The following is a 72,089-nucleotide window of genomic DNA, read 5'->3' as shown; positions in this document are numbered from 1 at the left end:
CTATAACACCAGCTCTCTCCACCTTCTTTCACTCCCACTTTCGTTTCCTTCCTTCATTGAAGGAAACACCGACCATTACCACAAAGGCGCCCTTTTGCTGCGGAATGTCCGTGCATGATAAAGGTCCAGAGACGGTCTAAATTATTCCGCAGCCCTCCACTACGGGACATATTTCTCTCTTTCTTCTTTCACTCCACCTCCCTGTCTTTCGTCAGTAGATGGAAGTAGGTGGACAACTCAACCGGCGCGCTTGAGTGGTCATGCTCATCGGGTAGTTCCAGTGTCCAGAAAGAAGCATCTGGCGTGAGTGCCTGGCAATTATGGGTTGGTGCTGCGTTGGTGCATAGGATGCCTTTTCGTTTCTTTTAGTTTCTTGATGCGGTACACGCGTGTTCTCTTGCTACTTTTGTGGTTTGCTCGTACATGTTTCCGATGAGCGGTTCAGCTGCAGGTTTCTTTGTAAGTAAAAGTGACGGTTGTGGCCTTAGGGGTGTCGATATTTGGTCGGTTATAGCCCAGCGGTCTGGTTAAGTTACCCAATGGGCATTTGAGTCGGCCTTTTTTCAGCGTCGCCGTGTACGTGTAACGCTGCCTTGACAGCTGTTCGGTGTAATTTGTTGAGTTAGCTAGTTGCGTTTTAGTGGGACTATGATTGATGTAGTATATTGGTGATTAGTGCGTCTGTAATCGGTCAGTTGCTGTTTTCCTCGAGTTTTATATTGTGCTTCGATAAGCATCAAATGAGGTATATAATTCGGCAAATTTGAGTCTGTGGGAAAGGTATGGTGTCTGTCGACGTGGCGCCTTGCTGTGGTTAATAACCGTAATTTTTTTACTGTTGTATGGGTGTGTTTTAAAGTATTGTTTTGAAAGGTATTGGCGCGAATAGGAGGTTTGTTATTAAGCGAGTTATAATTAGTAGGCACGCAGATGCGACCACTAGATAAAGTGTGTTTCTATGGTGCTGGTTGCTGTTTTTAAGTCGTCCTGTAAAAGCCCAGGTGCTCCAGTGGCGTACCAGAGCGCAACCTAATCCACATATATTGCGCGATGGTGGTTTGGGATATGTGCAAGTAGCTTCGCTAGCGGAGTTATGTCGACGTTTATTATAAGGAGTAATCGAACTGATCCTTGTGGAGCACTGAGCTTTGGTAGATGGATGGTGGGTGAGTAAGGGCTACTGACGTCAGAGTCGCCGTGCGCTGGGAGAGGAATGCTTGTACATATTTCGATGTAAGCCTGCTGCAGTTTGTTGTTGCTGTTGGGAATTGAATGAGGCAGCGGCTGACAATGTCGAATGGTTAGCGTATGTCTGGCGCCAGTATTGCTCTGGTTGCGTGTTTTGTCTCATTGTTCGGTAGGGCTTCTTTGAGATGGAGTAGTAATTCTTGTGTCGAAATGTTGAGTCAAAAACCGAACTGAGTCCGAAAAAAAACACTAGTGGTTCCAGTAGCCGTAGCCTAGTCAGATAGTCACATAGAGAGAATTTAGAGGGATACGTTTTCTAAGTTTGAGTAAAAAAAAATGATGTTGGCGTGTTTCTACTGGTGTAGAATGGAGCATGCCTTCAAATGTTTCTTGTAGTACATCGTCATATGTTCCACACTTAAGTTATGCCTGATGCTGCTGTTGTTGACAGGAAGAAAAGGAAAGTGTACGGACCTGCCTACTGCTCAAGCCAAACCGCTCTCGCTGCCACGTGCTTAAAGTAGGAGAGTTAAAGGATAGGAGAGCAAAAAAAGAAAGAAGACCAGTCGGAACACAAACACACAAGGGGCATCCATCCAGGGAGAGTTCCGTACCAAATTTTAGGAAAATAAAACCCATTTGTTTGTGGCATAGAAATAAAGCCGTAATTAAATAATAGGCAAACATTGTATTGATTGCGGCAGTGGTTGCAGTCATCGAACCTACCGCTAAGCATCGTTCCTTGTTCACCCAGGTTTCCAAGCCCCGGCAGATCCCAAAGTGCCTGCCAAGTGTCTTCCTGGTGATTACAAGTTGGTCTGATTCCTGCCTCGTGTCAACGGGGCGGCACTACACTATCTTCATTGATACGTATACCACCGAAACGTGCCTTCACTGCAGTGCCTGCGCAAGCATCCTTCTTCTAGCCTTAAAAGCCGTCACCTCGAGACCCCCGGCTTCATTGCAGCAGTGGCTGCAGTCATCGAACCTACCGCTAAGCATCGTTCCTTGTTTACCCAGGTTGGTGCCTTTAATCTTTTGCAATTTTGATTACCTTGACAGAAACCACCGCTGCTGCCAATTTTGCTTGCCTCGCTGTGTTGTCTTCGCTTTTCTCATGATGCCGACTAATGTCGAGCTGGCTAAAAAAATTGAGAGTGTGGAGGCTATGTTTGAGGCAAAGATGAATGATTTAATTAATCAACTTATCACAAAAGTAACTATCAAGCTTCAAGAATCTGGTCTTGACGTAGGTGGGCTGGCTAAGGAAGTGTCTGATATGGATGCTTGTCTCAAGCTCCTAAATGATATAGCCGAAAAAGTTCATAGTAGTCAAGCAGATCTCTTGGCTTCAAACAAAGCGCTCAAACTCGAGAATGAAATGCTCAAAAATCAAATCACCAATCAGGATCAATAATCCAGAATCAATAATGTTGAAATCAAAGGTGTCCATTGCACACAGGGCGAGGACTGTGTTGCAATTGTGGCGTCGATTGGAGAGAAAATAAGCTGCCCTGTTGACACGGCCGACCTTGACATTGTTCATCGGGTGCCCGCTCATTCAGGGCAGAACATGATTGCTCGCTTCATTTCCCCCGCTAAAAGAAACGACTTCTTGAATAAAGCTCGTAAGTCACGGCTTGACACCGCTACGTTAGGTTTCCCAGGTGCCGTAAAGGAGCCAGTTTATGTAAATGACCACCTTATTGTGGAAAACAAGAAACTTCTCAGTAAGGCACGAACACTCAAGAAAGAAAAGGGGTGGCTGTTTCTGTGGACGAAAAACTGCCAAAATTTGGCAAGTAAGACAGAGACCAGTCATGCTTTCCGCATTAAATATGAATCCGACCTTTCAATTTTCACTCGACATTCTGCACTTTTATTCTAATCTCTTCCATCAATATGACCTCATACTTCACGCCTTCCAGTCTAAAATCTTATCTTTCCCCTTCTTACAGATCTTTTATTCATTTAAATGCGCGAAGGCTACGAAAACGTTCGGACGACGTTACTAACCTATTATCAGCCACTCAACGCCAGTTCTCCGTAATCTGCGTGAGCGAAACTTGGCTGTCGGATGCCGACAAGAACCTGTACATGTTGCCTTCATATAGCGCTGAATACTGCCGTCGTAGCAATAGCGCGCACGGCGGCACATCAATCTTTATTTCCTCTTGCTATCACTATCGTCTCTGACTTGATCTATCGCTAAAAATGGGAAATTGTGAATCTGTATGGATCGAACCAGACGAATCTTTCTTTTCACTAGATAGAAAAAATATAGTCATTGGCGGCATATACCGGTCAACCTCGTCCCATGTCAAAGATTTCTGCTCAGCTCTACACTCAGTCTTAGGGGTATTATCAGTGGAACGCAAAAATGTTATAATAATGGGTGACATCAATATTAACACATTAGATTCCGACTGCTCCTCATATGTAGATTATATGGAAGTTTTTAATACTCATGGCTTCAAAAATATTATCAACATTCCCACACGCCTTTCCGCTAATGGTACTAGCTCCCTCATAAATCACGCTTTATCAAACCTAATGTCCGCCCCTGATGCAGGTGTTATAGAAGCCGATATTACTGATCACTACCCTATTTTTATACAATTGGATAACTGTGTTAACTATGTTAGGCATACTCAGTTCATTAAAAAACTATTGAACTCTGCATTATTCATTGAACGGATTGCTTTTATTGACTGGTTAGTGGTTAAGGCTCTTGGTGACGCCGATATTGCATTCAATCAGTTCTTTCTTATTATCTCTAATACTATCGATGAGTGTTCTTCAAAATATAATTGCAATAAGAAATTTTCAACTTCGAATAATCCGTGGGTGACTTCTGGCCTTTTAACCAGTTTGAGAAAGAAAGATAACCTCTATAGAAAATGCAAAAAGCTACCATTAAACTTAAGGCTTTAGCGCGTTATAAGAAATATTCTAATGTATTAGGCTTGCTCCTTAGAACAGCGAAGAGAAAGTACTATGAAAGAGGAATAAATCACGCCGGAAATAACGTTCATAAGCAATGGAAAGTTATTAATTCCTTCCTAAACAGAAACAACTCGAAAGCTCCCATTTCAGATATTAATTCCGGTAAGGTAACATATACCAATCCCTCAGACATTGTTGAAGCCTTTAGTGATTGATTTGCTGTAGCCTCAGGAGTATTAAATACTGCCGCTAATCAAACATTACAACGATCTCCCCATAGCATTTTCCTTTTCCCTGTCTCCCTTGATGAAATCGGCAAAATAATACGAAACCTCAAAGACGCCAGTCCAGGCCTCGATAATATTCAATCTCATATTAAGTTAATTGCGCATCTCATTTGCGATGTCTTCGCCCATATTGTCAATTTGGTCTTGAAATCGGGCACTTTCCCTACTGCATTAAAAAGGCAAAGCTAATTCCAGTCTTCTAAAAGGAAGATAAATATATTATTTCTAATTACCGCCCAATCGCTATTTTATCGTTTTTCAGTAAAATTATTGAAAAAGCCAATGTTATCCGAATAAACAATTTCTTAACAAAATCTGACATTTTCTCATCTAACCAGTTCGGCTTCAGAATGTAATTCTCCACCGAATCAGCTGTGATCACTTTCATCGATATAATTTAATCCTACATCGACACAGGTAACTTTGCTGGTGCATTATTTATTGACCTTTCCAAAGCTTTTGATTCCCTCAACCATGCTATTATATTCAATAAGCGTGACGCTGTCGGCATAGCTGGGCCTGCACGTTCGGTAATCAGAAGCTATTTATTCAATAGAAAACAAGCCGTGTTCATCTCGGGAACGTACTCAAAATTCAAGACTACTAACGTTGGATTTCCGCAAGGTTCCCTTCTTGGCCCTCTTCTATTTTCATTATATACCAATGACCTCCCTAAGTGTCTATATTTCCAACTGTTTTCTTTATGCTGACTACACAACAATCTTAACCTCAGATTCACATATAAATAAAGTGGTCGATAAACTTAACATTGATGCACAGAATGTATTCGATTGGTGCAGAAATAATTTGCTGTTAATCAATGCAACCAAATCCAGCCTTATAGTTTTTAGGTCACCTTATAAAATTCTTTGCGAAAACCCGTCTGTTAGCATAGGCTCAAACTCAGTCCTTTCACCTGATCACGTATCCTTTCTAGGCTGGACAAACATCTTAAATTTCAGACCACATCTCATCCATTTCTCGAAAAATGGCGTATAGTATTAGAGTATTAATTAAACTTCGCCCGTATTTCTATGTTCCCATTCTCATTTCCCTTTATTACTCGTTCATCTACTCCCATATTAAGTATTGCATTTCATCTTGGGGAAACATGTATCATTCGCATTTATCTTCTCTGCAAACTATTCAAAATCAAGCAATTCGAATTATCAGTTATAGTCACTACTCTGAAAACTCCCCTCGTCTGCTCCTATCATACAATATTTTATCGGTGCCGAAAATAATCGACTACAAATTATGTGCCCATAAGTACAAACCTGTTAGAAATCTACTTCCTTTTTCGTTAACTAGCAGTGACCAAAATCCGCGTCGCAAGAACACGCGTTTTGCTATTAACAGTAACTTTTTACTCCCTAAACCTAACACTAATTATAGAAAGCAAACAGTTCGTTTCACTGCCACTACATTATGGAACTCATTACAATTTAGCATTAAGCAATCATCTCATATCATTGCCTTTAAACCCGCTCTCCGTCAGTTTTTACAATCCCCCTAGTAGTATTTTACTTGGTATATGGTACTAGATTTGTCGTTTATATCATTCAATGATTTGTGTTTTGTGTTGGTCTGTATGCTATCAGGTGTGTAATCATTTTTCATTCAAACAAAGGTTTGCATTATTTCTCGTATTTCACTCACTGCTCCTTTATGATGCCAACATATTTAATTTTTTTTTGCATCTACTGTCTATAATTCTTTTTTACAATCCTTCTTACAGGAGGTTCCCTCCATGGCCTCTGACTTTGGGACCTCCATCTGTATTCCAGTGTTTTTCTCTAGCCTTGTACCATAAACATATAATAAACAAACCTTGAACCTTGAACATGCAATTAATAATTGAAGCGTTACCATATCGCGCCACAAGCCGAATTATAGGCCCACCTTGCCCCCCCAAACGAAGCAAGCTCGGCTTGGGGCGTATCCTGATGGGGTGTAACTGGACAACGGGCGCGTTCTTCGCTTTGTTCGTCTACTAAACCAAACAGCTAACGCTCATTACTTCAACGTCTTCCAGACGGTGGCGGCTTTTTTTGGTTGACAGCACGACTCATCGCCGATGCCTGACGCAAGTTACGACTAGCGATTCGGTTCTAGATAGACCGCAGATTCGAAAGCGGCCACTCCTACATTTGTGCGATAATTGGCGGGCCAACAGTCTTTGCGCAAAAAGCGCCTCGCCGGGCAAGACAATGTGTCTCCTCTCGGTGGTATAATAAGCCAAGCCAAGTATCACGCTTGTTGTAGCACGTCCTAATTGATGACGTCGCTTTTCGTTGGCATTTCCTGTGTGGCGACATCTTTCCGGTTCGGGTACCATCACGTGACCTTGCATTGTCATAGACTTCTTGATGATAACGTGCTGTCTCTGGGACTGTCTAAACGGGCAGAGACGTTTTTCGTTGTGTTTATTGTGCCACAATAATTTTTGCCTCCTGAAGCTTACGGTCAATTCAATCATTAATTCTGCTGTTGACAACATTGAACAGTGCCACCCGCTGAATCCGACTGGCACACATATTTAGCCGAAGTGAATGTATTTTTTAATGTATTATTGTGTATTTTTACTGTATTTTTAATGTAATGTATTTTTATTTTAAGTATATTTTTAATGTTATATTTTTCTATATTTAGTGTAATTTTGAAGTACTAACTGTATATTTCTGGTGTATTTTTAATGTTATGCAATATATTTATTGCTTAGTTTAGTATATTTTTAATGTTTAATAAGTGTAATAAACGGACGAAAATGTATTTTTGAAGCAATTGTAAAAATGTTCACAATATTGCTCCTAGCATACCCTAAAAAAGCATTCTTATTGCAATTTAAGCATAGGTTCAAAAGTGCAACATTAATATGAAATTAATAAAATGTGTTGGAAAAGCATTTTTAGCACAGCCTTTTTTCACTAAGCGAACAGCTGCACAACTGCTCAAGGAGGGGTATGAGGACTTCCCGGGATCCATGAATGTAGAGGACAGAATGGCCTTCTGCAGGTATGGCAATCACCGCATTACGGTACAGCGTCATACCCCTAATGCTGACCTCATGTGTGTCCTCTAATCTTGAAGTGATTTTCGCTGTATTGGGGACGTTCTTGTATCCGTGAGTGCAAAACGGCGTCGACATGTGGCAGCTTGCTTGTGAAGACGGTCGGGGATGGTGAAACTTCTAGTTACTTTCGGGGTCTTATGTAGCTCAAAAAGATTTGTTATTTTCGCGGTATTTAAGAGCTCAGCTCTTAGGTGTCCTTTCCTGGCTTTCGCGTCGTAATTGTCGGAGTTATCGGCGTAGCCGGTGTAACCGGTTGTCCTTGTAGCAGAGCCAAGCTCCATGTGGAAGGTGGCTAAAACGAGTAAGATCCCGGAAGGTGGCTAGCAGCGTTAACTTCCACCGGTCAGGCGTGAAGAGCTTCGCTCAACGTTCGCATTACCAGATATCGTAGGCGTCTGTAACTTTGCTTTATGTGAATGCCCTAATCGATCAATGTGGACTAATTCACTTTTTCCTCAATTTCCTTCCACGTTTACATTTGCACATTAATATGTAAATTATGCGCAAGTCGGCTGCCCCTTACTATATAGCTTACTTTCAGGTTGTTTGCTTTCCCCTTCTGCAGTCCAGGTTAAATCTTCCGATTATGTGAAGGCGCTCCTGCTGAGGGCCAACCAGGTTTGCTGCTATCCACCTCCAGCCTGTCCCCAGTGGCCCCTGCGAAACGTTAACGACGAAGAGGAACAGAGTTGCGAAGAAATTCTCTTTAGACTACACATCTTATTTCTGTCAAGGCCGCCGCGGTGGCTCAGTGGTTATGGCGCTCGGCTGCTGGCCCAAAAGTCGCGGGTTCGATCCCGACCGTGGAGGTCGAATTTCGATGGAGGCGAAATTCTAGAAGCCCGTGTACTGTGCGATGTCAGTGCACGTCAAAGAACTCCAGGTGGTCGAGATTTCTGGAGCCCTTCACTACGACGTCTCTCATAGCCAGAGTCGCTTTAGGACGTTAAACCCCCATAAATCAAACCGTAAACAAAACTAGTCCCGCCATTTCCCGTGGCACAAGGGGAAAATGTGGAAAGGGCAGGGGCGTAAGATAAAATAAAAGAGTGCGCCTGATGACGATGACAGCGCAATACTTGAGAAACAAAGCCAAGACTGCAGGTGCTATAATATATGTCTATCGTTTTTTTAGGTCAGAGGAATCAGCGAAACCTACGCTGATTGGAAGAACAGCAAGTTTTAAAGAAAAAATCTATTTATCCAGAGTTTGCGTTTGTTAAAATCGCCTTCAAAGAAGAAATAGACAGCAGAAGTCCAAGGCATGACAACAATCTCTAAAAAAAGAGAAGGTGTAAAACAACAAGCAATCCACATGTCCCGTATGCGTTCATGGCGAAGTAAACAGATTTATGAAATAAAACTGCGTAATTGTAAAGCATTGAAAGCTGCACATCAGGCCTTCATATTTTAAAAAGTAGAAAAACCAAACATTATTCGGGTTAACCTGATATAACAAAAAATAATTGTTGTAGTTTAGCTCTGGTTAAACCGGAAGTGACGCGATAGCTACACCTGGCCGAGTGGAACTTGCTTATTCGAATTGCAAAGTCAGCCTTTCGCCGCTCCGTTTCGCAGGGCGTTCCTTCTTCATCTTCGTCCCGCTTGACACGGCGCATGCGCAATAGCTGTGGCAGCTGTTGTGTGCAAGGCTGCCGGCAGCAGCAGCTGCTCCGCACACGTCACCAACTCACGTGAGCAACACGTGACCAATGGCCGCCCCACGTGACCAACGGCGCCGCCACGGAGCTCAAGTGATGCCATGCTGAAAGGTCGAAGAGATGGCGCAGTGTAGCGATCGCTATGAAACTTTGAGGGTACAGCTTACCTCCGCGTTACGATTAGGACGCGATAGCCTAATGCGGAAATTCCCATATATGCAGAAGGCCATTCTCTGCTTTGTATTCATATATCCGTGGGAGTCCTCGTACTCCTCCTGGAGCAGTGGTGTAGCGGTGATGAGATGCGCCAAAACCTTGTGATGGCAGGTGCTCCCAGCTGGGGGCCTCCTGTGGCCCACGTTGCTCTTCCCGGGATGCTAACTATTAAATTAATTTCCGCTGGCCATGGTTGGGCCTTTTGATCACTTAGAAGGGCAGAATGTGATGACGCCGCTAATTCGCATGACCTAAACAGCCCAATTGCCTCCCAGGTTGCTCTGAGGGCACCATTTGCTATAGTCATGCTCGTCATTTTTCGCTCACAACGCCGATGTAGGATTTTCTTGGAAACGGGGCCTTTAAAGTTGTCGCGTTAAAACGAGAAACCCTGATCACGTGACCACCGTTATCTGTGGTCATACAGGGAACGCGTACGTTTTTGGTGAATCCTAACTACAGCGCCGCTGGTGATAGTGTTCCACCCCCCCTCCTTCCCCCCGCAAAAACAAAATCATTTAACTGGAGCTGCTGCATCCGTGGGCATTTTAGAAAACCACAAGGAGCCACTAGAATTAGTCTGATACCAGGCAATTTGTCGTAATTCAGCGGCTACACTGCGATGAATAGGAGGCAGTGATAATTTCTACGATTCAAAGGCCAGCAGAGCATGCAAAAAGAGAGTAGACCTCTACGGCAGATATAATATTCTCACGTGCTGCGCATGGGCTTTGAGGAATAAAGAAGACGTGCGGCGGCTGGAAGTAGAAGAGAAAGTCAAGTATCCTGCCGCCGGCGCACCAGGCTCCTCTCGACCTGCCTTGTAAATATTATTTGTAAATAGAACCTGTAACAGTGTGGTGCAGGTGCTGGGTCGATCACCACGGACCCCTCTCGCAAACGCTGCAGCCGCAGAATTGCCGGATTGCCACCGTTGCCCGTGCAAATGCCCAAGGAAGCCGACGCACGTCCGACGGGCGCCGCAACGCCCGCTTGGCAGCACTACCGTGAGCCGCGGACGTTTTCCGGGAAGGCTGGCGAAGACGTGGATGATTGGCTCACCAATTACAAGCGGGTGAGCAAATACAACGGCTGGGATGCCACTCTTCAGCTGGCCAATGTCGTCTTCTTTCTCGATGGCACCGCGCTAACTTGGTTCGAAAACCATGAGGCATCAATAACAAGTTGGGACCGCTTCATGGAAGAGCTCCGCAGCTGCTTCGGGGATACTGTTGCCAAACGAAAATGCGCTGAGCAGTCTTTGCTTCAGAGAGCGCAAGTGCCTGGAGAGACCTGCACGACTTACATAGAAGGGGTCTTGAAGCTGTGTAAAGTCGTTAATCCCAGTATGTCCGACGAAGATCGCGTTGGTCATCTCCTCAAGGGCATCGCAGAGGACGTCTACAGCTTTCTTATTAGTAAAGAAAATTTAGACTCACCCACGGATATCATCAAGCACTGCCGCACCTTTGAAGCTCTAAAACTGCGTCGAATTACTCCCAAGTTCGGTCGCCTGCCTAACGTCACCACCGTCGCCAGCGTGGATTTCCACGAGCCTGTGAATGCGGCGACTCTCCCTGACGTCATTCGTCAAATCGTGCGTGACGAACTCTCCCGGCATCAAGATCTTGCGCGCCGCAGTGAGGTCCCGTATGGGAGCTGTTCTCTGCAGGCGGCTCCCGCCTACCGCTCCTCCCCTTGGAGTTTGTCTGCCCAGGCCCCTACCAGTGCTACTCGCATTGATTACAGCGACGCTCCCCGGATCACCCGCCCCGGCCCCAGGGCGCCAGCTCATCCGCAACGCCACCTGCGGCAGCCGTAGTACGATGGTCGTTTAGACACTGGCTACGAGGAGTGTTATCCCGAGTGCCCCCCCGACCCACCACTTTGTTACCGCTGTGGTATGATCGGTCACATCTCTAGATTCTGCTGTCGCCGGGGCCAGTTTTCCCGCTCCCAGCGCCAATGGTCGAACCCTCGCCTGAGTTTCAATGCGCCTGTTCATGACCGTGTCTTCACATCGTCTCAGCGCCCATCCAGTTACGCGCCACCACGGAACGACTCCCCTGCCTCTGACCGAAGTCTGACTCCACCTCCGCACCGCTCTCGCCGCTCGCCTTCCCCCCAACGTCGTTCCCCACCGTCCCCGGGAAACTAGCGTCTGCGGCCGATGGAGGTGCGGTCGCCGGATCATCGATAGTGCCAATTCCTCTGCCCATTGTTATGTTAAGGAACCGCCTTGAAGTTTTAGTGGACGGTATTTGCGTCATGGCCTTAGTGGACACTGGTGCCACGGTGTCAGTGATGAGTTCAACTTTCAAGAACCGTCTGGGTCGTAAAATAATGTTCGCTTGGGATCGTGCTGTTATATTCCGGGGTGTAGGGGGAGAATTATTGGTTCCGATTGGTATTTGTTTTGTGAATGTAGTGATCGCTGGCCACATGTTCCGAACTGAATTCACGGTGCTCCCTCGTTCTACGCATGACATCATCCTCGGTATTGACTTTTTGCACCAGTGCGGCGCTACTCCCGACTTCCGCAGTGGTGGCATATCGTTAAGTCCTGGCCTTCGGTCAGCTTTCATAGAAGACTCGCCAGTGGTTGCCCAAGTGTTTTCTGTCTCTGAAGATACCGTCGTTCCAGCACTGTCTGCCATATTCGTTCCAGTTGTGTCCTCGAGCACGATTTCTGATGCCTTCGATGCTGTGGTGGAACCTTGTTCCCTTAACTGTGCAAAGAAAAGTGTGCTAGTACCCCGCAGCGTCGTCCATGTGATCAAGGGCCATGCCACTCTTTGGACTGTCAATCATTCCAACGAACCTGCAGTATTGCCATGTGGTTTAAAACTTGCTGGCTTTGAAGAACGTTTTTCTGTACCAGTTGCCGCAATCACTGACAACGTGTCTCGTCCAACTAGACGCCGCGATCTGAGCGACTCTCAATTCCTAGCCATGGTCAACAAATCCCTACCCACTAGCGACCGCCAGGTACTAGTGGCCGTTCTTATGAAGCATGCGGACGTGTTTGACTTTGGTCGCGACCAACCACCGCCGATTCCAGCTTCCCGTACCCATCACATGATCAATACTGGATCTGCAGAGCCGATTCGCCAGAAGCCATACCGCGTCTCGCCTTCCGAACGTCAGATAATCGATGAACAAGTCCGTGACATGTTGCACCGCGGCATCATTCAGGAATCTTCAAGCCCGTGGGCTGCTCCAGTGATCCTTGTCAAAAAGAAAGATGGCACTTGGCGATTTTGTGTCGACTACCGCCGGCTTAACACTGTCACAAAGAAGCATGTTTACCCGCTCCCGCGCGTTGATGATGCCATTGACTGCCTCCACTCAGCCTCCTACTTTTCCTCGGTGGATCTACGGTCCGGGTACTGGCAGATCCCGATGCACCCGCAAGACAAAGAGAAGACAGCATTCGTGACACCTGACGGGTTGTATGAATTAATGTTATGCCTTTCGGCCTTTGCAACGCTCCTGCCACTTTTGAACGATTTGTGGATACGCTTTTACGTGGCCTGAGGTGGCAAGTTTGCATGTGTTATCTGGACGTTGTTGTTATTTTTGGTAGGACCTTCGCCGAACATAACAGCCGCTTAGCCATTGTCCTAGACTGCATAGAGAGAGCGGGCCTCGTGCTGAACTCGAAGAAGTGTCGCTTCGGTGAACGCCAAATTACTGTGCTTGGTCATCTCGTTGACAAGGATGGCCTCAGACCCGACCCGCAGAAGGTTGAAGCTGTAAGCAGTGTCAAAGAACCCAAATCAGTGAAAGAGCTCAGGAGTTTCCTAGGACTTTGCTCATATTTTCGGCGTTTCGTTCCCAAGTTTTCTGATTTAGCCTACCCGCTTACAAGTCTCCTGCAGAAAGACACCCCTTTCCACTGGACTCCCGAATGCGACTCCGCGTTTCGGCAGCTCCAGTTTCTCCTCACCTCGCGGCCAATATTGCGTCATTTCTGCCCGACAGCACCGACTGAACTCCACGCTGACGCCAGCGGCATCGGCGTGGGTGCTGTGCTTATCCAACGCCATGAGGGCAATCAACACGTTGTCGCTTATGCAAGTCGCACCCTCAGCAAGTCGGAACGCAATTACACTGTAACAGAGCAAGAGTGTCTCGCCGTTGTTTTCGGCGTACAACGGTTTCGTTCGTACCTTTATGGACCTGCTTTTACAGTCGTCACAGACCATCACTCTCTGTGCTGGCTGGTCAATCTACACGACCCCTGCGGTCGGTTGGCCCGCTGGGCGTTACGCCTCCAAGAGTTTAACTTCAAAGTGTCTTACAAAAGTGGCCGCCAACACGCCGACGCGGATTGCCTCTCGCGGCTGCCGCTCACGGTTACTACTTCCGATGATGAAAACTTCGATGACTATCTCGCTGCCGTTTCCCAAGAGTTTCCAGATCTTGGCACTTTTCAGATGGAACAACGCAAGGATCAGCACTTGGCGCCGCTTTTTGCCGAAGCCCGTGACCCGACATCCGCAAGCCCTTTCTGCGTTCGCGACGGTTTACTCTACAGAACGAATTACTCGCCTGGAGGTGCGCGCTTTCTCCTCGTCGTTCCGGCTACTCTGTACTCCTCTGTTCTGCAGGCAATGCCCGATGACGTCACGGCTGGGCACTTGGGGTTTGCCAGGACCCTTACCCGCATCAAAGAACGTTTTTACTGGCCAAAAATCCGTCACATGGTTCAGCGCTACGTGGCCACCTGCGTGCAGTGTCAGCGGTTCAAGCTTCCCACGACTTCTCCGCCTGGACGCCCTCATCCTTTGCCACCTCCAAGCACGCCATATGAACAAGTTGGACTCGATCTGCTCGGCCCGTTTCCCCGCTCGTCCAACGGTAACCGCTGGATTATAGTGTGCGTTGATCACCACACCCGTTACTGTGAGACCGCCGCCCTACCTTGCGCCACCGCTGCTGAGGTCTCGCTCTTCCTTCTTCGTGCTGTCATCCTCCGGCATGGACCTCCTCGAGTTGTTATCAGTGACCGCGGTCGCCAGTCTACGGCAGACGTTGTGGAAGAGCTTCTGCGTCTTAGTTCATGCCATTTTCGCCACTCGACGCCGTACCACCCCCAGACTAATGGACTGGTTGAACGTACCAATCGGACACTCACGACCATGCTGGCCATGTATGTCGATTCCCGCCATAAGAACTGGGACGACGTGCTTCCCTTCATTACATACGCCTATAACACGTCGAGGCATGAAATAACTGGTTACAGCCCATTCTTCCTTCTTTATGCCCGTCCGCCTCGAAGCTCTCTCGACAGCATCTTACCTTTCTCTCTCGACACCGAGCCTTCTATTGCCAACACTCTATGTCGCGCTGAAGAAGCCAGTCGGATTGCCCGGATACGCACCTTGGCATCACAGCATCGCTCTAAGCAGCGTTATGACCGCCGGCGCAAGGATGTCTCCTACCTGCCCGGTGACGTTGTATGGTTGTGGACGCCCCTACGCAAGCGTGGCTTATCAGAAAAGCTGCTATCCCACTACACAGGCCCGTTCATCGTTGTTGCTCGCCTCAATGACCTCAACTATGTCATCTCTCCCCAATCAACGCAAGGACGCCGCTCAAGGGCAACCCAGGTCGTGCATGTCGCACGGCTGAAGCCATTCCACTCTCGGGACCCCGATTGATTGACTGGCCCAGAGGGCTTCGTCTGCGAACGGGGAAATGTCACGTGCTGCGCATGGGCTCTGAGGAATAAAGAAGACGTGCGGCGGCTGGAAGTAGAAGAGAAAGTCAAGTATCCTGCCGCCGGCGCACCAGGCTCCTCTCGACCTGCCTTGTAAATATTATTTGTAAATAGAACCTGTAACAATATATAGGGCTTTACATGAGCAACCTGAAGTCTCAATATGCTATGCGAGCGATGGGATGCAAAAAAATTACTTTCAGAGCAGCAGGCATTCGACAAAATTCAAAACATAATCTGGCAGTGATTTCTGGGTGAATTTAAGCTTGTTCGTCTTATAGGTTGAATGTTTCCAGTAGAAATGATACGGGGTTTAATCGAGTAAAACAGGTTGAGTCATTGAGCAAATTCGCGTTACGAGCCGATTAACTATTACGAAATTAACAATAAGATCCAGTTGCAGCGGCGCAGTCGTAGATTTCCAACCATACTTATCGGAGCTGTTACTTTATTCATGCATAATTCACAGTCTGAGTGCGCAGCTTCTAGCAGATTTAGCCAATCACGTAGGATTGAGTGGTCGCCTATGTTTCAATGTACTAACTGCAGATTGGTTGTATAAATACATCGAGCAAATAATGAATACTTCATACATTTGATTTTCTTGCTTAGGAACATGACTGATGCTCCTGCTCCGATCACCACAGGACAAAATTTTTAGGGCACAAAGCGCAAGCAGGACAAAACGACCATGCCGCTGAGTTTACCGAAGATCGTTAAGCGCTTCCGCACATGTTTCGTCCATGAAGTCTATGAAGACTCTGAAGTGTCATAAACTGTGTTCCCAGCAGGCTTAAATAAGAACAGAGTGTTCTGTTTCAGTGATTTGGACTGTGGACTTTCGTAAATAAATTTGTATTTTTGCTCGATTACGTTACCGCTTGAAAATTATCGACGGGAACCTCCGCCAGATAAACGTCCTAGTTGCTTGGCAGCGCACCTGGATTCGAAGTAGCTTCACTATAGTGATAAATTGCATTACATTACACCTTACATTATAACAAAAAATTGCGTGGATAAAAGGTTTAGCACTCAAAAAAGCTTTTGTGCGGAAGTGTTGCGTATTAGTAGCGCCGACGGTTAAGTAGGCAGGCAACAAGCGATTAAAGTAGATTTTACATTGGCTGCAAAAAATCCTCATCTGATTATTTTGGCGATAAAGTTAGATTGGTAGTGCTGCAGTTAAAAACGCCAGTTGATTTGGGCGAGTAGGCCAAAATGCCGGTAAGTGCGCTGGAATGATGTCAACTTTCATCTGGAGCTACGACCTATTAGGTGGTGTGAGGCTACCACCCAATTTGCACCCTCACTACTTTCCTTTAGCTACAGTGCAAGCATAATTCGAATCACCTTCTCCTACTAACTAACCGCTGCTAGTCATTCCACTTAGCTCGACGCGCTTAGGGGCGTTGCCGCCTATTTAGTGCCCCAGGTTCTCTGCTGGTTACCACAGGCTACATATTTGCAAGTAAGCCACACGGATGGGCCTTTTGAGAAATGGCACAGTGCCAAAGCCAGGTGCTACGACAGGTGTTGCCATCGGTGCGATATGAATTTATAGGGTTGGATTCAGACAAACGTTGCTCTTTCCAAGAAGCCCGTTCAGATAAATGCGCTCCCGCCTTACACGGTGAGCTGGTTGCCCACCACTCGGTATGCAGGTGAGCATCCTGCTACAAAGCTGGATCAGGAAGGCAGCCACGTAGGCATGGAGGCACGCAGGCAGGCCCGCACGCATGCACGCACGCACGCACGCGCAGGCAGGCGGCACGCACGCATGCACGCATGCGGAGGCAGGCAGGCAGGCAGGCAGGCAGGCAGGCAGGCAGGCAGGCTGGCTGGCTGGCTGGCTGGCTGGCTGGCTTACCGGCCGGCCGGCCGGCTGGCTGGCTGGCTGGATGGCTGGCTGGCTTACCGGCCGGCCGGCTGGCTGGCTGGCTGGCTGGCTGGCTTACCGGCCGGCTGGCTGGCTGGCTGGCTGGCTTACCGGCCGGCCGGCTGGCTGGCTGGATGGCTGGCTGGCTTACCGGCCGGCTGGCTGGCTGGCTGGATGGCTGGCTGGCTTACCGGCCGGCTGGCTGGCTGGCCGGCATGCTGGCTGGCCGGCAGGCTGGCAGGCAGGCTGGCAGGCAGGTAGGATCTGGCAGGCAGGTAGGCTGGCTGGCTTTCTGGCAGGCTTTTTGGCACAATTTATAACTTGTAGTAGCAGCATCATAAAGGGCCAGCGCCTAGACGTTCATGTGAATCAGGGATGAAGTATACACCAAATCGTGAAAAGGACCAAGAGTGCGATGGCTAACAAAAACGAGCTGGTAAAAGAACCGAAGATACGAAAATGTTCACGGTTACCACAGCCATGACTCTGTCCATTGCCACTATCGCATATTTTGTGCTTTACGTTCATAATTTTACAGATGATGGAATGGCACTTCACATCTTAGGCATAACATCTGCCTTTTAAGCACCTCGTTTCCTCGTTTGGAACGCGGCTTAAGGTTTCCTTATTAAACTCAAAGTCGTGGAAGTCACAATCACCGGCAATTCCGGAGGACTCGCCTTAATTTGGTCACAAAAAATCCTCAACCACTAGGTGCCTCTCGAATTTAATGAAGTTGTGCTACCATCAGCCGCTAATACCATTGGAGCCATCAGATGGATCACCTTGCTACGGTTTTTCTTGGTTCCCTCATCTGACTGGTTTCATACAGGTGTAATCGTGACCACAATGTTTTCCTTTTCCTTGTTTTTAATTTTCTTGAATACTGCACGTGACATTTTCTTTACGGGGCCTGTTGTACATTAGCTCTCATCCGGGATGCCTTATAATTGCCCGGCGTTTTTCAATGATGCTCTAAGATTCCCTGTAGTGGCACCATCATTGTAATCCGTACTTGTACTCTTTTGAGCGACAGGAACTGATATTTCGCATGAAAAGGATGCTTGCCGAGTCGCGTTCGAGCTTTGTAATGTCGATATATTGTAAGAAAATTATTTAAGTGATCAAAATTAAAATAATCAGACAACGCCCAATGGTACTTCTGTAGGCTGCATGGTTGGACATATCGGTAAAAATAACCCCAGTGCCTTCGCTTTTTCTCTTAATCGTGCCGTTTTAGCACGGTTTCTTTGTGCTAAGCTTAACGGTGTTTGGCTGCAGAAATATAGCTTGGACCAAAGCGCCTGCCTATTTAGTCTATTTAGCGATATTTATTGCCTACGGGCACAAACGGGGTATGTATTAATGGTTGAAAGCGATAGTTAAAAGATTGAAAAAAAGTGGCTGTGACTCAACTAAGCTGAGCCCGGATAAATGGAGCAAAAGTTCTTTTGAGCATGGTTGGACGCGGTTAAGCTTTGGTTGATGTTTATTGCTTCAGCAAGATTTCAGCGAGAGCGAGACACATGATGCATCACGTGCCACAAGTGCAAGAGCGAGCGCCCAGAGCAGCGAACGGCGAAACGGTGGACGCGGCTTCCAAGTCTGAAGCTGTGGCGATGAAGGTGAAGATGAGGGTCGAGGCACCTGGCAAGCGTGATTTTGCACGTGTGGCGCGCCTCCCGTTAGAGGTCAGATAGATGAGCCAGATGACCTTCAGGATCGGCATGGGAGAGTAGAGCTTTTCGTTCTAAATATGTTGGTCGATTTGCGTAGCGGAGCGAAATGCTAATTAGGGCCGCTTGCAGTGTGTGGCCATTGTTTTGCATTGTTTATCACGTAAATTATTCGTTATTCATGACATTGCTGGGCGATTAAAAAGGTATATAAATTGGTGTCTGAGTTTGTGTGTGATTTAATCGCGAAGATGAAACACAGTAGACACATGACGAACTGGATTTTACAGTTGTTCTAGCACGCATAGCCGTGACGGATTCCGCTCTGCAGAAAGTCCGGCGTCGTCGAGGGCGTTGTGAGCCGAAAAGCAGGTCCTACTCCTGATGCCTAGGAAATGTGACCTTTTGATTTCATCGTAACCGGCCACGTATATATATGTATATATATATATATATATATATATATATATATATATATATATATATATATATATATATATATATATACTTCCACCTTGGGTGATGTAACGTCCCCTCCATGGCAGATGCGCCACATGCGAATTAATTGCTACGGAATAATAAAAAAGAGTTCGCCGTTCTCGTTCGGTCGCGTAGTAAGCTACGCTGACTCTTCCTTTGTTCATGCTAGCGCCATCGCACTTGCTCAGCTGACCACTCTCCAAGAAAAAAAAATTAAAAAGTAGCTCTTTTCGTTTATCTGTCGCGAGCTTCTCGGGTTTTGGAAAGCGCATAGGAAAGCTCGTACAAAAACATAGACTTGAATGAGAATACAAGAGAAGAGAAAAGAAAGGCTCGTTATGACATACATGAAGGAAGCCAACAATTCTGAAGCAAAAAACCTAGGCGATTTTTATATTTGCGGCCACTGCTAGCCCAAACCCGAAAATACGACGGTGTGTTTGTATGTGTTTATGTAGTCGCAAATAAGTACAGAAATTCCCAGAGGCGATAATAGCACCTGCGGTCACCTCCCACCTCCACAGGGTATATTGTTCTCTGATTCAAGACATCGATTTGAAATTTTACAAAACAAAAAATCCACCCCATGAACGCTAACATACTTCAATCAGCCCCCCATCCCAATCGCCAAATTGTCACGGATCTCTCCGGAGAGCACTCGGACCGAAAGAATGGACTAGGCGACGGGTGTACCCACACAAACGCTCATTAAATACAGCATACGTGACACACACACTAGAACACAAAATTAACAAAACTAACACAAAACACAAATACTATAAATACACACGATCCGGGCACACTGCTATCAGCGTCTACTACTAGCGTTCGGCGTTCGTGCTCACGTTTGGTTCGGTGTGGCTGCGGCGTTGCATGGATCCAGTATCCGGCGTCGAGGCGGTGTTCGATGTGCTTGGGCTGGCGTCGCTGGCGGCGTTCGACGCGCTTGGGCTGGCGTCGCTGGCTGCGTCGTACAAGCTCCCGGTCCATGCGCCCGTGGAGGTGATGCCCGTGTTGTTGACGTTGAGGCACCACCCGGATAGGTGGCAACAGCGCTGGAGACACCCCTGGCCGTAGCAGGTGGTAGTGTCCTCTGTTGACTCCCCGGAACGGGCTCAGGCACGGCAGGGAGTCCACGATGCGTTGCCGTAGAACGCGAGCTCACCGGAACAGTAGCCGGCGTCGCTCTCTTCTAGCCAAAGTGACCCTGACCCGCCGGAGCCTCCGCTTCTTTGCTGTTCCCCCCAGTGCCTCGCTCTCACTCGCCCTTTTATTGCCTCGGTGTTATTCCACGTAAGCCTTGTCGTCGTCTTCTCTTCTCCACCAATTATCTCTCCACCTCAACGAATGCTTCTTCTTCCTCTTCTTTATTTTTCGATTTATTTGCGTCGTCTTCTTCATACCTTTTTCCTTTAAAATTTAATTTAGGCTCCTTAATATATGTGACACACATCATCCTCCTCTGTGTTCCAGCGCAATGCGGACACCCGAGAAACACGGCCGCCAACAAGCAAACGACCGCGCAGTAGTCGATCTGCCGTCGTTACGCAGCGGGAGGAATTACATCCTCGCCTGCAAGATTAATATGCGTTTTAAAAACTGTCGCCAAATATACCGCCCCACTCAATATTCCCTGACCAGAATCGAGCAGTTGGTATGACGTCGACTAACACGCGCCACAACGCTATTCCCTTTTCTACTCTCTCTTAAAGATAGAGGGGAAATATTTCCATCAGATCATTTGTGTCCAAGCACCAGACCGGATTTTAAACACACCAAACTTGTTCAAGAAAACATGAAATCTCCCTTTTAAGGGTAGAATCACAGGAGCGAATTAAGGCTGCTATGCGCAAATCAAAACCGAAGCTACTGCTTCGCATTGTGTTCTGGACCTGGAAAGTCACCGCGGCCCAACCATCACCGTCTTGTTCACTACCCCTCTCAACTGAACTGTTAGAGTTGCTAGCAAGAAAATAGGATAACAGAAAGCCGGCGTATGCCGCACAAAGCGTGCCGAGAGCTGCCACTTAAGACTATCCTATAAATGCTACTGCTGCTACTGCTATTGCTGCGAGGAAGAAAAATAGGAAAGTGCACGGGCATGCCTACTGGCTCAAGCCGAGCCACGCTCGCTGCCGCGTGCTGAAAGTAGGAAAGTTAAAGGATAGGAGAGCAAAGATAGAAAGAAAACACATGCACTTATATGCCCCGGGCCGACCCCGGACGCAGTGCAATACCGGGGCGATCCGTGCCAGAGTGCTTAAGCTAAGCATGTCGTTCGTCTATATGTTCTTCTACATGCAATCTTCATAGGCCGACCTCAATGTGGCCACTTTTCCCGGCGTTCGTGGCCGAATTGTGACTCAACCGTATGTGGTACAGTGTTCCAGATGGTGTCACGCGATTTGTCTTTTCATATAGCTTACAACTGCTAGTCAATAGTCAAGTTGGAGACTTGCTTGCGGCAGGGGTTCAAAACGATTGCATATGCATCTTCATATGTATGCCTCCACAAAGTTGTATCAAAATTAGGATATTCTGACATTACTGTTCGTCGTAGAGCGTTCTGTGTGGTGTCATGCGCTCGTGTGTGCGTATGGGTGATGTCATACTTACATCGCGGCCCACGAAACGGCATGTACCGTGGAGCACAGCGCCCGCAGCGCACAATTCCATCCCCGCATTTCACTGCGGCTGGTTGTAAGTGTGGTCGTGGAATGAGCAGTGAACCGTCAACGGTTTCGCATCCACACATGTAAGCAGTCTTAAGTACCTTTGCCGAAAAATTTTTGTGGTGTTGATCAAAGGGAAATTAATTCAGTAAATATTTCGCGTAAAGATGTTTGCTTACAGAGCACAATAAAACAAAAAGAACAAAAGGTCGCTAATGACATCTGAACCAGCTACCCCATAATTTCGCGCACGGTGCACTACCACTTTGCCTACGACGACGGCTCTCCAATGTTCTGTATTCCACTGTTGATTGTCGTCTCTTTTTTTGACGTTTCTGTTCTTATTTCGTCCTCGTATTGTTGAACACTTTAAAACTTTACGCAATGCCAATTAGCACGATACCTTTTAATATTCATGTTTTTTCAACCTCATGGCTTTTAGCTTCCTACTTTCACAGCGGTTTAATTTTGCAATGAAAACTCAAACATTGTAAATAATCCACAACCTTCAACACTGCGTCCAACTTTCGTAGCGCAAAAGGGCAACAAGTTGAACATAGCTTCTAATAGTGTGAGATTGTCAACATTGCTTCCAGCCGGTCTGGAGTGCGGTTCCCAAACCTTCAGCAAACTGCTTTATAAAGCCGGGAGACCCCAGTGGGGTGAAAAAAAACGACTTACTATTTGCCGTTATCTTGCTCTGCACAGTTGATTTATTTTATTTTCAGCTGAAGAATTAAATAAGATTAATTATACAATGATTTGATGCAACGGCATTACAGCGCACACAAAACAAATATGAAGACGTGTTTCACTAAGTGCGGTCATTTGTCGAGAGAGCTGACATAACCATCTGACGTCATCACAACTGGACAACCGGAGCATGCGGTGTCCAACCCACCGTGGCTGGTGGGAATGAAACTAATCACCTGTAGACCGAAGTCACATGACCTGGGAATGTCATTATGGTCGGCCCATTCAAGAAACAATAGAAGCTAAGGAAGTGAACAAAGTATGTGCCATGCTTATGTTTATGTGCCATGTTTACTGAGGTAAAGAAGGAGAAGAAGAAAAATATGGCGGTAAACTCTAGTTAGAACCTGTTCAAGACTTTTGCTGTACCAAAATAGCAGCAGTGAGGTCATTTTGTGCTATCGCATTTTACGCTAAAAGTGCGTAAAGTGTCCCCATGGTTTTATTATTCACTTTCCATTTATTTAAAAAGGTTTTGAAAAGAAAATGAAGCCGCCTGGTTGTAATTTTCATTGATTCAATAAATATTAGACATGCAGATTCCGAAATATTTCAGCGCAATATTGAGTCTGCATTTAATAAAGCCTGTTGTAAATCGTTGCCTTTTTTCGGTCGTAAAACGACCATGCAACGCCGTCGGCTGACATCTATAATTTTGGGCAAAATAGAGAGTTTTAGTTTCACGTACGTAGAGGGTTCACGTACGCAAACGTGAGAAGTCTACGTAGCCTGCACGTAGGTCGTTTGAAACCCGTATAGTTACACGTACGCGAAGCACGCTGCGCGTTACGCCTAGCGCCATCTACTAAGAAACACAGACACTGGTTGTAGCCTAAATCATCCAAGACAAGTCTTTAAGCCAAGCCATTCATAGCGACAGTGTTGCTATGACGACGACCAACGCTACTTCGTCAGGCTTAACAGCTGAAAAATCGCCCTTCTGTTTGAAAAACAAAAGCTATTTGTCGCTTGAAACTTTATGAGAGCGTAAGAATGGGCAAATCGAAGGCGAATACAACAGTTTAGAACACGATATCGCCTCGAGGGATTAGCGACGAAGCTGTTATCGCTGTGAAGCGGCGGGCAGGGCGCCGCCATGTTTGTCAACGCTGCGTACGCAAGCAACGCAAAGACCGCAACGTAAAAATTCGAATCTCACGTACGTACGTGAGACTCGCGCACACCCTTTGCGTTCTGCGCATGCGCACTGGTCACCCGTAAGAGCTCTACGTACGTGAAGCCTCTACGTACGTGAAACTAAAACTCTCTAATAATAGATTCATATGAAAGTTTGAAAGCCAAAAAAGTGTGGCAATTATTTGCACACGGAGTTTTACTCGGCAAAGAGTAGCATGTGATCCTAGAGCAGTCATTGACCTGGGATCAGTTTCGGTTTTTGTTACGCTTCTCCAACCACCTCCGTGGGGTCTTTCGTTTACATGAACTCGATAGCGGGGGCTGCATTCAGGGCATAGAAATGAGCAAGGCCGGCCGAACTTACGTCTCTCCGTTTACATGCGCTCGGTACGAGTGGGTCAACTCTCGTGGCGCGCCCTGCGAGGTGCAACTACACGAGTTGTCAACCGGCGCCCGCATCTGTCGTCACCTGCAAAAAAAAATGTTTTCGGAATCCTAAGCGTGAATGATTATGTGTATTTTGCGGAGGGGGCTGCTTGTCAACGCACCTATTGGGCGGAGTGGAAGGATCGAGTCCAGACCGACACGACTCGCGGCTTTTGCACGAACCCATTAACCGGTCTGTGATCAGACAACTCAACAGACCTCCGGCGGCTCGCTACAGTAGCTCGCTGCTCTTTGTGTCGTGGACGCTCTACGCTGTAGTTTGCAGCGTGTTGTCACCGTTTCAGTGCGCGCCCTGCCAACTGTGTGCCTTGTGCGACAGTGCCGCATGATGTACAAGAATGGAAGCAATGTTAGATTTCACAGTTGCCCGGAGACGCGCAGCGAAGTGCCGTATGGCTTCGAGCAATTAACCGCAATATGGGTAGTCAGACCGCGTTCGTTTGCTCCGAGCACTTTCTACCGGGCGACTACGAAACAAACTTGGACGTCCTTCGAAGCCTCGGTATGGATTTGAAGAACGCTCGCCTCAAGCGAGACGCCGTACCGACGCAAAACCTCGCGCCCAGCGCACCGCCAAAAAAGCCGAGAAGGTCGGAGGTAAGTTCGCGACATGAAAATGGTCAACTTTGTTACAATTTATTGTCCTTTCGTTCGGTTGCTAACAGCTTTTCCTTTTTTACGAACTACCCGAACCGCAGGATGTGGAAGTAGTTTTGACAGCCGAAGAGGCGCAACCTTCGCCTAAAATGGTTGACAGCTGCACACAGACCAAATAAATACCTTCACTGCTTCCTGCGAGACTGACGGCCGTGATGTGCGAACACAATGTAAGATTTTCATTGCAGCAGTGGCGCGTTCGTGTTCTACCCACATTCCACAAGAATAAATTGTGTTGCAATAATTTTGTCGTGGTTTAGGAAGAGAGAAGGAGCACTGGTAGATGCATTCATTATTCACTAGTACCACTGAATGCATGACCAATTCTGCAGAAGACATTCGTGTTGTGTCAGTTCTAATGTGGGCAATCCCTGGGATAATGTATGAAATCATTTTTGTGCCTCCGAAGGGGACCATTTTGTATTTCACATGCAGGTAGTGATAGTATAGCCGATATCATGTTTGGCAGTCACACGCCTATTAGTTGATAATAAGGCGTCCATAACTATGCGATATTAATGTTCTATAAACAAAGAGCTCCTGGCATTGCGTGAGTTTCATTTCCTTCATTAACTTTCAGATACACAGGTGAACCTCCACATTTCCTTGAGAAAGGATATGCACGTGCAGATAGATGCCGGGCAGACCACCAGCACGCACTGTGAAGCTTGCACCAATACAAGCGTTGCTCCAACCTGCACAGCACCACCTGTTTCTTCTCTACCTATTTCTCTCCCAAACAGTCCCCTCAATACCAATTGATGGTAGAGCACCGTCTCCCATCTCATTCGCTCTACGACAGTCATCCAGTCCCTTAGAATCTGACGCCTCAGACTGGGAAGAAGAGGAGAATAACACTTTGCAGAGCTCGGAGTTTTTTCCATCACTTAACGAGACCTCCCTGGGGTAATAATTACGACTGAATACGTACCCCTTTAGCATGTGAACTGAATGCCGTTTCATTATGATGACGTGACTAAAAATCAGATTAGTCATTTAGTAGATAGAAGAGCACATAAGGATGTCCTCCGCTTTCTTGGGCAGGGGCAGGTATGAGTATCGTACTGTCTGCGCTCGCATAATTGCATTGTGGTGGTGCACATGTCCTCTCTCCAGCTGGCCAACTTCGCACCCTATGAATATTCATAAAGCAGCTCTTGATCGACTAAAATGCTTTCGCAATATTCACTGGCAGAAGCAGCTGCTCATGCAGCATCAATGAGACAAAAAATCGTGCGAGCTTTTGCCAACCTGTCATAACATTACTTAAAGCAAAAAAATACACAGCATGCAAAAATGTGCACTACGACACACAAGACGCAGTGCTGGTGTGGGCAATCATTACATTTACTGATCATTATTGCTGTTAAATTCTAGCTTCCTGTTATCTCGGCAGTATCACATGACAATTTAACCATTGCAACTCACTTTACATTGTTCCAGAGTTGACCTTAGCACTGAGGAAGTCATTCCACAGGATGATAAAAAATTTATCATATTTGAAAGTTGTGTGGAGGAATTATTTCAAGTGTGCCGCAAATGCTTTGCCGCTTGCAAAAGACTGAGCCGTTTGTCTGGGGCTTGGCTGCAAATACTGCAAATACAGACACTGTGTGCAAACAACCACTCCCTCACATGATCAAGCCAACCCATAATCAACGGCAAGGCGGCAGGCAACGTGCTGATGTTAGCAGCTATGTTGTTCACTGGAACCAGTCCCACCTCAGTGCTCCGGATGTTCAACTATGTGAACGTGCTGGTGGTCACGTCACGAACATTTCACAATTACCAACGAGGCTACCTGCTTCCTGCGATCGACAAGGTAGGAGAAATGTGCATTGCAAAATGAAGAATTGCTGAACTAATATTTCACAATTAGTTACTTCAGTTCAAGGAGTAAGTCATCCAGCATGTCATCATTTTGAGTGAAAGCACTGAGAAACTTGATCACTCTACCTTGCTTTTAATAATATCGAACAACCTCTCATGAGCTGATCCCATCTCGAGTGAAGACCCTGGGTCTGCCTATGTGCCTGTAAGTATCAAAACCCCTCTCGTTTTAAAAGACACAAGGATCTATCTGTATGTGGTGATGTAATATCTGGCCTGTGAGGCATGTGTTCTGGAGGGTCCACATACTATCGCGATGAAAAGTATGCGGGACACGAGTAAGTGGAAAAAAGAGTGTTTGCTGCTCTGTCGCGTAATTCGGTCGCCTGCTCTGTGTCACGGTATGTGGGGGAAAGTATGCTCTATACCGTGGGAGAAATACCACGCAGCTGCCTCACGAGACAGAGCTGCAATAAATTTTTTTTCGAGAACACGTGTCCCATACTATTTAATCGCGAATTTACGTAACAGGACCATGAAATGATTTTTTGACAAAGTGACCTCGAAGCAGCTTGATTTTACAAAAGATGCAGCAACAGCTATTCATTTTCGATCCACTGCACTGACGTTTGAAGAAAAAAGGGGTAGAAAATGCCAGATGCCTTTTCTCCTCAACTCTCCAGTGAATGATGTGGCCCAAGCCGTCATTACAGCGACAAGTCCTGAAGTCGACAGTGCACATACAAAACGTTGGTAGCACCGGATGAGCACAATAATCAAAACAAAAGAGCAACGCTGTTAGCAAAATCTCCTTAAAAGCAAGTGAAGCAATTAAAGTTGTTCACGCATGTGTACGGTACTGTCCAGACATTTCGATATGTCCCATTTTATTCAACTGTTTATAACACATCAATTGCTTCTGATTACGAATTGCAATATTTCTTCATCCTCATACCTTAAATAAGGAAGAGTTCTGAAAAGAGGTTCTCGAAATCGTTTCGTGGTGCTTTTCAAGAACAGAAGCAAAGAAACAGCGTAATAGTGTTCTGCGTTTGATGTGATGTTTAATAACTGCACATTTGGCGTACGAGATCTGGCAACAACAACAGGAGGAGTTGTTTCGCCAGTTGGAAGGTTGTACTGTGGACTTGGCTGGGGATGGACGCTGCGATTCTCCAGGATTCAGTGCAAAAATTTTAACCTACTCCCTGCACGTTGCCCAGCTCAACAAAATTCTTCACTTCGAGCAAGTGCAAGTCAGGGAGGTAGGGAGGCAAGTCACGGAGATAGGTAGGCTTTTTAACAAAGTGGCTTTGAGATGTAACTTAGCTTTTGTTCCCAACAAAAGTGTGCAGATGTAAAATAAAGCACATCCATGGAGAAGTTGACGTTTGTGAAGACCCTCACCATGGTGAAGGAGCGGGAGCTCAATGTGATGTCAGTGGCAACTGACCGGCACGGCCAAGTCACCAAGTACATGGGGACGCAGGAGCCCACCATCTGGCACTACTTTGATTGTTGGCATATCTCGAAAGGTAGCAACGAATGATCATATCTGACACTCATTGCCACGCTTCGCAGACAACAATGCATACTGCGTGATGTTTTGTAGAATGCGGCAAACTTTTAGACTGAATTTTATTGTTCCAAGCAGAATTTACTACAAGAAAAGCGGGGCAGACAGAAAAATTGTAGTAAATATAGTGAAGCAGTGGGAGAGGTTCCTGAATTTGAAGAGGAAAAAAGATGGGTGAAAGTTTTATCTGTTTGCTGTCCGTTTTGGATTTTTCTTATGTGAATGATTATGAGGGAAAGGCCAGCCATGCATGCACAGGTTGCGGATAAGCGCTGTGGTGTAAAACCAGATTTCTTGAGTTCTGGAGGCGAGAGGAGGGAAGGCGAGTGTTTTGGGCTGGAAGCTCAAGAGCCAGATTAACACATAATGAATGAAGGATTTATCTTCATTTATTATTACACCTCTATTCCAGCCATCAAGAAGTAGCTGGCTTTATGCAAAACGAGCTGGATTCAGTGTGCTGGGGATAAGATTTCAGCCAGCCAGTAATCACCTATATTGGTGTGCAGCCCTCAGTGATGGAAACGCAGAGCTACTGACAGACATGTGGAAAAGTATGGAGCGGCACGTTGCAAATATGCACACAAGACATCCAGGGCTCTACACGCATTGTGCACACGATGACCATGGAGATAGGGAATGGCTAGTTCCTGGTGAGTAATGCAACTATTTGAAAACAAGATATGCTTTTTGCAGAGCCCTGAATTTGTTTCCAAAATGTTTATTTGCTTTCCACATTAGAATCATGTTCTTGTGATGTAGCATGGCTTGCGACATGCTTCGTGAAACAGCCAAGCTGCTAGCATCCAGCTAGTTTTGAACCTTTCCCGAAGAACTATTTGTTGTCAGTGAATATAAAAGGTATTCATAGTTTTTGAAGTTATGCCCACATAAAAAGAAAGAGAACGCTTTTTTTGGAGAAGGCTTTTCTGGAAAATTGATTTGTCAATGCAGGGACAACCGCACACAAGAAGTTTATAGAGGTTGTGAACTCACCTCGTCTTCTGAAAGACATTTGGCAACTGGCTCCTTGCACACACATCTTCAGCTTGGAGGCTTTCCACAGTGTACTGATAGGCTTTGCACCAAAGTCCGTATGCTTCTGACCTGAGGGCATGCGTGCAAGTTAAGGAGTGAATGATATTATGCGATAATTTACACCTGATCACCCGATCAAATTATTTGTCTGGTTTTCCAGAACACAACTGGCAATACTTCATTTCAATGAGAATGCCAGAAAAGGACAGGCCACCACAATTGAAGGACTGTCCCGATGGAAAATAAAGAACCCAAAAGCAAGGAAGGGTACAGCCGTTGCTTGTCCCGTGAAAGCGGAGCCTACATATGGTAAGCAGTTTACTTAGCATTGGAAAAACAATTTTTTGTAAAATCTATAAGGCCCAAGACCTCAAAGGGATACGAAACAAAATTTGGGCTAAGAAAACAAAATATTGTTACGAGAAATTCGAAGGAGAACCTCCGGAGACGAGGCGTAAAGCTGTGGTGGTCCCTAAGTGGTCCGAGCGCGCGAGCGGGAGAGAAATATCTTGTTTCTCCACGGATGCAGGCGCTTTTTCTTCTTCCACAGTGGCACATATCACTGCCCCCTCTTCTGCAGCATTGCCACGATGCGGCTAGGAGGGAAATATCAGCAAAATACAGCTGCAGTGAACCGTTGTTCAGTCAGGGAGTCAGACCGGCGCGACCGGCGCGATGAGCAAGCCGCTTGGACGGGAGTAACTGCATACGTCACATCACTGATGCGGCGCACTACTTTGCAAGGGCCAAAGTATCTGCGCAGCAACTTTTCAGAAAGGCTGCGGTGACGAACAGGTGTCCAGACCCACACCAAGTCGCCAGGCCCGTAACTGACGAAGCGGCGTCTGAGGTTGTACCTAGCGGCGTCAGTCTCCTGTTGGCGGTTAATTTGTAGGCGTGCAAATTTCCGCGCTTCCTCAGCACGCTGAACGAAGGTGGCTGCGTCGAGGTCAGCGTCAGAGTCGCAGTAGGGGTCAACGGGCAACATAGCATTGAACGGAGTGGTCACTTGCCGACCGAAGACAAGCTGAAAGGGGGTAAGTCTGGTTGTCTTCTGCAGGGCGGCGTTGTAGGCAAACGTTACGTACGGAAGAATGGTATCCCAAGTTCGATGCTCGACATCAACATACATAGAAAGCATGCCGGCTAGAGTGTGGTTGAGTCGCTCTACCAATCCGTGTGTCTGTGGGTGATAGGCCGTAGCACGTCGATGGCTGGTGTGCATCAGAGTCATCACGGACTGGGTTAAGCGGGCAGTGAAAGCAGTTCCCCGGTCAGTAACAACAACGGCGGGGGCTCCATGACGCAAGACAGTGTTGTGTCCGAAGAACTGCGCCATTTCAGCTGCAGTGCCTTAGACAAGAGACGTGGTCTCAGCATATCGTGTCAGGTAGTCGGTGGCAACGACGATCCAACGCTTTCCAGATGAAGACTTCGGAAAAGGGCCAAGGAGGTCCATGCCCACTAGGTGAGGAGGGGTCTTCGGTGGTTTGACGGGGTGAAGAAATCCGGCTGGTTTCAACGGAGGAAACTTACGACGTTGGTAGTCGCGGCATGTTTTTACGTAGGCCCGCACTGTTGGAAGTAACCTGGGAAAATAATACTTCTGCTTAATGCGCGCGAGTGTACGACTTACTCCGAGATGGCCGGCGGAGGGTGCATCATGAGAGGCACTTAAAATCTCTGGCCGCAGCTGCGATGGTACGACAAGCAGGAACGCTTCTCTTTTGCTGGAAAAGTTGCGTTTTTCGGATGCGACCGTCTACGCCTTCGAGGTAATCGATGAGCGGCGCAAACTCCGGGTCCGCCCGCTGAAGTTGTCCCATTTTGGTGGTACTAATAGCGCCCAGAAAAGGAAAATCATCGGCGGGTTCCTCCGGACCGATTGTGATAGGCGCGCGCGACAATCAATCCGCATCCTGACGCTTACGGCCCGACTTGCAGACGACTGTTAAGTCGTATTCTTGCAAGCGTTAGCTTCATCTAGACAAGCGTCCTGAGCGGTCTTTGAGGCTCGCCAGAAAGCATAAGGAGTGTGGTTCGCTTACAACACGGAAGTGTCGCCCGTAGAGGTACGGCTGGAACTTGCTGATGGCCCATATCACTGCAAGGCACTCTTTCTCCACAGTAGAATAATTGGTCTCGGAGCGTAGGTATTCGGCTGGCATAACTGATGTCCCGTTCTGCACCGTCTTGCCACTGGATCAGTACCGCACCAATACCGACATTGCTCGCAGCCGTGTGGATGCCCGTGGCAGCGTGTTCATCGAAATGGGCGAGTATCGGAGTACGTTGTAGACGGTTGCGAAGCTCGACAAATGCAGCCTCTTGGTCGCTTCCCAACACGAAGGGCATGTCGTCTCGAGTCAGTGAGTTTAACGGTTCGGCGATTCGCGAGAAATCTTGAACAAAGCGCCGATAATACGAGCACAGACCCAAAAACCGGCGAACGGCCTTCTTGTCACTTTGGCGTGGAAAACCTGAGACGGCAGCGGTCTTGTCAGGGTCCGGGCGGACACCTTGTGCGCTGAGAACGTGACCAAGAAAGCTAAGTTCTTCAAAGCCAAAATTGCATTTCTCGGCTTTGATGGTGAGTTGTGCGGATTTGAATGCTTGTAGCGCAATGCGCAACCGCTCCAAGTGTTGGTCAAACGTGGTCGTCCAGGTACACCATGCAGGACTGCCACTTCAAGCCGGAAAGAACGGTGTCCATCATGCGTTGCCACGTGGCCGGTGCTTTGCACAGACCAAATGGGAGCACCTTAAACTCATAGAGGACGCCAGGCGTCACTAAAGCTGTCTTCTTCCGGTCCCTTTCGTCCACTTCGATCTGCCGGTACCCACATTTAAGATCTAAGGACGAGAAGTATCGGGCGTCCCGCAATCGGCCGAGCGCGTCGTCTATTCTGGGCAGTGGGGAAACGTCCTATTTGGTCACGTTATTAATTTTTCGATGGTCAACGCAGAAACGCAGTGTTGTTCTTTTTTTGCAAGAACCACAGGTGATGCCCATGGGCTGGTGGACGGCTGAATGACATCGTCAGCAAGCATTTCGGCAACTTGATTTTGAAAGGCTTCTCACTCCATCGGCGAAACACAGTAGGGGCGCTGGCAGACGGGTCGCGTAGTCGCATCAGTGATGATATGGTGCTTGGCGAGTGGAGTGCGGCCAATCTTCGGACACGTAGCGGAACAGTCCGCAAAGTCTGCCAAGAGGTCCGACAGAAGATCCTTCTGAACACATGGCAAGGCCGGATTTATTTTGTCTGAAGAGCGTGTTGTGGGCCAGCATTCTCTGGAGTGGGTCCTCCCACGGTGCACAAACCTGGGACCTCAGCAACGTCGTGAAGGAAGGCAATAGCCGTGCCTCTGACTAGGTGCTGATATTCGTTGGAAAAGTTGGTTAAGAGGACGTTGGACGTCGAGAGAACACCGGAGCCAGGTGCGGTTGCGTGACATGTGCCAATGCTGCTCATGGCAGGTGTCGGAGTAGCGCGACCGTAGCCAGCCGAGCGACGTACAACGGATGCATATGTGGGTCGGGCATCGAACTGGGGCGGCGCTTTGGGAATAGGAGGCACCTGCGCAACCTGCCGCACTTCGTCCCTGACGACTTCTGTCAGCGCTGCCAGGGGCCCAGGCGCAACATGGGGCAGACGGAACCGTTAGAGTTCCTCCCGGACAACTGACCGAATCTGTTCGCGCAATGTGTCTGTTCTGCCGCCTAGGCACGACGAAAAGGTTTCGAGCACAATGCTGTTGATGTCCAGATTGTACTGGCGGGCCCGTTTTTGGAGCGTCGTCTCCATGGCGGTCGCCTCGGTGAGAAATTCCGCTACAGTGCGGGGTGGGCTGCGTACGAGGCCTGTGAAGAGCTCGTGCTTAACTCCTCGCATCAGATGGCGAAGCTTCTTCTTCTCAGTCATGTTGGGATCGGCACACTTAGATAGACGGGCCATGTCCTCGATGTACATGCGCACGCTTTCATTCGTGCGCTGGTTTCGGGAGTGCAGAGCAGCATCAGCCTTCCCCCGGCGGTTGGCGTTGGGGAATGTTGCCAGGAGATTCTGGGAAAACATCCCTCAGGTGGGAAGGGCAGACTCGTGGTTTTCAAACCATGTCCGAGCAGATCCTTCCAGAGCAAAATATACGTTGTGGAGCTTGCCGTTGTAGCGGGCGACCCGCTCGAAGGTCTCCAGCCAATCCTCAGCGTCTTCGAAAACGTCATCTTGAAAAGATGGCGGTGTTCGCGGTGGGTGGCAAAGGATCGGCGCCAGGAGCCGGGGGTCAGTGGCCAAGGCAGTTGGACTCACCGGGCTAGGCAGGGTCGGCGCCGGCGACCCGGTGTCAGTGGCCATGTCAGTTAGACTCGGTGGCCGAGGCTGCGTCGTTCTTTTAGGCGGGGGAAGGGGCCCAAATTCAGGTGACTCTCGGCGGATACGGCGGCTGGGTCGCTGGTCGACAGGTGTGAGATCCGTTGTGATGCTGTGCGGAGTGCGGTAGTCGGGAAGGGTCGCCCAGCACTGCTCCACCAAATGTTACGAGCAATTCGAATTGGAACCTCCGGAGACAAGACGTAGAACTGTGGCGGTCCCTAAGTAGGGAGGAAGGAAGGCCTCAGACGTTGCTGGCACATACGCACTACGGGGGAGTGGCCAAGACACAGGCGGTTAATTACTGGATACAGGAAAGTTTTGACGGGAAAAGGAGTGGTAATAGTATGTGGTCTGATAGATTGGAAGAGGGAAGGACATAGGTCCAGTAAACTTGGAGATCGAAGACGGGACAATGGCTTAATGTGCATAATAGTATACAATGCCTGTAATGTTTCAATGTCGTACTGACTGAGAGCGGGAAAAAGAAATTAGAATGGGAGTCGCTGCGTTTCTTGAAGAAAATTTTGCACAGCAGAGCGCACACTCCTGTCGCTTCGTCCAAGCAAAGAAGCGCCAATGGAAAGAATAACCGCGGAAGACACAGGCAAGCCCAGTTGATGAAATTAATTTTGCAAAAGACGCTTCTTCAAATGAGAGAAGCGGCGGCAGAACAGCGGGAAGTGATCTATTGTCTCAGGTTCAGCACAAAAAGGGCACAGTGGGGAAGCTGCCAGGCCAGATCTGTGAAGGTAGAAATTTAGAAGGGGAACCCGGCAACGCAAGCGCGTGAAAGAAACCTCTAGTCTGCGTGAGCGCCAGTCTTTGCTACTCCAAGGATGCAGAAGATGCTGATATTCGGGAGATGACATAAGAGCCAAGGCAGCGAATTTCTGAAATATTGTGTATCTGCGAAACCTCACCGCAGCTGTAATATGCACACGTTGGCAGGACAGCAACAATTGGGCCGCTGAGAGAGGCTCTTACTAAGGAATCTGCAACCTCATTTAAGTGAAAACCCATGTGACCTGGTACCCAAAGCAACCTTTCCGAATTTAGATGGAGCGGAATCAGGAACTTAAAGAGGCGTAATGGCCGAGACTCAGTGCGTGAGGATAAGGAAGTGCAAATGGACAGAGAGTCTGTCATAACCACGACCTGGGAAACGGCAGTTTCTAATCTTCGTAAGGCTAAGAATACAGCTAATAATTCAGCCAGAAAAATTGGAGTGAAGTCTGGAAGACGGAGAGAAAAAGACCAATCCAGTGAAGGCGAAAAAATTCCCACACCTGCCTTTTCGCCATCCTGCGCGGCATCGGTAGCAATAAGAACATGACAAGGAAAGGACCTTAGGTGTTCCTGAAATAGACCCTGAAGAAGCGGGAAGGGCTGCAGCTTTGCATTCGATGGGAAAATGTCATCGAATTCAATCTGGACAGATGAGGAGTTGTAATATATGTTGCGGACATCTGTGAAATGAATATTTATGCGATCAAGGAGGGACTGCACGTAACATATCTGCGGGGTATGAAATCGAGACCAGGCAGCACTAAAAAAGGCGGAAGCTTGACTAAGAAATATTATACTGGAAGCGTAAAGAGATGAGTCGCACAATTTTAAAAATGTTTGAACTGTTAAAAGGCGAAACCTAGCTGATAACGAAGGCATTCGCACCTCAAGGTGCAGAACAGCATGGGCGACATATTTTGGAAGCCCCAGACAAAGGCGCAACGCCTCACGCTCCAAAAGCACAAGAGAGCAAAGCGGCAGGAGCTCCTGAGAATAAAACACACCCGAACTCCAAAATTGGGCGGACGTACATTTTATAAATCATCAGAAGCGTATGCCTTCTCATGTCTGACCTAGCACTACAAAGCCTGCGCAGGATGCCAATGGCCCGAACTCTTTTTGCAGAAACCTGCTCAATGTGTGGCCGCCAGGAGAGAGTAGAGTCGTATAGTACATCGAGATACTTCACCGTCTGAACTTGAGGCATTATTATTTCTCTAGAGGAGGCAGATATTTACAGGTACAGAAACCGGAAATACTAACAATGCGCAATTCTTCCTAGCCAGTTGTCAAGAACATTGAGGTAGTTTTGCAGGGTTCGATAAAGAGTGTGAATGTCATCTGCTGATGCAAAAAATGCAATATCGTCGGCGTACACATAAGTTTTCACATTTTGAATGCATGGAATCGAGCTTAGAAAAATGTTAAAAAGAACAGGTGAGAGAACTGATACTTGCGGAACGCCTCTTGTCTGTGGAAATCTCCTTGAGGAAACATCAATTTGGCAGCAGTAAAATTCTCTATTTTCCAAAAAAAAACAGAAATCCAGGCTACAATATAGCTTGGGAAGTTGAGTTCCTGCAATCTTAGTAATAGAGTCGAGTGCTCCATGCTGTCGTATGCTTTACTGACATCCAAGGTGACAAGCGCAGCAAACTTTTTTCTATTGCGAGCTAATTTAATACGACTCTCAAGGTCAGTATGAGCACACCAAATTGAACAACCCGGCCTGAAACCAATTTGACATGGATTCAATGCAGCATTTTCTGAAATGAATGACATGACACGGCTGAGAAGGACCCTTTCCACCAATTTCACTAGGTTCGATGTTAACGAAATAGGGCGTATATTGTCTAAAGTTAAGCCCTCCCTTTGCTTTTTAAGCAATGGAACTATTTCAGCAAGACGCCATTCATGCGGTATCCAAGGACCTTTAATAGAATGGTTAATGAGAGCCTACAGGTCTGCAGGAGATTCATTGAACAAAATTTTGATCATAGATGAAGTGACCTTACCCGGGCCAGGAGCCGCTGGGGATAAGCGCAGAACAATTTGCGACAGCTCAGGCATAGAGACCTCAATGAAATCACTTGAGGAGCATGTGAATATAATAGGAGAAGGTAAAGCAGATGTAAAGCGAAGCTCTAGGCCACACGCAATATACTCTAAGGCATTTGTGATGTCAGCAGGGGACTGAACGAGGGATTCAATGTTAGCAGCCGGAGGAATCACCTTTTTGCGCCTCATGAAATTAAACAAAGATCGTTTATTTCCTGATTGGGAAAGGAAATCATAATGATTTGTATTACACTCCTCCTTTGCACGGGCGACAGTGCGCTTAAATGTTACTGCAACATACTTATAATCCAGCCATTTTTTTGGGCATTGATTGATGAGTTTTTTCCAAGCTGCTTTCCGTCGTCTATATGCACGCGTGCACTCAGCCTTCCACCAATTGTTAGCGAATGCACCCTTTGTTCTCTTAACCAAAAATTCAGACTTTTGCCTTCCATGCTCCAGTACTGAACATAGATGTGCAGCCTTGCTTTCGGCACTTCTCTGAGCGCAAGTGTCTGAAGTGATTTGGAGGGCTGATTTTAGCGTGTCTTTAAAGCAATTGTTAATTTATTAACGTGCGCTGATGTCGCTCAGGAAGAGTTAATTAACACGCAACTTGAAACTAATCGGTAGATGATCACTGTTTGTTGCCCAGTACAGGCGCCCAAGACATAACAGAGATTCCTGGAGAGGAAAAAGTTAAATCCAAGGCAGAGCGGCATTGACTGCGAACAAACGTAGGCAATCCGGAATTTTTGCAGATCAAGTTGTTGCCAGAAGCCCAATCAAATATTCTAGAACCAAAGCTGTCTGTTCTGAAACCCAAATCACATGGTGCAAATTGACGTCGCCAAGTAATAGAACCTGAGATCGGCTACTACACATGAGTGAGTCAAGGGGCCGAGTGTCACGCACACCAGACGCATATGCATTAGCAGACGCATATGCATTAGCTACCGTAAAGGGCTGTTGACCTGGGACACTGAGGTCAACCGCAAGGATTTCACATTCATTGTCCGCATATTGAAAAGAAATGCATGCCCTGTGGCAAAACTCTGTAGATATGAGCACTAACAACCCTCCGCCTCGTGATGACCGGTCAAGCCGGAACGGACGGTAATCCTTGAGATGATAATTGAAATTTGAAGTTACCCATGTTTTCTGTAAAGCAACTAAATCTGGTAGAAGCTGATTGCATAGGCATTTTAAATCTGTTGAAGCTGAGAATATAGATCGACGATTCCACTGGAGTACACTTAGGAACCCTATCTTGGCGGAAGTGCCGCAGCCGCGACTGCCTTTTCTAGAATCCTGGTCTTAGCGTTTGGACTTGCGTTACTTTTCTTTTTCTTTGACTGGGGGCAAGATGGACCTGCAATATTCAGAGGAGACCCACTTCGTTCCTGGGCGCGGAGATCAGACTCCATATCCATACAATCCATAGAGGATGCGTCCATAACGCTATTCGAAGGAGAGGCCTGAGAGGTCTTTGGTTGCTTATATTGTTTTTGGCCCTGTGGAGCGGAATCGATTACTACAGGAGGGGTAGCTTCCGAAGCCAAAGAAGACAAGAGCGGAGTGGTGGACGCCTGCAGAAGACTGGTCATTTGAGCAGCTATGACCTGCGAAATGCACGTGGACACGGTTTCCATAATGCGATTTAATGCATTTGCCACAGCTTTCTCAACTGCCGCTGTAATAGCCTGAGAAAAACTAGAATCTATTATGGGTGGGCATTTGGCGGCCACACTAGAGTAGGCTGAGGCTCTCTCCTTGACTGCGGTAAAAGCCTCTCTCCTCGTGCATCTGCGCTTGTCTATAAGCTCGAGCACCTGAACTTCTTGTGCTCGTGCAGGACAATCAGGCGAATCAGCAGGGTGAGCACCGCTACACAAACAACATTTCTCTTGCTGTTCAGGACGTTCCTCTCTGCAATGACGTTCCCCACAGGCACAGCAGCGTAAGGCCTATTTGCAGGCTTTGCCGCTGTGGCCAAATCGCCAGCAGTTTTGACACTGAAGGGGCCGAGAGTTAAAGGCATCTACTCGAAAAACCAATGGCCACACCTTAATCTCTGACGGGCAAAATATTCCTGCAAATGTGGCAATGACGGACTCCGTAGGAATTTTTACTCCGTCAACCATCCTGCTGCATCGATGGACAGCAACCACTCCTGAAGGCGAGAGGTTCTCAAGCGTTTCCACAGGGCTCAATCGAGAGTCGACCCCTCGGACCAAGTCCTTGGAACATGCTAAATGAGGCGGAATGAATGCGCTCACCGGGTAGTTGGCGAAGGTCGTACACATTAGAAGGTCTTCAATACAGTCTTTATCCGGCGACCTGCACAAAATACCACCCCTTCCGAACTGCCGCACATCGGTAATGTGCATAAATTGCTTCGATGTGGACTGAAGGTCCGCCTGCACTGCCTCCGGGTTGTTCAGTCAGATAGCGCCTCCATCGCAAGGCACTAAAGAGACTGGAATGCTCGAAACACCACTGCGGAAAAAGAGATCAATTGGGAGCGGGCCTTTAGGAAGAGATGCCGACCAAGGGGAAAACCCCTGACCTGGAGAAGAAGTAGACATTAAGCTCTCGTCCTGCACCCAATCACCCCAGAACAGGAGCAAGCAGGCACAGACAAAAAGGAGAAATTTAGCAAGCTAGCTCAACACCGGTACTTAGCCACTGCCCCGCATCCTGGGTAGCTGAGCCCGTTGGAGCGACGGTGATCGAGGACGCCTGGGCGGTTCGCTCGGCAGCATAGAATGTTCCGTTCGCCTACCGTTCGCCTGAACCTGTTAGCGTGGCACCTGCAGAGTGCGCGAGCGGGCGAGAAACATTTTCTTTCTCCACGGATGCAGGCGCTTTTTCTTCTTCTTCCACAGTGGCACGTATAAATATAAATAACTGAAGTGTATCTTCTAATATAGGCAACAAATTCTTTTGTTTAATTTTTCAGTCTATATGATCCACACCATTGTGAAGCCATATTATCAAGCATAGCGTGCCTCAGAATATCCATCATATATGGGCATGACCGCTCTAAACCACGTGGTCGTGTGAGTGCAATACAATATCGTGGGTTGATGCAGACTGGGACTCGACAACCCCCAAGGACACCAAAATTGAAAATGGCCATGCTGCTATATGGAGTACCTAACAGGCCTCGCTCTACGTATATACATAAAAGTTTTACTGCAATCTTTCATACCTGTATTAGCATCTAACTCTCAATTTTGTATTTAGATAATAGTGTTGGCGAGCATTTTGGTGGCATATTCAACCCAGCAATCAACATAGAACCTTTGTCTGTAAAGTTTCGAGACTGATTTATTTTCTTCACTAGAAATGATTCCCGAAAGGAAATGTTGGTGTGTAGGCACCTTCTTTTCGGGCTAACCTGAGCAATTTACATGTAGAAAAATATGTTGTCACTGGTCGTCTGTGCGTTCTACTGTGAGTGAATTTGGAGAGATGGACGCCCAACTCGAACAGTGCGTAAACATAAAATTCTGTGTGAAGCTTGGCAAGACAGCCACACAGACGTATGAGCTCCTTCGTGATGCTTACAGCAACTAGACATTTTCGCGGGCGCAAGTTTTCGAGTGGCACAAGAGTTTCGTTTTGGGGAGAACATAGGTGGAAGATGACACAAGGCAGGGGTGCCCTGCAACCTCACGGACATAAAACAACGTGGCTTCTATTAGGGAAATTGTACAGCAAGACCGCACCATTACAGTCCGCTTGCGTTCAAATGCTCTGGATATTATAATGTAAGACAACATGCCACCAAATATTGCGTGAGAACTTAGGGAAATGACAGCTGAATGCCAGACTTGTGCCGAACTCCCTCAGACAGGACCAGAAGGACACGTGGGCATCAGTGAGCGCTGATTTTTTCTCCCAGGCAGATAAGGATGTTGTATTAGTCGGCAGCATCATCGCTGAACAAGAAACATGGTGTTTTCAATACAATCGTCAAAAAAGAGGCAGGGTGCTGAATGGCGGTCCAGAAGCTCTCCGGCGTTGAGAAAGGTGCGGCGACAGAAGACCAAAACAAAGACGAAGCTGATAGTTTTTGTTTTATGCCAGAGGTGTCATACACCATCAGTTCGTCCCACAAGGGCAGACGGTGGATCAGGAGTTCTATATCTGCGAGCTCCAACAAAGGCGTGATGCAATGCGACGCCGTCGCCCTGACTTATGGGCATCTAGACAATGGAGCCTTCTCCACGTTGACGCAAGGCCGCACACTGCTCTCAGCATGATAAAATTTCTTGCCAAGCACAGCATTACTGTACTTCAACATCCGCCATACTCGCCTGACCTCTCCCCGTGATATTTTTTTCTGTTTCCTTGTGTGAAGAGAGCCGTAAAATGTCGCTGGATGGGGAGCGAGGAGGCCATTCAAGACGCCACGACAAAGGAGCGGACAGCCCTGCCAAAAGAGGCGTTTTCCAACTGTTTCCAGGACCTCAAGAAGCGTTGGAAGCTGTGTATAGACGGCAAGGGAGACTATTTTGAAGGGGTGCTGCACAACTTATTTCATTGTTAAATGCATTTTTTAATGAACTCTGTCTAGGATCGTTACGCACAAAGGTTGTATTCAATTTCAACCACCAAGTTCTATTGTAGGTGTTTCCAAGAAAACATAAAATATGGTTGTGTACGGGCATGAACAAAGGAGTATTTTCCATACTCTCTTTTGTATGCTCTTTTTGTATGACTGGTTAGTGTCAGGAATGTTGTCGTTAAAAAGATATTATTATATACACGCTTGTTTTCCAGATTAAGTTGGCCTGCTTCTAAAGGAGACAGTCCATTGCTGTGAACAGTGGTTGCCTTCCAGGGTAGCTTCTCACTGCCCTACCCCCCACTAAACGTTTCGACTGCCCCACCCCCCATGAGTCATACTTTCCCGAGGCCCTCCAAGAATGAACTTTTGGCAGCAAGAAGGTCTGGGTTGGTTTGCCAGTAGCATGGTGAGCACCACTTCCTAGTAGAGGTGCGTATTCCCTAAAATTGCCAAATCGGTGTTGAAGGATAGGCTCATTATTTTAAAAATTATATATGATAGGTAGATCACATGTTCATCCTCTACCATGAATTTATGCAGGGTGTGTCGCTGGGCTAGTTTTTGATCAGACATCGTGGATTCGCAACACTTGCATACGAGGACACAGAGCAGACATGCAAAACTGAGCAGCTGTTTGTGTGTCCTTTCTTTGTCCTCAACTGCAAGTGCTGCGATTCCTTGACGTCTGCCATGAAGCATGGGAGAGGTTGAAGTGTCAGTGGTCAGACACTCAGACAAAAAAAAAGAAATACGCTCTATCTATCAAAAACATAAGTTGGGATAAAGTGCAAAAATGCAATCAATCTGTCCCTACCTATGACTTGTATGCAACAACAGCACATTGAAAATAATAACATGATAACAAAGTGGATGCAGATGAAACTTTATAAAAATATTCTTCAGTAATGAACGGATACAAATACAGAAATTTTAAAAGCAACCCTTTCACAAAAATAATGAACACCTAGGGGGTGCTACTTCTTTCAAATGCTCGCATTTGCGGCGAAACTTTTCACACCTTGAAGTCGCTTGTCCCAAAGGTGCATTCCTGTTTTCAGCACTTGTCAAGTTGCATAATACAGCGATGTGCTGTTAATATGGACACTTTTGTTAACAGAAATTTATTTATAATGTGAGTGGTCAAAAAAAATGAATGAATGTCAAAACACTGCTACTGACGCGGAGTACCCGTGTTCGAACCTGACCGGGGCGGCTGCGTTTCGATGGAGGCGAAACGCAAAAGGCGCCCGTGGGCTGTGCGAGGTCAGTGCATGTTAAAAATCCTCAGGTAGTCCAAATTATTCTGGAGCCCACCACTACGGCGCCTCTTTATGTCTTTCTTTTCTCAGTCCCCCCTTCAACCTTTCCCTTACTGCGTGGTTCACGTGTCCTTCGAGAGGTGAGACAGATACTGCGCCATTTCCTTTCCCCAACAACCAATTTTCAACTGCACATTATAGCCAATGAGCATGGTCTCAGAGGACCAAAGCAATGTCTACAAAACTGAGACCAAATTCATCAATTTTTGATATTGGTTCCCAAATACGCTGTCCAATTCCAGGCAGACTTTCTGTACTACCAAGGCAGAATGAAATGGGAAGAGATCAGTCCTTTAAAATTGTCCTTATAGCAGGGTGTTCATGTTAACCGGGCCTGACTGCAACTTCACAAGCATTGCTGAACAAACATCTACAACCCTTGTGCATACAGGAAACCAGTGTAACCTTCGGATGCAAACCTCTCTCTTATTGGGTGTACAACACAAGGAGGGAGGACCTTCCTTTGATGTCTGCCGAGGCGTCGCCAAAGCCAGTGTGAAAGCTGGCTGTAGCTGATGTAGCGGTTCCTCCTGTTGACAAGAGAAAAACAAGTCACCATTTTTTTCAGCATTGCAAAATGAATGTTTAGTTTTAGGATGTTACAGGGCTGAAAGTTATTCGTGTTAGCAGTGTCTGTACAGTTAATTCCAATGTCATTGTTTGCAAGTTAGATCATGTGATTGTCACTGTGTGTTCTTCCTGGCAGCATTGTTAACTCTGAATTCTATTGCGACATTCTGAAGTTACTGAGAGAGAATGGTAGACAACAAAAATGCAACAATGGCATAACCACAATTTTGTAGCAGCACTGAAACTTTTTGTTCATGGTGCCACAGTTATCCACATGCAGCACAGGCAAATGATGATGAACTATTATATTCATACGAAGTTTCGAGGACCCGAAAACGTTTATTTACAAAGCCAAAGCGGGGATCTGGAACGGCACTGAATGGTTAGCGGCGAGCATCATAGCTCATTTTGGCACCCATCGATTCCGTCATCATCTTCTCACTGCACTATAGCGCGGCTTAGCCTTTCGCCCTAGGTCAGTTGAAGGCTGTCATCAAGCAATCAGGGCAGCATTGTGATGGCAGCGTTTTAGGGAGGCTATGTGAATCCATCTGGCCATTCGGCCAGTCTACTCGGCCTGGGACACGCAACAAGTTTTCTGTCTGATGGGCAGAGCGGCACCAGTGTTAATTTAGTGTTGCATGCCATAAATTGGCAGCGGAGAGGAAGTGGCTGGCTGAGCAAAATCAAACATTGACGCATACTGGCTAAGAACAGTCTGTAATGCAAGAAGTACGGACCACAAAAGCGATTTGTTGATCATGCGTTAGATATTGACGGCAAAGTCGGTGGCTCGACTGGAATGCTCGCCCTTAGACATGGATCAGATAGTAAGAGTGTCATAAGCATCAAATGAAGGGAGTTTAAGCCCCAACGGCATTAAAACAGGTTCTGATGAGGCAGTCACAGTCCACACTTGTGCATAATTTACGGTAAGAAAGGCCCGTAGCACAAGAACACTCTGTTCCGCAGCGTTGTTCACATCTGGCTCAAAAAGCAAGTGGCGGGTGCCCGTGTACATGTTGGAAGAATGAACAGGTACGAACATTACTGCCGTTTCTGGTAAGAGCAGATATTGGGCGACACTAAAGGTTGCTGCACCCAGTTTCTTTGGAGGTCTTCTGAGGAATCTGACTTTATTGAGTGAAGTGTTTCACATATTTCGCATGGCAAGTTGCAACTTTCAAAATAAGGAAGCCAAGAGTCATCGAAAATAAGGCAAGCATAGTGGAATGTTTCTATTTTTTTGTGCTGTTCATCAATGCAAAGGTATTAGTGTAATTATGTCAAGAATAAGAAAGCAAAGGAAAAAAAACGACCACATGCTGCAGGTGAGTCTGAACCTCAGCCTCCAAACTTTGTGCCCCATGCTCTACCAGCTTAGCTATGGTAGCGGCTGCCCAGTCTTCTGCTATAGGTGGTTTTTATGTTGCATGTAACCTAACCTTTAGAGTGTTCATCAGTGCCACCCTCATCTATGGCGGTTACTAAAAGTTTCACGTAGGAATGTGATTTAGTGACGAGGGCAGAAGCTTTGAGAGAACTCTCTTATTTATTTATTTATTTATTTATTTATTTATTTATTTATTTATTTATTTATTTATTTATTTATTTATTTATTTATTTATTTATTGTACCCTACGGGCCGAAGGCATTACAGAGGGGAGTGGTTAATTTGGATAAACAGCAATGAAATAGAATACAGTGAAAATAGATATTACAAAATAAATTTTCTCCAGAATAAAACAAATAACAACATCCAGAAAACGTACATAGTATAGAAACAATATATACAATTCAGTGGAAGCAGTTATAACACACAATCAACTTTCTTTAGAAAAAGCAATATTAGCTACAGCATCATGAAAGATTTTATTATCAGCAATGGCTGCAATATCGGGGGGAAGGCGGTTCCATTCCACAGATTTGCGAGAAAGATCTGACTGAAAAGAAGTATATACTACCTGTGGCATGAAGATTGCTTGGACCTCTTCTGAAGCTGCTCAGCAATTAAGTGAGGGAAATTAGGGGGTTATAATGAATTACAAATGAAGGAAACCGACAGTCATCGAAACCAAGGCAAGCAATTTTTGTGCGGTGTTTTTGAATGCAAAACTATTTGTGTCATAAAATAATTGTTTCATTTCGTGATACCACTTCTTCTGTCACGTTGGTCGGCCCCATGACTTTACAACTTCAGAGCTGGTGGGTGGAGCTGAAGAACAGCTGGGAGTTTCAAAGAGGAATGCCTCGCACCCCCAGCACCCCCAGTGTCGACACATGTAAGTCTGGTTTACCGTGTGTCTGGTGAAGATGCGGATTTTATACACCAGGCTGTGCCACAAGCATCCACACATTAGTAGAAGTGATGATGGCTGCAATGAAGTCTAGATCAGCAAATACTTTTTAATCGAAACAATTTGTATGGCACACTATAGAACGTTACCACCTAATGCGTGTTGCCAAAAAAAGATAGCAATGAGGACAGTGCAGGGATGGTGATTCTTCTGGCAGTGAGTGGGGCTGGATTACTTTGCTATATGGAATTCTATTTTGTACAGTCTCCTGCGAAATAAAGGATTGTTTGTTTGGCTGCTTTTACTGCACTTCTCGCAATCCTTTCCATTGCAATCGGCTTCTCTAGTGCTGCGCCGGTTATAAATGTATATCCAGCCGATAAAACAGAATAGTGTCTGGTCACCATCTATATACCTTACAACTGTGTGCATGATCTTCAACCGCATTATCTAAGTTCACACATGCCAGAAGACACGTCTCATCTGCCTTGCTCGTTTACTAGAGAATATTTTAGCACCTGAGTAGCAAAACATTGTGCTCTTCCACTATTATGAAAAAAAGGAAAAATAAGACCACCGATGTCATGTTCGCACTGACGTGCCGCGATTTGTATACACACCGTGACAACTTGTGCAAACACAACATAGGCGCTTTTACGCATTTTCTTAGGGAATGATGTGTTCCCAGAAGTTATCGCTAAGATGAAGTCTGATGAGCACTGGCTCCCAGCTTGATTACAGCGCTTCGCATGTGAGAAAAGAGCAAAAAAAAGGCGGTCGCTTGCTCTTCCTACCTCTCCCTTTGAGCATTGTTTTTACCTTGTGTGCTCGACGTGTAGCCCATGGTCCAGAAGCATCTGGAGTGCCACCGTAAGCAACAACACGTCGAGGCACAATTTATAAATGTGGGGGTGCTCCGTGATGCACCCGGACGGCTGCTTCACAGTCTCTGCCGGGATCTCGTGGCAGCAGGTGCTCTCGAGTGCAGTGGACATCGACACGCAACGCCCGCAGACGCACCTATTCGAATGCTTCGGTTAGCGATTGCACTCTCTCGCTGACTGCTCAACGTAAGCAACAAGACTCGGGCATACAAGTTTGTAGCCCCGACACGACCGGGTTCGGGAGGCTCACGGTCCGGGCATCCGCAAGCAGCGGTTGTGCCGCGGGGTACGACCGCTAGTTGCCGGCCGCATGCTCCGTCATCGCAGCCATTGTCACTGCCACCGCTGTCGTCCTCTGACGACAGCCGATCTTGCACCCGAAAAGGTGTGTCGCCGTACAGCTCAAACCCCAACCGCCGACTCTTTTCCAGCAAGCGACGCTGCAGCTCGGGAAGATCGGCCATTTTTAAAATACCTGACTTGTGTGCGTGAAGCGAGGTGACGTCATTTTTACGCCACATTTGAGTACATATAGTCCTCTGACCTCAGTCAACTTTGGGCGAACAGGCGTCGCTAAGCCGCCAGAAGTCTCTGATTGGCTTCATAAAATGACGTTTGCTGTAGAGTTGATGAGGACGCGTGCCGGGAAATCGAAATTTACTTTTTTCGCAATTCGATCAAACCGGACGATAAAACGAATCACTGTACGCTATATAATGAAGGGTCAGGATTCCAAATACACACGTCGTTCAAAATATCCGGAAAACACTTCAAGGCCCCTTTATGGGGTAGAGTATGCTCAGAAAGAATCGGCTCTATATTTTTTGTGGGAACGCGCTTTCGGCATGGTCTATTTTAAGACATTCTAAAACAAGTACATGAACAAACAAGTACCGCTATGTCAGCCTCCTTATCGAGTTTCGTCGAAAGAACGTGATGTCATCATCCGCCAAGTTGCCGAAATGATCCACGACGAGGCCATGGGCCTCACCTGTTGTTCTTGTCGCAATGAAAAACGGCAGCATATACAGTTCCTTGTATATTAGAGATCTCAACAACGTTAGCAAGAAGGATGTATATCCGCTACCGCGCATTGCTGACTGCTTAGACCGCCTCTGCCAGGCAAACTACTTTTCGTCTCTAGATTTGCGTAGTGGTTATTGGCAAACCGAGGTCCACGAACGTGACCGAGAAAAGACCACCTTCGTTGCTTCTAACGAATTGTAAGAATTTAAATATGCTTCCTTTCGTCTTGCGTTCAGCCCCCGCAACGTTTCAACGCATGATGAACACCGTGCTCTTTGACCTGAAGTGGCATTCCTTCCTTGTGTACCTCGACGACGTCCTTTTTCAGACACGTTCGAGGAGGTTGTAAAGCGTTTGCGCACTGCTTGCGAGGCAGTTAGTTCCGCGGGCCTGTCTCTCAAGCCTGAAAAGTGCCACTTCGCATTTAGGGAGCTCACATTTCTTGGCCACAACGTGAGCACTCATGGCGGTAGCCCCGGCCCACAAATGACTGCCGCCATTGCTGCATTTACCGAGCCAACAGAACAACGAAGCTTGCGGCGTATTCTGGGGCTTTGCGCCTACTATCGGAGATTAGTTCAAAACTTCTCGAAGCTCGCAGAGCCGCTGACTCGCCTCGCAAAATAATAATAATAATAATAATTGGTTTTTGGGGGAAAGGAAATGGCGCAGTATCTGTCTCATATATCGCTGGACACCTGAACCGCGCCGTAAGGGAAGGGATAAGAGAGGGAGTGAAAGAAGAAAGGAAGTAATAGGCGCCGTAGTGGAGGGCTCCGGAATAATTTCGACCACCTGGGGATCTTTAACGTGCACTGACATCGCACAGCACACGGGCGCCTTAGCGTTTTTCCTCCATAAAAACGCAGCCGCCGCGGTCGGGTTCGAACCCGGGAACTCCGGATCAGTAGTCGAGCGCCCTAACCACTGAGCCACCGCGGCGGGTCCTCGCAAAAGGCCCCAAAGTCTTCTTCTGGGACCAGGAGAAGGAAAAAGTCTTCACAGAACTTAAGGCCTGCCTCCAATCTACGCCTATCCTTGGCCACTTCGAAGAGGAGGTCAACACGAAACTGCACACAGATGCGAGTAATGTTGGCCTCGGTGCGGTGATTCTGCAGTGGCAAGACGGTGCGGAACGCGTGATCGCATACGCAAGCCGCACTTTGTCCCGTTCCGAAGTGAATTATTTTACCACGAAAAAAGAGTGTCTCCCTGTTGTGCGGGCAATCACGAAAGTTCGTCCGTACCTGTACGGCCGCCCCTTTCGAGTCGTCAGCGATCATCACTCCTTGTGTCGGCTTGCGAACCTGAAACATCCATAGGAATGACATGGACGCCGGAGCCTTCAGTTGCTACAGTTCGACGTCACCATAGTGTATAAGTCTGGTCAGAAGTATAGCGATGCTGTCCACCCCCACCGAGCTCCTCTTCCATGCCCACCGGATGAGACACACGAGGATTTAGCTTTCATCGGCGCTGTCCCCACATCCGACCTTGCTCACCACCAGAGGGCCGATTGCGAACTGCTGCCTCTACTCGAGTACCGGGAAGGAACCGCTCCGTCTCCGCTCTGACTCTTCTCGCGCGGACTTTCGTCCTTTTGCTTAAGAGATGGAGTTCTCTACAAGAAAAGCTGCGGCCTGTCGTAAACCGCCTATCTCCTCGTTGTCCCAATCGGGCTTCGTCGGGAAGTTTTTGATGCATGTCACGATAACCTTTCTTCTGGCCACCTCGGTTTTTCCAGAACATTGGGACGCCTCCGCCACAAGTACTTCTGGCCTCGGCTTGCTGAGGTTGTCTAACGCTATGTTAGAACGTGTCGTGAGTGTCAACGACGAAAGATACTGCCGACAAAACCGGCCGTTCGTCTGAAACCAAATGATCGACCGCAAATCTCATTTCATCAAGTCAGCAGGGACTTACTGGGCTCATTTACAGTGTCCTGCATGAGTAACTGCTATATTTTTGTTGCCATGGACTACCTCAGCCGCTGCTGTGAAACCAAGGCTCTTCCCCGTGGCACCGTGGCTGAAATTGCGCAGTTCTTTGTTAACAACATTGTGCTTCGTCATGGCGCCCCCGCGGTTCAGCTAACTTACCGGGGAACCGCGTTCACTTCGGCTCTTACACATGACGTCCTGCGTCTCAGTGGCAGCAGCCATAGAAAATCGGCTGCTTACCATACGCAAACGAATGGACTGACTGAGAGGCTAAAAAACACCATTGCAGATATGATGTCTAAGTATGTCAAGGCTGACCATTGCAAATGGGACTAAATACTCTCTTACATCACGTTTCCGTATAACACCGCCCTCCGAGGAAAGACGCATTTCACTCCTTTCCGTTTGGTGCATAGTCATGATGCCCTGACCATGCTGGACGCCATGCACTTCCCGGATTGTGCCCCCTCGTCTGTCATGGGCGCTGACCAATTCGTTCGGGACGCAGGAGCCGCTCGCCACCTTGCCAGACAAGGGAGTCGACACCAGCAGAAAACTGACGCCCGGCGTTACAACCTCCGCCACACGGAAATGATTTACAAACCCGGCGATTACGTCTGAGTATGGAGCCAAACACGTTTCCGCGGGCGCTCTGAAAAGCTGCTACGCCGCTAATTCGGCCCCTACGGAGTGTTACGTCAATTGAGCGAGGTGAATTATGAAGTGCTCCCGCAAGGCGTCGCACGCTATTCACGACCGCCCAAATCTGAAGCCGTCCACATGTCGCGCATATGAAACCGTATTACGACCGTTAGCCCCTGCCGTGGTTCACATTCAGTGCTGACGCCACACGCGCCATCACACTTTCGGCGCCTCCATACCGTATTCCCCGTTGCCGGAGGCATCGAGGCGATTACTCTTGAAAGGAAAGGGAAATGCCCCACTGCTCACATTCTGCGAGCGCCGCCATGCGGCCGAGCGCCATGACTTCGCTCGTTGTTGTTTGTGTTGTTGCCTTAAATACGATGGCATATACCCACGATGAGGGATTGACCAGTGTTTAGTGCAGATCTAAACTGAAAAAAAAAAACTCATGCAGGCTGAAATCAAGCGGCTCATAAATATAAAGGAATCGGAGAGAAAAAGAAAATAATGAATTCTGAGAAAAACTTGGCTCGTGGGGGAGCGAGTAAGATGACGCTTCTGCTCCGGTGCGCGGTTTTGCTTACTAAGGAGAAGAAGAAGAAGAAGGTGCGCGCTGCTGGTCTACTTGGCGCTTCGTTGCTTGGGCGAAGCAACAGGAGTGTACGCTTTGCTGTGCAAATTTTCCTTTAAGAAATGCAGCGACTGCCATTCTAATTTCTTTTTCCCGCTCTCAGTCAGTACGACATTGAAACATTACAGGCACTGTATACTATTATGCACATTAAACCATTGTCCCGTCTTTGATCTCCAAGTTAACAGGACCCCTGTCCTTGCGTCTTCCAATCTATCAGCCTACAAGCTACTACTACTCCTTTTCCCGTCAAAACTTTCCTGCATCGAGCAATAACCCGCCTGTGTCTTGGCCACTCCACCGCGGTGGGTACGTGCCAGCATTGTTTGAGGCCTACCTACCTACTTGGCTCTTCAAATAAAAAGCCTCTATTGAGTCACGTTACGTTTGCCGGTGACAATATATAAAAAACGCACTTGACTGTGCTCATGCTTTGCCGTACTGTAGAACTGTCAACCCCGTTTTGTAGGAATGAAACGAGCGCGGTGGCCGATCACAGCTAAGCGGCCTGCAAGATTTGCACAGTGATGCAATGAACGAAACTAGAGGCTGCCTTGAGCAGCGCGATTTTACTGCTTGCTCCCCTTTTCGGCGACAATGATAATCCCTCACCTTTCTCCCCTTTTTGGCGAGAGTGAGAGTAGGCGGTCGCGACGGCTTGCTTATCACTTACCGTCGATAAGGTCACACACTATCGAGGTTCCGAAAGAGTCACCTTGCGCTCTTTCAAGAACATGCTGAGGGCGCCTTTAGCCGTTCACTTCAAAACGATGAGCATCCATGCTTCGTTCATTCAAAACTGCATTTGTCATCGCAAGAGAGAAGTCATAGGTTTTTTTTCTTTTTGTCAGATTTCATAGGCTTTCTTAAAATGCCGGAAAAAAGCACCACGTAGTAGATACGTTGCTAAAAAAGGGCAACGGTTATTGCTCAACCGCGCCTATCAATTAGTAAACACTAAATAATGCGCATAATACTTGTAATTCACTAACTAATTAAGCAGAACACCGTACTAGTCTGTGGAGCGCTAACGACGGGAATTAATGTGTCGTTTGTTGCTGGCACACAGCCGTGGAGCACTCTTTTATTTTATACTTTCTCGAAGTGACGTGCAAAACTAAGTATGTATAATTCTGACATGTAGCTGGCAACACTCATCTTGTCCGGTCCACGACTCTCACATGAAATCTCAGAAGATGAAATTCAGTGCAAAAATTTTTAAGGGGGTTATGCTTGAAAAGTCAATAAATTTCTACATTGTATTCTGAAGTCGCCACAAGTATCAATAGGTCATAAGAAAATCAGGTAATGCAATGTAGAGCTTCAGTGTCTTTTGCTGTCAGTGCACCATATTTAAGCGCTCTGTTAAAATCATGAAAATTTGGCAAATATTACACTGTAGCAAAACGTGGGGAAAGTAAGTTCAGCTACTTGACAAATTTTTATTCAGGACCGCATTTGTTCTCTTCTGTCAACGTCACTTGTTCATACATCATTAGTGCATTGAAAATATTTTTTTATATCTGCCACAACATGTTCGTGCTCATTCCTGCAATGCTTCAAAACGAGTACCAACATGAAGACTAAAAAAAGTACCTTCAAGAGTCTCGGCCCACAGCGTTACACTACGTTAGCGCAGTGGCAGCGCAGCGGAAGATAGAGTGGAGGTCGAGAAATGGGAAGTCGAAAGGGGCGCACGGAGGTTACCAGACAGGCTTTCCAGTTCACCACCCTGCACAGAAGGAAAGAGATGAGCGCGTATAATAGGGAAACAGAGAAGGGGTGAGGAGCAACGATATCAGGTAAGGAAGTGCTTGCTGCTGAGTCGCGATATGTTACACAAGCACGGGGCTCTCATGTATCGAAACAGTACTTTTGATCCCTTAAGGGCTCTCGAATGCTTTGACCACACTCTAAGCATTTTGCTCTCCTTCAGGGATCCAGGGTCATGGTGGTGTGAGCACAGCACAGAACAGCGTATGAATTTCGTCTGGGAACACAGTGGATATTCTTTTTTTTTTGTAGCGACAGCATTGCGAGCCTTCGGCGTGGCGGCACCGTGGCGGTGGCGGCACTGCCACCTTGTGGCAGCACGGCCACGCTGTCACGCGGTTGGGCACGTGATGCGGAGTAGCTTCCGGTGGCGCGGCGCCGTGGCTGATCACGTGGCTCGTCACTTGGTTGGTCACGTGACCAAGTTCTACTTGGCCAGCTGTAGCTATCGGGTCACTCCAGGCTTAACCAGAGCTAAACCACCGCCAATTTTTTTTTCATCAGCGCCATATGCGGCTCAAGCTGTGCCGTCAGCCACCTATTGAGGAATGAGTAATTTTTTGCAAAAACTACACCGAGGCATAGGCGGAAAAGCATTGCAGTTTCTTATCATGCTAAGTTTGTCGAAAAATGAAGGCATAGTGCACATTCCAAAGCATTCAGGAGACGGTTGAAAAACTTGCTCGTATTGAACGCAGCAAGTATAAGCTGCTGGGAAAGCCTATGAAGCCTACACGCTGCGACAACCTTTCAAACGGGGTTAATCACATTATGTCCGTCGGTGCCCGGAGATCGGACGATTTCTTCTGTGCCGCGGTTTCCTCAGATGCCGGAGTGTCCCGGTAGCCGTACGAGACTTAAAATGCGATCTTCGACTATTGCGCCGTGAAAATATTCGCGGAATTCGCCAACGAGGTGCTCATGCGGTCCACGTCGTAATGCGGCTTAGAGGCATTTGGAAGGCTGCATCGGAGCCATGCAAAGCGACTATACCCCTGAGTTCCCTCAGGTGAGGAAGTCAATGGCAGCCGGGAGGCCAGCAAGTTCACATGCTGACTAAGTGTCGTGGGTTCTTTATACATTGTTGAAGACCGAGCTTGCCGGGATGTCCAAAAACGCTGCAACTGTGTTAGAGCCAATTGAGCCAACTCTGCAGTCGTGTAACGGTACCTGCCTGAGAGCCGCCAACTTAGGCCAAAGAATTTATAATCACCATGAATATACAGATGGGTTATAAACAACTTTATTAAGAATGAGGCCCATTCAAAACACCGTGATATAACATTCATAATTAAGGTACGGCTTGGCAGTCTTTGAGCACTGAGGAAAGCTCTATTCTATTAATATCTTCAGTAAAAAATTCATTTTTCGGTTCATTCTGGCTTATGGTGACGTTCTCCCAGCCGCTAAAGAGGCATTTATTTCCAAAAAAATTTGATTTCTTTTATATTCCCCCCAGCCGCTTCAAACCTGTGATCTCCTTAGCAAAAAGCAAGGGGTTGCCGCCATGTTTGCGGAATTGCGTGCAGCATAACCTCTGCGTTACTCTCACGGTATAAAAGTACACCGTAGATACAATTAAAAAAATTTAACTCACGGATTGCACTTGTTGGATTTGTCCGTATTGGATTTGTTAATCTTTTTTACGTCTTAAAATATTTTCCGTGGCAGGCGTTATTGATTAAAACGTGTTACGCTGTCGATACAGGAAGACTTCAGATTCCCCTCAGATCTCCTTTAAGGCGTCAAGCAAAGGGCCGAAAACGTAGATGTGGGCAAAAATGCTACTGATGGTAGTGCTAGAAGTGATAGTTGGATACTAAACGATTCAGGATAACACTGAGATAAGAAAGTAAATTACCCCCAAGAGTACACGAATGACCTCACGAGCTCCCGAAACAGCCCTGCTGTCCATGCGGGCCACGCTGTATGCACACGACCACCGCTTGAAAGGAGTTTGACTTTTTAGGGCGAAGACCTAGCTGTTTATCTTAAATTGGAGGCCTAGACATCTTGAGAGGTACTGGCAAGCGCATTATATATTATTCGATAAGTTTCGCAGTTTAATTATTTTGCTGTCAAGAATTGAAGTGGGCCTTTCGGGGTTTAACATTTTACAACTAACACCATATAGTGCACCATTTTTAGTTGAGGCGTGTTTCGCTAGTGCTGAAAAAAATTCCTATATGTAACACGACACTTTGCGATATTGCTTCAGCATTTGGGATGACATTTTTTTGGGTTTTTTCTCATATACGCAGTTTTCACCTGCTTTGCTTTAGTTTACTGTCGTTGCTTACAGGCAGATTGCATTCTGTGCCCTCATGTACTCAGTTGAAATCTAAAGTCTGACGAAAACTCGTCTGGTCGGGTAGAAGATTCATGACTGAAGAAAAATGAACGCCGACCAAAAGGTTGTTGTTTAAAACGAAGACGTTTCGGCTTCCATACGGAAGCCTTGATCACTCAAGTAGAAGATTCATGACTGAAGAAAAAGGAACGCCGACCAAAAGGTTGTTGTTTAAAACGAAGACGTTTCGGCTTCCATACGGAAGCCTTGATCACTCAAGAGTGATCAAGGCTTCCGTATGGAAGCCGAAACGTCTTCGTTTAAACAACAACCTTTTGGTCGGCGTTCCTTTTTCTTCAGTCATGAATCTTCTACCCGACCAGACGAGTTTTCGTCAGACTTTAGATTTCATTACGCTACGACGGTCGTATGGCCAACCTTTCATCACTCAAGTGCGCCAGTACGTTAGAGTGATCAAGGCTTCCGTATGGAAGCCGAAACGTCTTCGTTTTAAACAACAACCTTTTGGTCGGCGTTCCTTTTTCTTCATACATCTTCTACACGACCAGACGAGTTTTCGTCAGACTTTAGATTTCATTACGCTACGACGGTCGTATGGCCAACCTTTCATCACTCAAGTGCGCCAGTACGTTAGAGTGATCAAGGCTTCCGTATAGAAGCCGAAACGTCTTCGTTTTAAACAACAACCTTTTGGTCGGCGTTCCTTTTTCTTCAGTCATGTACTCAGTTGTGGAGGACAACAAAGAAGAAGCACTCATAGCGATGCATTGCAGAACCTTCAGATGGCAAGATTAAACGAGGTTTCTTACTTCGGCTCTGAATGTATTAATGAAATTCACTCAATTTAGTGCGCTTTGTATCAGGGAAAACGCTGGCGATTACAGCATAATGACAACTGTTTCCAAACCATGGCCCTGTGATCTGTTTTGTTATTCGCACCTGTACCGCCCTCTTTCATAGGTATCAATGCATTTCTCGAGCATGATTGCCAATTTACTTGTCTTTTCCCTTCAATTTTTCTCGCAGCATTAGGCCAACAATATGGCAGGCATCGCCGATGCCGGCCGCAGTAATGGCGTTGTGTCGTTACACCACCATTTTAAGTCCATGGAAAGCATGGACGACGAAAAGGGGTAAGCTCTCCATACCTTAAACTTTACCGTGGTTCTTCGTAATAGAACTGGCTTGCAAAATTACCCGATTACAAAACAAGAGCTCACGATGCTGTGTGATTTTTATTCAAGGCATGAATAAACTTTTTCGAAGGACGTTGTGGAATCTGGAATTCATGGTGGAAAAAATGTAGGAAAGGTGTGCAGGTTTTATTTATTTATTTATTTTATTTATAATACCTCAAATGCCCCATTGAAGGGGTATTACATGAGGGGGTGGAACTTCAGCAGTAAATGTCTTCAATTGACGATCTGAATGACGATGAGTCGATCTGATCCACGATGGCGTTTGGCAGGTCATTCCAGTCCCTTGCTGTATGAACGAAAAATGATGACAGATGCGCAGAAGTGCGGGCAGGGGGAGGGTAGACTGCCTTCCCGTGGTTTGTGCGATTGGAGATGCGATGTGCGTGGCTGATAATGGAGTTGAGATGTGGATGATGACAGAATTTATGAAACAGACGCAGTCTGGAAATTTTTCGGCTGTTCGCTAAAGTGAGTTGAGCATTGCGTTTTAGTTGAGTTACACTTACATGATAAGAATAGGCTGAGAAAATGAAACGAACTGAGCGATTCTGTACAGATTCGAGAGTGCTGGAAAGGTTATTTTGATGAGGGTCCCAGATCGCGCATGCATATTCTAATTTGGGACGGATAAGTGTTAAGTAAGCAAGGGATTTCACTGATGGGGGTGCTAGTCGCAGGGTTCGACGAAAGTAACCAAGGACGCGATTTGCCTCGGTAGTAATCTCAGATACATGAAAAGGCCAATTTAGATCAGGTGTCAAATGGATGCCTAAATACTTGTAAGTTAACACTGAAGCGATTTCAGCATTCCCGATTTGATATCTTGAAGATGGTTGTGAATGACATCGGTGGAATGATAGCAGAGATGTTTTTTTTCACATTTAAAGACATTAGCCATGTATTACACCAGGTTAGTACGTGGTGAATTTCAGACTGAAGAAGCAAAATGTCATCGCTGTTAGTAATAGGCCGGTAGATAACGCAATCATCAGCGAATATGCGAATGTTAGAACATATGTTAGCAGGCAAATCGTTAATATAAATGAGAAAAAGGAGGGGGCCCAAGACGATGCCCTCAGGTACCCCAGATATAACAGACGAATAAGAAGATGAACATTTATTAACAAAAACAAACTGCTGCCGATTAATGAGAAAGCTGCATATCCAATTAAAAACATGCTCGTTAAGATTGAGACGAGAATGTTTTAGGAATAGTCGTTTGTGAGGAACTTTGTCAAAAGCTTTTTCAAAATCGAGGAAGAGGGCGTCAACAGGAATGTTAAGGTCAATGCTAGAGCTAAGGTCGTTAATAAAGAGGGCTAATTGTGTTTCACAAGATAAACCTTTTAAAAAGCCATGCTGGTTAGGGTGGAAAAAGTTGACGGACACTAGAAATTTTATAACTTGAGAGAAAATTATATGTTACATTAGTTTGGAAGTGATACATGTGATGGATATTGGTTGATAATTATGGCGAGAAGTTGAAGGCCCTTTTTTGGGGACTGGGATGACCTTGCCTACTTTCCAGTCATGGGGTATGATGGCTGATGAAAGGGATTGCTGAAAGATATGAGACAATATGGTGCTAGTGGTATGTTTTGTATTTTTTAACACTTTAGTATTAATTCGGTCAACACCAGCTGAAGAGGATAATTTCAAAGAGTCGATTAATTTGACAATACCATCAGGTTCGAAGCTCACGTCCGGCATAGGTGGAAAGTTAAAGGAAGGAAAATCGGGTAAATTGTTATCCGGTTCGTGAGTGAAAAGAGAGTCCTGTTGGCACGATGCGTATGTCGATAATCTCTGGTGAAAAAAAAAAAAACCTGCTTGCCAACACAGCTTCCCAGTGTATATTTCTCTCTTAGAATCGGGTGTTGTATCTTGTACTGCTACTACTACTTTCTAGAGATATTGAGCTTAATCCTGGTCCTCTCACTACAAGCGAGATAGAACTGCTCAAGAGTTTACAAAGTGGTCAGGCAGCTATCATGGTCAAGATGGATACGATTGATACAAGGATCGCGAAGCATGACGCCATTATATGTGATATAATCTGTAAACTTGATAAAGCTAGTGGACAGATTGAAGCGCTTGATAAATTGGTCATTGAACAGGGAAATAAAATTAAACACCTAACAGAACAAGTTAAACATTTTCTGAGCAGGAATACTGATCTTCAAAATCGAAGTCGCCGGCAAAATCTTGTGATTTATGGCGTTGAAGACGACAAACAATTAAAAACATGAGAAGATTGGTTTGGTTTACGGGGGTTTAACGTCCCAAAGCGGCCCAGGCTATGAGAGACGCCGTAGTGAAAGGCTCCGGGAATTTCGACCACCTGGGCTTCTTTAACGTGCACTGACATCGCACAGTACACGGGCCTCTAGAATTTCGCCTCCATCGAGATTCTACCGCCACGGCCGGGATCGAACCCGCGTCTTTCGGGCCAGCAGCTGAGCGCCATAACCACTCAGCCACCGCGGCGGCTACAGAAACATGGGAAGAAGCTGAGAACGTAGTCAAAAGCATCTGTCAGTCAGAGCTAGTAATTGAACTGACAGCTGTGCAAAGGGCGCACCGTGTAGGTCGTAACAGTGGTGGAACTAGGCGGCCTATAATTGTAAATTTCGCTTCCTTTAAAGAAAAGCAGGAAGTTTTGGGCATAGCGAAAAAGTTTAAGGGTTCATACGATAGCGTGGATTAAGATTACTCACCACAGACGCGAAATGTGCGGAAGCGATTGTGGGAATGCCCAAAACATCAAGGAGCAAAAAAAGCAAGATTTAATTAAAGTACAATAAACCTATCATTGAACGAAAGGCTTTCAGGTGGGACAAAGAAAAACTGGTGGTTCTTCCCGCCGTGGGACGATGACGCCACAGTGTGATAAAGAAAAGCCTCCAATGGGACTTAGTTGCCGTAGTGATTAACTGCAGAAGCATAGTAAATAAATTTGATGAGTTTGCCAGTCTACTTGAGTAAGTAAATGCAGACATAGTTCTTGGTACAAAATCATGGTTAGATGCATCAGTTCATGATAGCAAGGTGTTCCCCAAAGAAGTCATTGCTTATTGCAAAGACAGGTTCCGCTTTGGCGGGGGTGTCTTCTTACTGATGCATTCCTCTTTAAGATCATCGTTACTAGACATCATGTCCGACAATACTGAATCAATATGGTGTGCACTCACGCTAGATGACAGCTCATCATATGCTATCGGATCATTTTACCGGCCACCGACTTCAGATCTGAGAACGTTGCAATCACTTTATGAAATTATTTCCGAGGTCTCTAAACAATCTCTATTGCTCGCGGGTGATTTCAATTTGCCGGATTTGCATTGGTGTGGTGGCATTTGTGTAAGCTCAATAGGTACTGCCACCAATACTGACATGAAGAACATTATAGATACATTTGGCTTATTACAGTATGTTCAGGAACCAGCTAGGGATAAAAATGTTTTAGATCTTTTCTTTTCGAACTATCCGAATCGAGTTAATGCTGTCCATGTTGTACCGGGCATCCGTGATCATCATGCTGTAATTGCATATATAAAAGCTCAGCTTATTAGAGAAAACAAATGTGAATCTAGGCATGTCTTTTTTTACGACAAAGGTGACTTCACTAATATTTCTGAAAATATACTACATCACTTGCGCGTTTTTTAGTGCTTTTTTGATGAGTGTGATGTGCACAAGTAATGGCGTTTATTTGTGATTAAGCTTTTAGAACTTAGGGATGCACACGTGCCATGTATAGACTGATCAAGACTGAAAAAGCGTAAAAATGCAGGTGTGACGTCCTGTGTTGTCAAGATGGTAAGAAAACGTAGGCGCGCGTATCTCATATTTAAGAGAACAAAGAGTGACGATCACTTCGGAAGATTGCTTGAACTAACGCGAGAGTACAAGTTAAAACTCAAAAGTGCGAAAGAACAATATTTTAAAACACTAGATGTTAAAATGAAGACAAATCCTAAATTTTTTGACACTACATAAGGGAGTGTGGGTCAGCCTTAGCTGGAATAGGTGAAATCACTTGCAATAATCAGATCATATCAGATGACACAGAAAAAGCAACTTGTTTTAATAACTACTTTAAGTCTGTTTTCTCGCCCAAGGATAAGAGTTGTCAGCGACAGTGCACAAGTTATGCACTGTTAATGCAACCAGTCGAAATAAGCGTAAAAGGAATAGTAGCGCTCCTACAGAATATAGACGAAACAAAGGCATGCGTTCCGGACGACATTTCACTGCTTTTACTAAAGAGCTGTGCTCATCCTATTTCACAATCTCTATATCTTATTTATACAAAAACTTTGGATACAGGCTTCTTATCCGATGACTGGAAGATAGCTCATGAATGTAGGTAACCAACTCGCCCAAAATGTTGTATTATGCAAGTAAGGACGTCTCTAACATCAATTTCGTGCAAAATCTTCGAACATATATTATACACAGCTATAATGAATCACTTAGTAAAAAACGACTTATTAATAAAAGAACAACATGGTTCCACAAAGGTCTGTGTTGTACTACAAAACTTGTAGAATTTTATCATGAACTTGCATCTGAACTTGACGACGGGGGGCAGATAGACTGTATATTTTTGGATTTTCGGAAGGCGTTTGACACTGTGTCACACCCACTAATTATCTATAAAGTAACAATGCTAAACTTAAACACAGCTGTTATATGTGGATTGAAAATAATTTGTCTAACTGCCACCAACGTGTAGTTCTGAATGGCAAGGCCTCAGATTGTGCTGAAGTGACATCAGGTGTTCCTCAAGGATCGGTCTTGGGGCCGCTCCTGTTATTGGTGTACATAAATGATATCTCATTTAATATTTCATCAAGTGTACGTCTCTTTGCAGATGACTGTGTTCTGTATAGAAAACTTATAACTGCAAGTCAGGCTCTTCAACCCCAAATTGATTTAACCCTAATCCAGGCTTGGTGTTTGGAATGAAAAATGTATTTTAATACAGCAAAATGTGCCCACCTTTGCTGTTCAGAAAAAAAGAACAAAATTCCGGCTCAGTATCACATAAATATTGCTTTAGTTATTCAGCAATGCATTTGTAAATTTTTAGGCGTTATAATGTCGGATGACTCTTCAAGGAGTGTACTTGTGGATCATGTGGCGGCTTATAGAAATAGATATAGATTGCAAAAAGAAAAACAAGTGCAGATTGATTCACCTGCATTTAAACGGTGGAAATAATGCGCAGATGATGACTAACCCAAAAATGTAGTTGCTGTGTTATTGTGTTCCGATTTCTTTATTTGTGTACATAGTGCAATCTCTTTCTACTTCAAATTATATGCAGATGACCACTAACGCAGATATGCACATATGGAGTTACACTGTTATTGTGTTATAATTTATTTATTTTTTATGCAAATTGTCATGTATATTTTGGCACGGTCATGATTGTTGTACCTACTTGTACATGGACTATCTATATTTATTTTGTACCCGCTGCTGTTGCGCCCAATAGGGCTAGGGCCTCGTCATGAGCCTGATTAAGCAGTTTGTCCTTCCCCAGGGGTAGCACCATTTATTGGAGAATGGAGCGAAGACATCTATGTTGTAGCAGTGGGGAAGAAGGCATTTTCAAGGTAGTCTGCAATAAAAAAATACTTTCACTGCACATGTAAAATCTTTTCTTTCTTGTAGCAAAGAACCGAGTACAAGTTTAATGTATCAGAAGTTGCAGTGAACATTTTCGGATATTTTGGAAAATAACCTTTTTGATTAAAAAATATTACTTTTAAGGCATAGTATGGCCTGTGTTGACGGACACCAAAGAACTGGTGAGTTGTCTTAGCTAGTAAGATGGTTAACTAATATTTAATAATTAATTTCCTAACTAATAGTGTTCCATACATTGTTTCAATATTGATTTGAAGCCGATTTTAGGAATATACATATCAGTTTTTATAATTTCGTCGTTGTGGTTCAAAAATTTTTGGCTTCTTAATCCAGTTACGTTCATTGGAAAGGTTCCTTTTTTTGCATGCTTTTCGAAAGAGCATGTATTTTGGCACGATGTATCCAGACTGTGTTGAGCCACAGTGCGAAGAACTATCGCGTTTTTGAAATTTAAAAAAATTCATGTGGCTCTTATTAACGACCGGCTACAAATCCCTAATTGCAACTTGGCGCTTAAATACACACGCTAAAAAGTTAATTGGTTTAAATTTATTAGCCAGCTTACTACTTTAGACGATTCACCGGCATCTGGTGCCTGCCAGAACAGATAATTGTCACCCACTTCGCGCACTTTTGCGTGCGCTCCCAGGCACCCTTAGAGCTTGTGGGGGTAGCGGTCACGGTCACAAAGGAGATTCCCTCGACTCTGTGTTGCCAGATCAGGTGGAGACCAGCTACCAAGTGACAAGGGGGTTGGTCGTTTGGTGCCCAGCGATCGGCGGTCGCAAGCCAGAGAATCGGTCGGAGCCAAAGGTTCACAAAACAAAACAAAGTTTATACAGCAAAGAGACGACACAGAGAATTTTGCAATCACTCGTACGAGCGCATACAAAGCGATTTGCAAATACAATGCAACTCGTGAAAAGTAACATTTGGGAGAGATTTAGCTACTCGGAAGCTTAACGGCGGCCTCGGGCCGACAGACAGCGGTTAACGCCCCTCATTTATAGGCGCAGTTCGCGTCTGTTTGTTCTTCGCGCTAGGGCAGGCGCGCACATACACGCAGTTTCAGCTGCAAAAGCTCCTTCTCCTTCTCGCGTCGAGCGCGCGACCCCATTGGTCGAGCGCGGACACAGCCTTCGAGAAATTCCTGGGTAATTCTTCTGATGCGAAGACGCTGGCGCGAGAGCGAAGGGGAGAAGGTATCGCTTTAGCGCGGTCCAGGTCAAGCCCTCGCTGTCGACGATGAGTAGATACTACTCAGAGATTCTCGAGAAATCGACGCCGCGCTCGGCCATGCCTCTCGAGGCGCCGCGCCGGCGAGCTTAGTGGAAAGGGCAGCGGCACGCGCAAAGCTGCGCGCTCTCCGGGGATCCTTCCTCGAAGTTTTTTTTTGTTGTATTTTACCGCGCGTGGGCCCGAATGCTTACGCGCAGCGCCTTTTTTTTTTTCGAATATGCGCCGAATTTTGTGACAGCAATACTGTGCCGCAAGTCATATTTTTACCTCGAAAAGCCCATTTTTGACATTACGAAAATTCTTCCCTAAAACACCTGGAGTATGAGGCGCGCACAAAAATGAAAAACGAAAATAAGCCTATCAATTTATAAAATAGGTGATTAAACATATAGAATGTACTTTATGTGCGTAATTATGTGAACGCTCTTCACGCTAAGCTTTCCAGGAGCTGTAACTGCGTGCTCTCACCAAGGTCAACGTTCATAATCTAACTTCTATATATATATATATATATACTCTAGTTGAAAATATTTTCGACCAAGTTCTCACGTTTGACCTCCAAAGAATCTATTCAAAATGCACTAAGGCTGCATGATATTTAGCTTATTTGCTTTAATGGTTTTAAAGAATTAATGTGTAGTACTGTAAAGTAACGAGAGTGAAAAATTTTCCGACTCGCTTAGCCAATGCACAAATAATTTGTTTATTGCTTAATTTTCAAGTGCCCTTTATTTTGCACATGAGCCATCCGGAAAGATTAAGCATGCAATGTCTTTCCTCAGATAAAATACAGTGTTCCACTCGCGGCGGACCAAGCATAGGCATGTGGCCTAACACGCGCTTCTTCTGCTTCACGCAGGTTGTTTTTGTTAGCCTTGCCAGAGCGACATCGCTGCAAGATGGATCAAGGATTGACACATGCTTGACGGCTTCATCTGTACCAGCGACGCCCCGTTGTTCCTATCCCGTGCATCATGACATCATCACTTTAGCGCCGTCCACCAGCGACGTTACGTCATCAGACGCCCCTTGAAAAATCCTCTGCAAGCCTTCAAATTCAGTGGGCACGGCGGACCAAGCATAATCATGTGTCCTAACGCGCTTCTTCTGACTCACGCAGGTCAGTGATTATTACGGCACAATTAAGAGTGATTCCCGCGGTCTCTTGGTTCTGCCGTGCCCACGGCAATACATTTGTATTGCTTAAGAAGTGTTTAGCGGGTGTAAGCTCATGATCTGCGGGGATGTTGAGTCAAATCCCTGTCCGGGGGAAACAAAAGAGCTACTAGAGCAATTACTAGCTGGCCAGAATTAACTCGCTGAAGAATTGCAGCTCTTCGAGTACAAAAGACAAACATGAAAAAAATACTGTCCGGCCTCACCTCCAAGTTTGCTGACTTGGATAACCACGTAGCGAACATTGTAGGCATTGAAGAAACGCTAAGCAAACTTGATGTGAAATTCGCCGATTTGGAAGACCGAAGTAGGTGATCGAAATAGATGGTTTTCGGGGTAGCTGACAAGCCCAATGAAACTGTGTCAGAACTAAAAGAAAAAAATTGTCGGTACATTTATTGAAAAGCTTTGCATCACCTGCTAGTCCATTCGGAGAATTCATCGATCTGCCGACCTGGAAAGCAAGGGCCAGTGATTATTTCTTTCAGGACTACAATGAAAAAGAGGAAATTATGAAAAGTGCTCACAAGCTTAAAGGAACAAACATATCTTTTCAAAATGACTATTCGCCCGAGACGCTCCGCAAGAGAAAGCCTCTTTGGGCGAGCGCTAAATAGGAAAAAAAAGAAGGAAGGAAAGTAACCCTGATAAAGGATAAATTGAAAGTGGACATTGAAATTTACGTTTGGGACTAAACCGCATGTGCAAGGGTCGAACTGCCCGGTCGTCAGTCCAGGTGCCAATCCAGCTCAAACAGTGAGTGACGTCAACCTTCCAACAATAGATAGCTAAGACTACTAAACTTTAATGCGCGTAGCATAGCAACAAAAGTGATCAACTAGAAGGTTTAATATTAGATTATAATCCACATATTGTAGTGATGACCGAAACTTCGCTCAAAGACGAAATACATGATGAAGACATTTTCCCCCGTCGTATAACCTGTTCTGCTGCGACAGGCAATCAAGAGGTGGTGGTGTTATTGTCTTGGTGAAGCAGAGTATCCAATCTTTTGTTTTGCCTTGTCTTAATGACCATGAGAGCGTCTCTTTAAAACTGTGCTGCTGGGGCCGGTCTTTACGGCTAATTGTGGTTTACCAATCACCTGATTCGCCACAAAGGCAAGTTTTTTCAAACTTCGCTGATCACATGAGTAAGTTCATTCACGATAAAATGATTCTTGTTGGTGATTTCAACGTGCCTGGGATAAATTGGAAGTGTCCCCTTTCTGGTTCTGACCCTGACACGACTCACATTTTTCAAATTATTTTGCAACATAAGCTTCAACAGGTGGTTACAAAACCAGCGCGTGTCCAGGGCACTTTTTCTTCTATACTTTACCTGGCTTTTATCAGCCGATCGATTTAAAATTGTTGCGTCTCGAGGGAAAGCAACGTCTCCGATCACAAGATGGTGTATTTTTCATGCAGCATTGAAAAATCCAAAACCTCTCCACCTGCAAAGTCTGTCTGTGTAAAAGATTTTGCGCGTGCAAGGGACGAAAGCGTGCTTGATTACCTAGACCTATGCCTAAGATATTTTAAAGGAAACTATGTGTACCTACTCTAGAATAAATTTAAAGAAATCTGTACCTGCTGTCTAAAAAATTTCATTCCTAACAGAATAAAGCAAACGAACAAAAGAGATCCCTGAATCACGCGCAAGGTCTTGCATTTAAAGCGCAAACTAAACCGATTAAAACGAGCACGTGTCTGCCGAAACGCTATATAAGTTGCACAACTTGCACTGCGTCAGGCAGTGAGCCATTCAAAACAGCATTACTTTGAACACACGCTGCCGAGCTTTATTCGAAATGCTCCGCAGAAGTTTTGGAAACATTTGTCGAGGAAAAACAAACCTGTCGACCAAGTTCTGCACAATGGCATTCTTGTCACAGATAAAGCAACCACTGCTGAATATTTTAATACATATTTCTACAGTGTATTTCCGAAATCAAACTCCCCACTACGTCACGCTGCTGTATCATGTTCTCCAGACCTACGCATTGTATCTTCTGCTGGCGTGTTTTCAATGTTGTTAAATCTGAAAACAAAAGTGTCTTCTGGTCCTGACGGGATTCAAAATATGTTCTTGCACCGTTCTAGTGAAATGGTATCCAAATTCCGGGCTATAATTTTTCGTGGAAACCTATCAACTAGCAGTGTTCCTTTGGATTGGAGAGTTGCGCGGATTGTGCGAATAATTAAAAAAGGTACTGCATTATCTGTTACAAATTTTTGTCCCATATCACTGACATCTTGTTCTTGTAAACTTATTGAGCATATTGTAGCCACTTATATACCTACCTTTCTAAAACGACAGAGATATTCTCTCTCACTTTCAACATGGATTTAGAAAAAGACTTTTAACCGCCACTCAACCAACATCTGTAATTCATAGTTTTGCAGATACTTTAAACATGTCAGGGCAGATTGACGTTATTTTCCTTGATTCTAAGAAAGCGTTTGACCTTGTTCCACATGGAAAACTAATATGTAAGCTTGCGTTTAGTGGGCTTCCTTCTTTTAAAACTAACTGGGTGCTTGCTTACATTTCTAACCGCGCACAGTTTGTCAGCAATGATAATCGTTGTTCCAGCTACCTCCCAGTCACCTATGGCGTACCGCAGAGAACTGTGCTCGGTCCATTGCTCTTTTTGATATATATAAATGACATTGTTGATGTAATAAGTGAACCATTGCAAATTAGGCTCTTTGCCGATGATTGTGTTTTGCTTAATAAAATCATATTGTGCGAGGTTCAGGTTATTCTTAATTCTAACCTTCAGAACATTGATTCCATGTGCAGTCGATGGCACATGAAGCTTAACAATAAGAAAACAGTCTTCATGAAAGTAACCAATAAAAGGAATAACCTATCATTTTCGTATAACCTTCGATCTCACCAGCTTGAGGAAGTTAACGAATACAAATACCTAGGTGTTACTCTAAGCAGTAACCTTACCTAGACTAAAAACATATCAAACATATGTATATTTTCTTTCAAGAAACTTTGCTTCCTCAGGCATAAATGAAAAGCTGCCCCTGCTAGTGCAAAGCTCCTAGACTATGCGTCCATCATCAGACCTAAACTAGAGAACGCATGAACCGTCCGGGACCCTTGCAAAAAATATAACATCGACATGTTGGAAATGATCCAGCGAAAATCTGTTAAATTCATTTTTAAGAAATACCGTTCATTGACTCGCCAACCGCTCTGATGGCACAACAGAACATATAGACACTGCCAACACGAATAAAAATTCAAAGGCTGAATATACTTTTCTCATTCAAAAATAACAAAATTTCCTTGAGCCCTGATCCTTTTATTAAACCCAGCACAACGCTACTAACAATAAATCATCACCTGGAATCACAGGCAACGTACAACGCTAGGGTCGATGTTTTTTAATACTCATTCTTTCCGCGCAAAATTACACAATGGAAGGAACTCCCGCCTGATCTACTAAACAACATCAATGCCTTTGTCAAAATGGCTTGTAGACAGATGCTGAGTGCTTGTTTCTTGTTCTGTGGCATTATTTATATTTGTTGTGCGATGTCACTTGCTGTATTTATTTTATGCCTTTTTGCCCCTCCTGCCAGGACTCATATTAGGGTCTGCAGTATATTGTAAACAAAATAAATAAATAAAATATCACGCTAACCTTCATGCTTCTGCTTGCAACATGGAAAAAAAGTAGGAAGACAAACAACCGTCATATCACCTTCCCTTGCGAAATTTTAATTTTTCATAAATTTTTTTAGCGACGCCATATTACTCATATTCTTCTATTTTTCTTGTCACTCATTGTGTTATAGCTTCCAATAACAACGCCGTGCAGAAATGAATTTAAACCCTTCGTTGCATGGACCCTGTTAGGGTTCCTTGCTTCTGACGTGCTTATATCCTGTGATTTTTTCTCACCAGAATGTTACATATGCTTCTTTGTTGAAAACTATTTTGCATAGGCATTTAGAAACTGGCTTGAATATTTGTCAATGACAGAAGTACCGGATTCTGCTGTTGAAAAAGCATATGAAAATTGGTTGTTGGGAAACTAAATGACGCAATATTTCTCATATAAAGTATTTCTCACCTGAATCACGCCGTAAGGGAAGGAATAAACGAGGGACTGAAAGAAGAAAGAAAGAGAGAGGTGCAGTAGTGAAGGGCACCGGAATAATTTCGACCACCTCGGAATCTTTAACGTGCACTGACAACGCACAGCACACCGGGTACTCTGGATCAGTAGCCGAGGGCCTTAAACACTGAGCCACCACGGTGGTTAAATGCTTCCCTGTATTTCAGCACGTGCGCATATAACATTGTGATAAATTTTAAGCATCGTAAGTTCTTTCTGAGTACACCACACCGCCGCGGTGTAGTACATGTTTTACATCCAATTTTTACCAGTTATTTGTTAGGGCTTCTTGTTAGTGCTTCTTTTTGTCAAGCTTATAGCTTGTATCCTATTACTTCCGCACGTCGACAATTCGCTTTTTTTGTGTTGTTCCTCGGCTGCTGACCCCGATTTCGCGGGTTCGATCCCAACTATGGTGGCCATTTTCCGATGGAAGAAAAGTACAAAAACGTACGTGCGCTTCGCGACACCGACCAATCAGCTCAAGGTGGCCTCAGATGTTCCTGAGCCCTCTCATACCACATCATTCCAAGCGCAAGTTCGGGTAGTTAAGACCAGAAGTTACAATTATGTGTACCTTGACAATAACGGTACTGCGCTTCCATGTCTTTCTATCAGGGTAGATCAAAGAAGCTGTCGCTTGTATCTGTCACACCCTGCTGCACAGACGCAGAAATGTAAGCGTTTCGTAGAACCACAGTAACTCCAATAAAGCACTGTGCTTTTTCACCATGAAATATGTTTATACGGTGTGAATGACAACGTACTGTATTGTTTGTAGGTATATCGCAAATTCTATCTATTGTTTCGCAAATGAATGGGTAAGTGTTAAGCTATATGCAGCAGTTTGCAAAATCCATAGCATCACTAGTGTTTTATTGTTGAAATATTTTTAAATATATTTACTGCCAACATGAAAGCAAACTTTGATAAGAAAAACTTGTGCGCGACCGAGGTCACAAACACTGAGGTCTTGGTTTCGCTTCCTGTACGATGCCATCTTTACTAACCGATCTACTCGCACGTGGGTGGCTGTATCGACCAACGCCCGCTGCCAAGACAGATGATCTCTTCCGATCCAGTCAGGTTATACCCCATGTCACAAAGGAACTGAACCTTTTTTCCCACAGAAATTGGCCCCGGAGAGGTCACTTCCAGCTCTCCGTTAAGACGACTCTTGGGTTTCTCGCAGGTCACATCTGGAACCACATGAAGCATCACGCATATTTGGAGTACTCTAAAGCACAGAGGTAGAATAAGCCATAAACACTCTTCTATGGACTCAAAGCTATGCGTACGGTCAGAAAACAAGGCAAAGCCACCATCATAGGAACCGAAACCGCAGATATGAAAGACTACTGTTCCTGCTCCCGCAGGGAGCAGAGTTGCGCGTCTGTTTTCCCTTGCCGCTCCGAACGCCATTCGCCGAGAGGCGATCACATAATTTTCGTGACGTCAAGTGTTCAACTTTCCGCGGGGAAGCTGACTTCACAGGAGTAATGTTGCTGTATATGCTCCGACAAGAACACTACACAAGGGGACAGCCCCTACTATCTTGAGCACAGTCTGGTTTGCTATCCGACGGTAGGGTATTGTGAAGGCCCCACCTGGACTAGGATGCGGCCAGAGGCTACCCATCTTGAGTGCTGTCTGCATTGTTCTCCGACTGAGGGGGTATTGTGAAGTCCCCACAGGAACGAGGAGGGGTGCCTCTAAACAGCCTTCTCGTGAGGCTCCTGCCACACGAGAAGCAGCTTTCCCGCAGAGCTTGGAACAAAACGGCGGACCTACGCGCAACTCTGCTCCCTGCGGGAGAATATACAGGAACATTATGAAAGACCTTCTTAATCCTCAGCAGCCACACACAAAGAACTTGGAGGTCACGAATGTCATGCGGTTAAAGCCGATGTATGGATACGTAATTAAAATGGCTGCAATAAACATTTTCTAATGGCACGTGCGCTACATTTGCTCGGGAACCGCATATTCTTGCGCGGCTTAAGAAAATTTCTTACCTGGAACTTCACACGTTTTGTTAAGTATGCATTTTGTTGTGCTTTCCGCTGGTGTTACAATGTTTCTTGCAATATTAGGCACCAAACTATTATGACATAATTCAAACTTCTGTACATTATCGGAGACACGTGTAAAACTTGACACAAGATGCAAGAACTTTTAATTATAAGAACAAAGTTGGGCGCTTCGTTTGTATTCCTCCTGATGCTTTACAGAACTTCATTGGTTGAAACCAGCAGTTACCTCAGTGGGCTTGTTGCAGCTGATGAGGAGGGGATCCTTCGCTGAATGAAGGCTGTCTTTGATGCAAGAATTTGTAAGATGACTTCACTACACAGTAATTAAATTCTAGAACTGAGAGCAGCCGGGAACTGTCATTCAAGATAATTTTAAATGATTTCTGAAATGATCAAACTTCGGCACTCTGGTTGAGCTTTGACAAGGTACCCTTAGATGTTTAGTCTTCATTAATAAATAAAAAAGGTGTTAATATGCTGTTTATGCACTTATCCTGTTTACTAGACGCGCTCTGAGCGTTTCAGCAGCAAACTGTGTAGCTATCGGCTGGAAACAATTCGAAATTTGTGTTTATTATCAATTCCTACTCCGGCATGCCAATGAAAAATTTGTGCAGTCACTTTATAATAAAGAAACTCGGAATATTTTCGGCAGGTTTTCATTTGTCATGCATTGTCGAAACCAATTTTTAATTAAAGGAAATATTTACGTCGTCTGCTTACATGGTTACTTATTGCCTTTTACATATACATTCTTCTTTTTGCAACTTTTACGTAAGACGCATTTATCATTCTGAGTGGTATAATGCATACATCGCATTGCCTTGAATGGGAGCTCCGGGTGTATGTAGAGTTCGTGTTATTGCATTAAAGTTTGGCCTGTTTGTTTTTTTATTGTTCCTGATTACTTGCACCATGCTTGGCAGACGTGCTAAATTTCATTCAAGCGAAAAAAATATTTTCAAAATTTTGTGGTTTAGGAAACTTAGTTTGGATGACCTCTAGGAAAGAACTCTACATTCTGGAGGCACAGCTTTCTCCACACGTTAATAACTGCTGGATGCTGCACTAACAAACTGTGAGGGTTATATTACGTTAATAAAAAAATCAGCGGCAAATGAGACAGATGAGAAGGGACACACAATATCGCGCTACTTACAGCTGACTGATTTGTGGCTCAACCATGTCATCAACCATTATTTTGCGCTAGCGCAGGTGAAATCTAAATTATTAAAATTTACCAAGCAAAATAAAGAATGATGAAGCACTCTTCTATAAGAGTCACATATGTGCTTTTGACGTAAAGAGATTGTTGTTTCGTTACGGACGCTGAAAGACGACTTGACTTTGATTAGTTCTAGAAAATGATATTACGTACGTGGGTGAGCCAAAAATATGTCAATTGTAAGTTCGAAACTTCGGTAAGGGGGAGTGCGCGCTTATGTGTTTGTGTGAAGTGAGTGTCTGCCTTGTTATGGTCCTGTGTCTCGTTTTGTCTCGTTCCTTTCTTGCTAAACTATGAACGTAATTGGCCAACGCATATACGACTGTTTCTATGGAAACGCTTGTGACGTCAAAACAGCATCACTTGATCCTTAGCCACCGGCCACAAACTGAGTTTGGGTTTTGCTTTGGTGTTTTCCTAGTATTAAACTGGTTTCATGCCGTATATTGAAATCGATTTCTATGGGAGAGAGGACACTGTAAATACTCTTACGTGACTATCAACATCAAGTGTTCGAAAAACCTCCGAATTTGATCTTATGGCGAAATGAATGTGGTGACTGGTTTCCGTGTTTATGGGATGTTTCCAATGGGTAAAAGCGCTGCAGTGGGAAAATGCATACGCGGCCACTATCTTTAGGCAGTTTTGTTTCTGAATTCATACATTTCAACTTCCTTCACCTGCTACCATGATGCTGAGGGAATGTCGCTTGCCATCCTCCGTCTCGCAGCTGTACGTGCCCGAGTGATCGGGTGTTGCGCTGCCGATTTCCATTTGGTATGCATGGAATTTGTTGTCATCAGGCCGTTCTCTGACCAACTCGAAGGAAGCATCACGGGGATCGGTATTGTTGTGCAGCCAAAACACTGTTCCCTTTTGCGCCGGGTAGAGGCACTTCAAGCGCAGCCTCCTTCCCGGCCGCACGACGAGCCGGCCCTCGTCATCAGCGGAAGCCCACTCGTCATCCACTAGGCCGTCGTGG

The 72,089-nt window shown here is 45.8% G+C and overlaps 1 protein-coding gene and 1 pseudogene across 1 annotated transcript in view; both read right to left on the bottom strand.

Annotated features, from left to right (window-relative positions):
- Window positions 1-16,719: 16,719 nt before the first annotated feature.
- LOC144103399 (uncharacterized) lies at window positions 16,720-46,571 on the bottom strand (annotated as a pseudogene).
- Window positions 46,572-68,748: 22,177 nt separating this feature from the next.
- The window catches only part of LOC144103397 (uncharacterized), an 18,949-nt gene continuing 15,608 nt past the window's right edge, over window positions 68,749-72,089 (bottom strand). The window contains exons 3-4 of the mRNA XM_077636126.1: window positions 71,788-72,089; window positions 68,749-69,048 (exon numbers count right to left, since the gene is read on the bottom strand). The exon at window positions 71,788-72,089 is cut by the window's right edge and continues 34 nt beyond it. Coding sequence (XP_077492252.1) covers window positions 68,864-69,048; window positions 71,788-72,089 — 487 coding nt within the window. The 3' untranslated portion in view covers window positions 68,749-68,863. The remainder of the gene's footprint in view (window positions 69,049-71,787) is intronic.

The sequence above is a fragment of the Amblyomma americanum genome, chromosome 9 (genome assembly GCF_052857255.1).
Source record: "Amblyomma americanum isolate KBUSLIRL-KWMA chromosome 9, ASM5285725v1, whole genome shotgun sequence".
Classification (NCBI taxonomy): Eukaryota; Metazoa; Arthropoda; class Arachnida; order Ixodida; family Ixodidae; genus Amblyomma; species Amblyomma americanum.
This window is presented reverse-complemented; position numbering and strand designations above follow the sequence as displayed.